Raw genomic sequence first — 72089 nt, 5'->3', positions numbered from 1 at the left:
ATAATTATAGATATTATATTAAACTTAATTATTAATAAATTGAATTCTGTTTTTCTTATGCATAATAATTAAAAAATAAATTTAATAAACAAAAATTGTTTTTAGAAAACTTGGGGAGAGTGAGACCGCCCAGCGATCCCATGAAATGCTTCCACTTGGTAATGCAGATTGCAGCCTAAATGCAAACTCTATCCCTATCCATCCGCCTCATTCTCTTTCATTTAAATAATAAATTTTATTAACCTCACAGACCTCGATGCTCGTGCATGCCATTCTCACTCCTCTCTTTTCTCTTTCTTAACATTCAGTCAATTCATTCATCTTCCTTTCCTTTTAGCTTTATTAGTGTTTGTTTGATTAATTGATTGCCAGCAATCCTCCTACCTCTACCATCTATCTATATCTGTCTCTACTCTCTCTTCTTTTCATACCCATGGTCTCATCATTTCTCTCTTTCTCTTTCTAAACGGAGACTACTACTGTTGCTGCCTGCCTGCCTGCCTGCCTGCCCTGCTGCTGCTACTGCTACTGCTACTGCTACTTGTTCCACTATTTCCAAAGAAAAAAAAAAACGAAAAAAGCATCCCTTCCTCATATCTCTCTCCTCCTTTGGAACTCCACCGAGCAACACAACCCAAATATTTGTTATTATTATAGATATGAACATAGGGAGTATGGATTCTTCTTCCGGTCCCAACAATTCCCTTGCTTTCTCTCTTTCCAGCCATCACCACCACCAAAATCATCTCAGCTTCTTCTCTTCTTCTTCTAACCCCGCTCTCTTTCAAGCTTTCAACACTTCCGCAGCCGCCGCCGTCCCAACAACAACATCACCCGCAAACTCGTTATCAGGTCAATAATTCATAAACTCTCTCACACTAATACTGCTGCCGCTAATACTACTTTCTTTTTGTTTATTATTGTATTAAATATTAATTATTGAAGTGATCGTGCTGTGGACAAAACAGCCGAAAAAGATGCAGGTGGCGAAGGTCCAGCTACAACCGCTAGTGCAACAACAGACTTGTCCATGTTTAAAGGTGGCCCGAAACTCGAGGATTTTCTTGGCGGTTCTTCTACTACACCTGGAGTTGGAGGTGCACCTCAACTGCAGTTGCTTCATCATCATAACTTCTCTACTCAAACACCCGTGACTGTTTCTGACAACGATATATATGATTCTGAGCTCAAAACCATTGCTGCTATATTTCTTCGTGGATTTTCCTCTGAGCAAATCGATATTCACAAACAACAGCAACAAGCACCTATAGCTGAGCCTGCACCCAAAAGATCTGTTGATACTTTTGGCCAACGTACCTCGATCTACCGGGGTGTCACCAGGTAAATAAATGACCAGGATTAGTTCTAATAAGAACATACCACTTTAAAACTAATAGTATGAAATTAGCGCTCAACAGTTTGTTCTTTTGGTTTTTTATTTAGGCATAGATGGACTGGAAGGTATGAAGCTCACTTGTGGGACAATAGTTGCAGAAGAGAAGGCCAAAGTAGGAAAGGAAGGCAAGGTAATACTAGTATTCTTTTCCCATTTATTTATCTTAAAACATTTCGATTGTTTTCTTAATGTTTTAAACGGGTCTATTGAGATCTAGGTATCTCAACTGTTGAGGCAAATCTTTAAAAGAGCCCATTTCTAGGGCTGAGATCTTGTGATGAAGTTTGTAATTTGAACGGCAGAGCGGCATTGAATTTTTCCTACTTATTAATTATGCATGCATCATTATTAGTATTAGCGCGCATTAATATTGCGAATGGTTGAGGATTCTAATATGCTTTTGTTGGCTCTTTATTTGGCATGTACATGACAACGATTACTTGCTCAAATTCTTCATCATTGTCCTTCCAGTTTATTTGGGTGAGTTTCCAATTCTAAGTACCACAATTAAAGATCATTTTCCTTTACTGTGACAAGCAATATATTCTTCTTGATCATCATCAACTACTTCTGATTAGAACTGTAACACTAGATTCTTCTCTTTTTCATGGATATTTCACCAACTTCAGCTTATTGTGAAGAATCTCACTTTCATTTTCTTTTGGTTTCCAATTAGGTGGCTATGACAAGGAAGATAAAGCTGCAAGAGCTTATGATCTTGCGGCTCTCAAGTACTGGGGTCCGACCACTACTACCAACTTTCCGGTAAGCGGCACTGTTTCTGAGATTCTGTCTTGGCTCTGTATTCTAGTTCGAGTTCCATCTTGTAAGTCGGGTTGTTTTCTTCTCCTTTTTAGATTTCAAACTATGAGAAGGAGCTCGAAGAGATGAAGAACATGACTAGGCAAGAGTTCGTTGCTTCTCTCCGGAGGTAGATATCTATTAAACTATTCAAATATTAACGCATCAGCTCTTAGATGTTGATCTGATTCACTGTAGCCTTTTTGGTAAGATGGAACACTCTTTTTAATGAACTTTGTATTTCAGGAAAAGTAGTGGATTTTCTAGGGGTGCTTCAATTTACAGAGGAGTGACAAGGTGCCGAATATATATATAGCTATTCCTTTTAGCCTTTTGGTTCCTGAATAAAAAAGGGTCCCCATAATATTGTAGTATATTTCGAGTGAACTTAAAAATAATTTATCTTTGTAACTTTATATCTCAGGCATCATCAACATGGTAGGTGGCAAGCAAGAATTGGAAGAGTTGCAGGCAACAAAGATCTCTATCTTGGCACATTTAGTGGGTTTTTTTTCCTATTTAATTCATTTCCAAATAAAGATTGCTAAACAAGTACATTAGTTTGTCTTATTTCTAGCTGTCTATTTAAAAAACCGTAAAATGTGGACATATTTGTTCTACAGGCACCCAAGAAGAAGCAGCTGAAGCCTATGATATTGCAGCAATCAAGTTTAGAGGCTTAAACGCGGTTACAAATTTTGATATGAGCCGCTACGATGTAAACAGCATTGCAAACAGCAATCTTCCCATTGGAGGACTGAACAACAAATCCAAAAACTGCAATGATTCAGCTTCTGATAGGAGCACCGATGAGGAGCGAGATCACTCTGGATCATCAGGCATGACCTTTACATCTCAGCCCACTGCATGCTCCACAGTAGGCTTTGCAATTAACATCAAGCAAGACCCATCCGATTATTGGTCAAACGTTCTCGGATACAATGATACTGGTGCTTCCTTAAGCAGTGCCAAGAACCCTATGTTTCATCACTCACCAAATGGATCCGGTTTCCAAAGTCCAAGTGGATTCTGTACTGGCAATGGTGGGAATTCTGCAGTCAATGGAAGCATTAATAATGGGTTATTCAATCGAGGTGGCTATGTTGGGCAGGAGCAACAAGAGAGCAGTGCTGCTACTAATTCCCACCCATTGGCAACGCCAATTGTCTTAAATAATAGCGATAATTATGAGAGCTCGTCTTCTGGCTATGGTGGTAACTGGAATCTCGCACAGTCGTTTCAATCTACTTATCAAACTGCAAAGCCAAGTCTCTCAGTGTTCCAAACACCAATTTTTGGCATGGAATGAAATCAGCTTCACATAGACAATAACTGTGGAAAAAATCTGTGGGAAGGCCGATGCATTGCAGAGTTGGAAGGGGGTAGGGTTGTTAACCTTTCTTGAATAGGTGAGATTGGAATGACAAATCATTTCATAGGAGCTGACAGGGCCAACTCAAGTTCTTTTGTTAATTAAGGGCGTTCGGGTCCATTTCTTTCGTTTCTTTTAGCTTTTATCCTTCACTGACATGAGTAAAATATATATATGTATTATGTAATGTGTGGGTATAACCGTAAAACGAAAATGGAAATCCTTTCCTCTAATGCTCATAGTTTATCTGCGTCCATGCATATCTTGTGAGAAGATCGCTCAATTAGTTCTCCTATGGTGGGTTTTCGCAGAAACGTTGAAGATCGCCATACAGAAGCGACCAAAGGTGGTTGAAACTTGTCTTGAGTCGTCGAGAATTTTTTCCTTACGGGAAAAGGGATTGTGTGTGTCGAACAAGATCGATCGACTTTGAGAGCGAAATCTTCTCGAGATTCTTGAAATTTTGGAAATTTATAGTATCTTTTAAAAAGATTTTCAAGCTTTGATTTCTAATCTTTTAAACCTGTGTAGAATGGTGTAGAGGATGTGTTTATATGGTGCCAATGAGTTGGAAGGATATCCTAATTTGTGGAACTTCTAATACAATTGACTTTTTAAATAAAAAGGAATTTATTTTTATTTATTATTTATCTAAGTAGAGATAAATTAATTCAAGAACTTTTGGTGGTGTTTTGAAAATTTGAAAAATTAAAAAAAATAGATGTAAAATTAAGTTAAAAATTTTATAGTTGTAGAGATTATATTATAAAATTATTTGTTACGTTAGAAAATGGAATTACCTGATATAATTATATCATTTCTTAAAAAATAACATAATTATATCTTTTTGAAGTTTTTTATTTTATAATTTTAATTTTATTAACATGCTTATTGTATAATATGAAATATAATTTTTTAATATGGTATTTGTGTTATTTTTGGTTCAATACGACAAAATTCTTATTTTGATACTTGAAGATAATAGTAACTTATTAGTGTTTAACTTCAATTTTAAAGTTGATTTACACTTAGCTAATAATATTAACCAATTATACATTTTCATCAAATAAACCTTAAAACAATAATTAAATCATATCTATCGTATTGTATTTTGACAAATTAAACAAATTCACAAATTACACTAAATTTGTTCTATTAACCAAATCATGTAAAATTTAAACCTAATGATATGAGCAATTAACTTTTATCAAATCAACACTAAAACTTAAATTTAAAAAAATCAAATTAATATTGTTGCTTTTGGGTACTAAAACATAACTTTTGTCAAATACATGTACTAGATTAGACCAAAAAATAACATAGGTGCCACTTTAGAAAAGAATCATATTTTTTATAAAGTCCAGTCATACCATTTTCCAAAAATTATTTTCCAAAAATAGGTTTCAGTGCATCAAATAGATCCTTAGTGTGATTGAAAACGAAAATTGATTCTAAAATATGTGGTATCACTAATGAGGCTTTTGCTGTCACACCCTACACCCGGTCCAGAAGATGATATGATATAGAGCGCCACATTCATCGTCAAGGCAACTCAATCAATCGAACTTCCATTCAAAATGCATAAAATTTCAAATTTAAAACATGTTATACGATTTGTGTATGATTATAGAGTAACATGGATGAAAATAGAGCTTAAATGTGCCTTAATACGAAGTTTCAAGGTGTAACATCCCGTCTGGCAAAGCCCTAGTGTTTGAGTGTTGTTTATAGAAGTAAAGTACGTAGAGTAAGTTTTGAGTGAGTGATGTATTAAATCTGGCTAAGTAAATCTATGGATGCTCCTTCGGGCGAAGTCTGTGTTAGGTGAGCTCGGTGGTTTGGCGGACTCTCCTGTAGAGTATACGCCACCCCAGCGGTCAGGCGAATATGTTGAATCATTAAAGTTAAGGTCTGAGAGTTAAGTCCCTAGTGTTAAGTCCTTAGTTTGGAGGAATCGTTTATTATATTATTATTTTATTTTGATTGAACGATTTAGTCAGCCTGATGAGAACTAATTAAAATGGGACAAGTTACTATAGATGTTAGGACACACATTTTAGATGAGAGAAAAAGTTCTTAGTCACGAGTACCAAATGAAGGGTAGTGGGGTAATTCAACTTGCCCACTAGGTTTTCCTTCCATGTATTTCTATGTAAAGTCAGCCTTAACTTCCTTAGCAAGTTTATGCTTTCTTTGGCAACCATATTTTCTTCCCAAAACTTTCTTTGCATTTTTCTCTCGGAAACCCTATACCTAAGACTTGCTGGAAGATTTGGTCAACTGTACTCAGCCAACTCCATCGTTGTTAGCACTTGGTAAAAATCGGTGAAACTAAGGTTATTTCATGGTTATTTATAAGGCCTTAAAGTTTCATGTTTTAGGGCTAGTTTAAAGTGTAAGAAAGGAAATTTCCAGATTTTGGGTTTCCTGTTAATGTTCTTGTAAACTTGCATAGTTTTCTGTTAAAACGATCTAAAAAGGTTAACTTTTTATATTATAGCTCAGGATCTTCCCGAAGGCTTTCGAGATAAGGGCAAAGGTCCTGTTATGTAACCTAGTTGCACTTTTCTGGTGAGTTCATTCTTACTCTATGTGTGTGTATGATTTCGTCTATGTTTGGTTTAAGGTAAGTGTACCTATCCTGTGAAAATGAAATGTTTGTGCAAATGAGACAAAAGTTGTTGTCAATAGTTTGTTTTGGTATGTCCTTGTTAAAGATGTAATGGCCTTTCTTCGTGTTAAGTCATTACCTCCCCTTACTTCTAAAATGAACCATATGGTCTAAAAGGGAAAAGGAAATGAATTCATGGTGATGCCTTCAATGAAATGAACATTGAATTGGCAAGTCGCGATACATGAAAATGATTGTGTAGCCTCTAGTAGGACAAGTGTTATTGCAAACCAAATTTGTAAGGCATGACAAAGAAAAAAGAAACGAACAAATGACATGACTCTGAATATGGACTAGGGTTTTTGGCTAACACAAATAAGGTTATCTGTATGACTGCATGGGCATAGTGTACACGCCAAATGAATAGTGTCTGGCGTATTGACTATTTTTGTTTGGTATTCGCCAACTGGCGAATTTTGTGACTGTATTGGGATGGAAACACTTACTTGAATTTTATATGATTATTGAATTGTTTACCTTTGGAACTCGTTATGTTCTTTGAACTTAGTTATCTTTCCTTCTCAAGCTTGCTAACAAAGTAAGGGAACCTCCAAAGACTACGTTAGAGAATAATCACCGCTGTGAGATTTTGAAGTATTTTGTATTATGTATGGCATGGGGATGTTGTCATGACAATGTCTTTTTGAAGAATGAACTTTTTATAATTGAGCTTAAGTTTTTGAAACTATAGATCCGATGGAAATTCTGTAAAGTTATTATGTTTTATATAAAGCCCAAATTTATTTAACTTCGATTGATTAATGTTTCGCGTCTCTTATATATATGTACATAAGTAATGCTGTAATTAAATTGTGATTTGCACCAAACATGGTTTTGAAGAGATAACGATTTTAAAGCAGTGACGTGCAGGAAGTAGTGAGCTTGACTTTGTACGAGGCTGTGAACATCAGTTCTTCTGCTTCTACTATCTCTGCCTCAACATTTTGTTATGTATGCCCTTTGTTTTTGCAAACTTTCTCTACATGGTCAAACTGCTTGCAAATTTTGCATTGAGCATTAGGCCTGAACCAACAGAACTTCTCAGGATGCCTTAACTTTTTGCTATGTGAGCACGATGGATATTTTTTCTTTCCACTGTATTTTTTTGATTTCTCCTTCTTGTCTGATGATAACTCTTGAAAAAAGTTATATTTTAGGTCTCTAGATGGAATTAATTGTTTGTAATTAAGTAAATACATATGCATTTTTAAGATAATTTTAGAACATTGCATAACAAAGCTTGGATTGCGTTGTCATGGTCATCATTTATTACTTTTATTACTTGGGGAAGAAAAAGTTGTGGTTGTGGTTGGACATAGGTGCAGGTGGAAGAAGGGGATGAAGAGGATCCAAAAGGAAAATAAGGGAAGTGAAACATTGTCATAGCAAATGGTGAGATTGATTGTCAGCACAATTACCATGGCAATTCCAAGAAGATGACTCAGCACTCTATCCACGTCACTCTTAGCCAGTTGGACGTGTACAAGAAAAACCACCCTGAAAAAGAGGAGAAACAAATGTATGCTGAGAGGGACGGATCTACCGAATAAAAGGAGAGAGAAGAAGAAAAAAGAGAAGAAGAGAATTTGTGTGAGAAAAAAATTGGTGACATCGATATTTCTCTTTATTGGAGAATTCTAGAGAAAGAAAGGGTAGCAACTTAAGAGAGCAGAATACAGACGTGAAGAAGGGGGAGAGATAGCTATCTTGGATTTACATACAATTTTAAGATCAAGAGAAGCTAGAGTGTGGCGAGAATTCTTACATTTTTTCCTTTATTTTCCTGATTTCTATGATTCGAACTTATTTGAGAATATTGATGAATGATTTTATTTTGATGTTAACTTTTTCACCCATGAACTAAATCTTTGCTAGGTTGGAGTTATTTGGGTGAATGTTTTATCATCTTTAATGCCCGTGATTTGAGATTGTCTATGTTACTGTTTCATTCAATTTATGCTTATTTAAATACATGCATGCAAGCTGTAGACATAGTTGATTGTGTGCTATGTTCTTAGATGTATTTTTAATTCTGAAAAGGTTAAATATATTGGATCTTGAATCATTTGGTGCAAGTGAATACTCGACAGAATATTTGTAGCACTTTAGACATAGATGTTTCGAATTGTACATAGAAGAACGTTCATCGTAGTTATTAATCCAGAGTTCTGTAGACATACAATAACTTAGATTTCTAGCTTAAGATCTAACTATTGAAAGAGGCATGTTACAGTAGTGACTCTCTGAGCAGTTGATTAGTCAATATTTTTCCATGGCATTATTTTGATATGAACATTTCACCTAAATAATTCCAGCCCGATTCATTCAACAACAGAAATACTCTTGCTTTTCTCTGTAATTTGCCACAACATTTTATTTGCCATATCAATTTTTACTATTTAACATTTGATTTCATTAATTCATTATACAAACATCTTATTCAACTTGAGAGTATTTCATGCTATTTAGTATAGTCAATAGGATTATAATAACATACTCAATTTCTTACCAATTTCTGATCCCTGTGGAGATAATACATACTTATCACTTTATTACTTGAATGGCGTGTAAACTTGTACAATTGCATTAGTTATTTACACAAAACAAGTTTTGGCGTCGTTGCCAAAAATTGACAATATTGGTGAAAAGTTGATTTGTTATTATTCTTGTTATTTTTGTTAGAGCAGTTAATTAGTATTTTATTTTATTTTTCAGGTTTGTATTAGTTCATGAGATGAAGTATTCAAATGAATACAGAACATTTTTCTGATCCTGTAATTGAAAGGACATTAAGGCGAAGAAGAAAATAGTTAAGAAAAATAGGGAGAATTAGAAATCTAATCAGAGAAGATCTAGTACTTCAGAATGAAAGGAATGATGATATTCCTCGAATCATAGATGACAGAGACAGACCCATCAGAGAAGATGTAGTGCCTATTTTGGATGATCTAAATCCAAGAATTGTTAGGCCACGTATTTAAGCTCAACACTTTGAATTAAAACCAGCAATGTTTCAAATGCTGCAAACGATAAGGCAGTTTAGTGGTTTACCTACTGAAGATCCAAGATTGCATTTGAGACTTTTTCTTGAAGTCTGTGACATATTCAGGCAGTAGGGTGTCCTTGAAGATGCCCTTAGATTAAAATTGTTCCCTTATTCATTACGAGATCGTGCCAGATCATGGTTGAATGCGTTACCATCAAGTACGGTGGCATCTTGGAATGAACTGTGTCAGAGATTTCTACTTAGGTACAATCCTCTCAACATGAATGTCAAGCTTAGGAATGACATTACATCGTTTAGGCAATCGGAAGATGAAACATTATATGAAGCATGGGAGCATTTCAAGAAACTAATTAGGAAATGTTCGATGTATGGTTTTCAACATTGGACATAGATAAAAATGTTCTACAATGGATTAAATGCTCATACGCAAATGGTGGTTAATGCATCTGCTAATGGGACGTTTCTTGACAAATCCTACAATGAAGCATACGAAATTCTAGAAAGAATAGCAAACAATAAGTATCAGTACCCCACTACCAGAGTTGGTACTAGTAGAAGAGTAGCCGAAGCAATGAAACTTGATGCGATTACATCTTTAACAACTCAGGTATCATCTTTATCAAATATGATTAAAACTCTAAAAAGACCCTCTGCAGTGTAGGAGATGAAGGTTGCAAAACTAGCATGCGTATACTGTGGAGAAGATCATGTTTTTGATGAATGCCTATCCAATCCAGCCTCTGCGTATTACATGGGGAATTTTAATCGTAGCAACAACAATCCCTACTCCAACACATACAATCTAGGGTGGAAAAAATATCGAAATTGCAGCTAGAGTAATCAAGCAATGGGAAATGCTAGTAATGTTAATTGACAGAAAGTGGCTGGTGTATCGCCTGGATACACTCAACTAATACCGCAGAAAAATGTGAAACAAAGTTCGTCATCTTCAACACCAACTATGGAAGCTCTATTAAAGGAGTATATGGCAAAGAATGATGCAATTATCAGAGCCAGGCAACTTCCTTAAGAGCTCTGGAGAATCAACTGGGACAAATTGCCACTGCAGTAAGTTCCAAACAATGAGGAGCATTGCCTAGTGACACAGAAAGCTCTCGATCTCAAGGAAAGGAACAATGTAAGGCCATAACACTCCGGAGTGGCACTCAGCTGCCAGGATTTGTGACTGATGCCTTTATTGAGAAGGAAAGTTTAGAAGTTATCGAAAGCACAACTTTCAAATTAGGAGTGGAACAAACTACAAAAGATAGGAGTAAACAAAAGCATACAGAAGCAAATTAATCTTGTAAAGCTAATACAAATTCCATTGAAAAGCAACCTCAACAAATGGAAGGAAGGCCACCGCCATATTTTCCCCAACGTTTCCAAAAGTAGAAGCAAGATGCTCAATTCAATAAATTTTTAGAGGTCTTAAAGTAATTACACATCAATATACCTTTGGTGGAAGCATTAGAACATATGCCTAACTATGTGAAATTCATGAAAGATATTCTATCCAAGAATAGAAGGTTAGGGTAGTTCGAAACTGTTGCACTTACTGAAGGGTGCATAGTAATGCTGAAGAACAAACTGCCACCAAACTTAAAAGATCTAGGGAGTTTCACTATACCCTGCTCGATTGGAAACCATTATATAGGCAAAGCATTATACGATTTAGGTGCAAGTATCAATCTAATGCCTATATCTGTTTTTAGGAAACTTTGGATAGGAAAGGCAAGACCTACTACAGTCACACTACAACTAGCTGATAGATCATACGTCCACCCAGAAGGTAAAATTGAAGATGTACTGGTAAAAGTTGACAAGTTCATTTTTCCAGTAGATTTAATTATTCTAGAATGTGAAGTAGATAAAGAGGTACCCATAATACTTGGACGACCTTTCTTAGCAACTGGAAGAACATTGATTGATGTACCATAAGGTGAATTAACCATGAGAATTAATGATCAGCAGATGACATTTAACATGTTTGATGCTTTAAAGTGTGCAGACCCAGATGAAGAATGCCATGCTGTTGAATTTGTTGACGTTGTAATTTAGTAAGAATTCACAGGACATATGCACAACAATTCTGATGCAGACTTTGTTGAATTAAATGAAACAGAATTGACTGAAAAACCTGAAGAACTGATGGAAATTCAACAATCTGAAAATGGATTCAGGAGGAGCTTTGAATCATTAGACTTATCAAGTCGATCTTTCAACCCTACTTGATCGTCAATAGAAAATCCACCCATGCTGGACTTGAAGCTATTACCAGTGTATTTGAAGTACGCTTATTTGGGAGATAACGATACACTACCTGTAGTTATCTCTGCTAAGCTTAAATAGACCAGAAGATGCAATTGCTGGAAGTCTTAAAGAAATCCAAGAAAGCTTTAGGATGGTAAATTACGGATATCAAAGGAATTAGCCTAGCAATCTACATGTACAAAATAATACTTGAAGATTGCCATGGCAAATCTATTGAACATCAAAGGAGACTAAATCCTGTCACGAAGGAAGTACTTAAAAAGGAGATTATCAAATGGTTGGATGCTAGAATTATATACCCAATTTCTGATAGCTCTTGGGTGAGCCTTGTTTAGTGTGTACCGAAGAAAGGAGGGGTCACAATAGTAAGCAATGATAACAACAACTCATTTCCATATGTACTGTCATAGGTTGGAGAGTTTGTATGGATTATCGATTGCTTAACAAAGCAACGAAGAAGGACCATTTCCCTCTACCTTTTATAGATCAGATGTTAGACAGAATAGTAAGGAAATCCTTCTATTATTTTTTAGATGGATACTTAGGGTACAACCAAATTGCCATATCTCATACTAATCAAGAAAAGACTACATTCACCTGTCCTTATGGAACATTTGCTTTCAGAAGAATTCCATTTGGGTTATTTAATGCCCCGCAACATTCTAGCATTGCATGACGGTAATATTTTTCGACATGGTGGAGAAATTCCTTGAAGTATTCATGGATGATTTCTAGGTGTTTGGTGACACTTTTGAATATTGTTTGAAAAATTTAGAATTAGTACTTTGCTGATGTCAAGAAACAAATCTTGTGCTGAATTGGGAAAAATGTCACTTCATGGTTTGTGAAGGAATTATTTTGGGCCACAAGATTTCTCAGCAAGGATTGTCAGCTACAAAGAAAAAATAAAAGTCATTGAAAGTTGTCACCACTCACTTCAGTGAAAGGAATCAGAAGCTTCCTTGGTCATGCTGGATTTTACCGTCATTTTATCAAGGATTTTTCTAAGATATCCAAACCTCTATGTCAATTTTTGGAACAAAATAGACCATTTTATTTTGATGAGTTATGCTCAAAAGTATTAGAAGAGTTAAAGGAACGATTGATTACAACACCTATAGTCACTGCACCAGACTGAACTTTACCGTTTGAATTAATGTGTGATGCAAGTGACTTTACGGTAGGAGCAGTTCTAGGGAAAAGAAAAGCCAAGATGTTTCATGCTATATATTATGCCAGTCGTACATTGAAAGATTCACAGCTCAATTATACCACGACGGAGAAAGAATTGTTAGCGGTGGTATTTGCCTTTGAAAATTTTGGAGCTTATTTAGTGGGCACTAAAGTCACAGTTTATGGAGACCATTCTGCCATTAAATACTTGGTGACGAAGAAAGAGGCCAAGCCCGGACTCATTATATGAATATTGTTACTGCAAGAATTTGATTTGGAGATCAAAGATAGGAAAGGCACTTAAAATCAAGTGGCTGATCACTTGTCACGATTAGAAGCAGGGAATAATTATGGTGATAGTCAAATAATTAAGGACGAATTCCCGGATGAGTAGTTATTGTTGGCTATGGCATTGCCATGGTATGCTGATATTGTTAACTTTCTAGTCAATGGGTTGCTGCCACCTGCGCTCAATCATCAAGGACAAAGGAAATGTAACAGCCCGATTTTCAGTGGTGAAGGAACAGTGATTTTGGGACCACAAATCTCTATCTCGTTGACTCGTTAATATTATTTTAAAAATATTTATGAAGTCAATAAAGTCATATTAAAATTTGGTTCAAAAATATTAACGTTTAGATAGTTAATTAATGAAAAAGGACTAAATGGAAAAAGGTGCAAAACTTAGTAATTATTGTAGTTAGGTGATTTAATAGCTTAATTATTTCAAATGGAAGGACCAATAAGGCAATTAGACCTCACTAGTTTGTAGGGGATGGTAGTGGAATAGTAATTAAAGAAAAAATAAAAGAAAATAGTTTTAATGGCAATTTTGTTAATTATTCAAAATTAATGAAACAAATTGAAACAAAAGCTTTATTTTTTCTCATTTTCTCTTCTTATTGGCTGAACCTCACCATTTATGACCTAGGAAGATTTGTTCATCTTATGTCCTTGCATTGTAATGAAATTGAACTATTTTCTTGTAATTTTTATGTTTTTCAGATTGTTGCAACTAGGTCCAACTAGCACGTACCTTCATTTTTGATTCTGTTAAAAATTTTGGAAGTTTCCATTGAAAATTATTGAATTTTTTTATGAATACAATGTATTTGAACCTTTGATTATGTTTTTTTAATGAATTTATGAAGTAATTTCTGTTAAATTTTGAGTTAGGGATTATGTTGTGGAAATGACAAAATTCTAGTGTTTGGAAGTGAATTTAGGATTCATTATGGGTTGTTCAAGGGCCTAGTGTTTTTGAATGAGATATTAACTTGAGGAAAATAGTTAATTTGATGAATTTGGGGTTGAAGGACTAAATTGTAAAAGTTTGGGGTAAATGCATAAATTTAGAAAATAAAAGGGTATTAATTTTAAAATGGATTGGAATATGAAATGCATAACAATAATTGAGGAATTTTACATTTTAGATCAATATCCCGTAGATACTTGTGGAAAAGGAAAATAGTGGGATAGTCCCTAAGCTTCTGCAACCACTACAATTCAGTCCAAGTAAGTTCGTACGATTTAGAATTTAACATCAATATGAATTGTTGAGTAGATTAACATGGTAAAACTTATATATTTATTATTAATTTTTGATAATGAATGATAATTTGAGATATAATATTGTATTTGATGCTCAGTTTGGATTGAACGCGGGACAGAGTAAAATCGTGATTTGGTATGTTACGAGGGTTTGGAGTGGAGATGGTATTGGAGGGAGATATTTATATTTTACCCGAGTAAACTGAGGTTCAACATTTGTTGTGAACTCTCGTGTTATACTTTCTGTCTAGTGTGTTTCGGTGGGATTACCTTTTATAAGCTTTTGTATGGCGTGTTTGGTTAATCTGACGATGTACTCTTATCTGTAAGTCATTCTTCGAATGAAAAATCTCGGTAAGGTAACCTGTTTAATGAATTTTGAAATATTTTTTATTGATTGAATATTGATCTGAACATAGATGAATTCATCGGTTGAAATTGTGGATGACAGGGAATCCTCATGGTTAATTATTATTGTTTGAATTGTTGTATTTACTTCGGTAAGATTTATCGTTTAATGCATCGAGCTTACTCAGATTCATTAAGCTTACTTGTATTGTTTAATGTCATTGTAGATACCTGGATGGTTGGACAATCTGATCGGTACTCAAGCCACACTATCCAGCTCAAATCGGTAGTTTTTGGAACGTTTATTTCAGATTATATGACATGTATAGGCTCTTGTGTGGCTATCATTAATGTTTTGGTTTATGTAAATATTATGGATGATCTTTTGTGTAAATGGTCAACTTATATAATAAATGAGAATGAAGTATAGTTTCTATGCTAATATGAATGATATGTATTAAGGAAATGTTTTGATTGAGGTACCTTTGATAGGTATATTGGATAGGTATTAGCTTGAATGAATTGATGAGTTGAATTGACGATTATTTTGATGTATAATTATATATACTTGTAGTACCAATGAGGGTATATTGGTTAGGCACTTAATAGGTTGATTTTGGTGTGTTTTTAGCTTGATCAATGTCATTTTGAATAGGTATTTTGGTTGGTATTTGAGTTTCTTAAGGTTCAAGCAAACTTGAAATGGTAAACTTGTGTTTTAAGCCTCATTTTAGGTCCACACGGCCTGAGGTACGGGCGTGTGTCTCAACCGTGTGTGACACATGGCCATACGACACGGCCGTGTGTCCCCTGTAGGTTTTTAGGGTGTCATTTCGAAAGTTACACGGCCAAGCAACACGCCTTGGCCGTGTGATCCAAGTTAGAGAATTACACGGGAATGGACATAGGCTGAGACACGACCGTGTGTCCCTATTTCGAAAGTCACACGGCTTGAGACACGGGCGTGTGTCTAATCCGTGTGAATCACACGACCTCACCACACGACTGTGTGACCTCTGCAGTCTAAATTTCTTCAACTTTTCTTTAACTTTCTAAATTTTTCTGATTTAGGCCCGAACTGTTTCTATAGTATTTTTAGTGCCTGGAGGGCCTGATTAAGGAACATTATGAATGTATTTGAATGCAATTATTTTATGATTGCATTGATGTATGAATTGAATGATTTACTATTCCATTTGTTCAGTAATACTCTTTAACCCTAGTTTGGCGACAGATACGGGTTGGGGTGTTACAGGAAATTCTTTCACGATGTCAAGCAATATTACTGGGACAAGCCATTTCTATTGAAGTAGTGTGCAGATCAAGTAATTTGGAGATGTATTTCGAATGATGAAATTCAAAGTATCCTGCATCACTGTCATTCTGAATCTTATGGTAGACATTTTGGAAGCATGCAAACTGCTGCAAAGGTTCTTCAATATGGTTTTTATTGGCCCACCATGTTTGAAGATGCTTATTAGTTCTGTCAAAGCTGTGATCACTGTCAAAGAACTGATAACTTATTAAGGAGACACGAAATGCCACTGCAAAATATTTTAGAGGTGGAATTATTTGATGTATGGGGAATTGATTTCATGGGTCCATTTTCACCATTCTAGGGAATTATCTACATCTTGTCGCTATGGATTATGTCTGCAAATGGGTTGAATCTATGACTTTACCTGCAAATGATTCCAAATCAGTTCTGAGATTCCTGCATACAAATATTTTTACCAGATTTGGTACCTCTCGTGCCTTAATTAGTGGTGAAAGTTCACATTTTGATTACAAATTAGTTGCCAATGATCTAACAAATATGGGGTTAAACATAAAATTGCCATGGCATACCACCCACAGAAAAATGGACAAGCTAAAATTTCCAATAGAGAAATCAATCAAATTTTGAAGAAAATTGTCAATCCCAATCGCAAGGATTGGTCAGCAAGGTTGGACGAAGCCTTGTGGGCTTATCGCACAACTTTCAAGACACCATTGAGAATGTCACCTTTCAAGCTTATCTACGGTAAACCATGTCATTTTCTAGTTGAGCTAGAACACAAAGCATTTTAGGCAATCAAGAAACTAAACATGGCCTAAGGTGCTGCTGCAACTCATCACTTACTGAGCTTAATGAGATGTATGAATTTTGAGCTCAAGCTTATGAGAATGTAAGACTGTACAAAGAAAAGATAAAGCAATGGCATGAAAAGAAAATTTTTCCATGACAATTTGTACCTGGACAACAAGTCTTGCTTTTCAATTCCAGACATTAACTATTTCCTGGAAAATTAAAGTCAAGATGGTCTGGACCATTCGAAGTCGAGCATATATACCCTCATCGAGTTGTCGATGGTAAAGATGGAAAACGTGATTCACTTTCAAAGTCAATGGTCAACACCTGAAACATTATTTTGGAGCTCCTATAATGCGCGACAAAAATTTTATTTCTCATCGAAATACTTAATATTGTTCTCTTGCAAAAATTTTCTTCGTTTATTTTATTTTTACTTTTTCTTATTTTTACCCAATAAATTTATTTAACTATTTATTTTCTCTTGTTACAGGTTTCTTTTTGGGCCAAAGTACATACAAATTAAAGCCATTAGCCCAATTCTTTTAATTTCTTGCGCTAAACACATTTTCATTTCCCACTAAATTCCAATTGTTTTGCTTTGTCAGACCATTATTAAGGCCAATTTTATTGTACACATCACAATTTCTTCTCCCCCAAGTTTAACATAGCCAATTCAGTTTCTTCCCACATTTTCATCCCGTTTTGTTTTCTACTTTTATTCTCTGTTTCACTCATAACCGCAATAAAATCTAGCCTTTTTCATTTTCAACCATTGTATATTTCCTTCAATGGCTTCCCAAACAGCTTCTACTTCGACCTTTGCCTCCTCACACACCTTATTCAGTAAACTTGCTAAAGATAAATACGATAAGAATATTTCCAAAAGACCATTTTGAATGGAAAATGGATTCCTTTTTCAAGATGCCCCCTTCATGGGGTATTCAGAGGCCATCTCGTCAGTTGTTGAAAAATATGGATAGGGAATCTTCTATCTCCATCCTGACGATGTCTTCCCAAAGGTAGTGAAAGTGTTTTATGTCCATATTACTTCTCTTGACAATACATTTATATATGTGTGTGGCGCATCAGTTCTATTTGATGAGGAATCCATTAATGCCCAATATGGACTGTCTGAAGGTCCTGACGAGCATGCTGACTTTGTGAAGACAATGTCCCCAGAACGCTTAACGCAACTTCTCACTGATGTTTGTGTGGCAGGTACACAATGGTCAATTTCAAGAAATGACTGTTACACCGTCGATAGAGTCTTATTAAAGCCTCAATGCAAGATTTGGTACATTTCTTAAAAACCCGTCTCATTCGTTCTACACATAATGCTACAACATCAAAGGATCGATTATTGTTTCTCCACTCCATAATGGTGGGCTGAAAGATTAATGTTGGAAACATTATCTTTCGTGAGATTCACTGTTATGCCCAAAAGAATGCTGGCACCTTAAATTTCCCCTCACTGATCATTGCACTTTGTCAAATAGTCAAGGTTCCCCTGTCACCAAATAAAGACCACCTTTCAAACAAAGAGACTATTACTAAGAACATTACACAGAAACTGACTGGAGAGGAAATGCCAAGGCAAACTGGCATATCTCCATCTTTTCCTCCTAGGACTACTTCTGTTGTCCCCTCCACTTCTCACACTAATTTTGAGCAGTGAAAGATTGAAGCTGTAGAGGGTTTGAAATAGTAATTTTTTGTGTTGGAAAAACATCAGAAAATTCTTGTTGTTGACTTTGTCAAAGCTCAAGAAGAGATGGCCATCTTTCGGGAATATGTCCGCCAACACGATATTTCCATTTGTAAATCCCTGCAAAAGAACTTCTCACGCCTAATGCCATCATTTCCTATTTTTCGTAAGGAACTGCTATTGAATCCTTAAGCAAAAGATGAAGAATCTATTATTGCTCCCACACACAACCAAGAACCATAGAGAGATGAAGCTAGGATAGAATCTGTCCACATTAAATCTGATGATGATGGAATGGACACCACTCAAACCACTACACCTGCACCACAATCCAAGGCCCCTATGACTGCCCAAGAACATGCAATTCATCAACTGATTGATGAACGCACAAAGTTAGATACCGACGATGATGAAGAAGAGGTGCCCATCAACCAACTTAAGAGAAAAAGATTTAAGAAGGCTGCTGGTAAAACCATTCAAGCTGATAGTTATGACCAGGATAGGCCACAACATTACAAGTGAGCTGCAAGGAAATCTACACAACCCAAGTAAAGCAACATTCTTCCCATCCAAGCTTTGATTTTGATAATTTTCATTCATTTTAGTTCATATCTGTTAATTGCATTCATGTAGCTTTTATTCATTTAATTATTTCATGTTCATGAATTGAGGATAATGCATCCCTTAGGTTTGGGGGTTTGTTGTGCATATAGACTATATTGTTACTTGTTCATATAGTCCTTTTGCCATAACATTCAATTGCCATTCAACTACCTGATGATGTGAGTATATAGTTATCAATGATATTCAATGAGGATAATAACTTTTCTTTGTAAACTTAGAAAATATTGTGATAGGATAGTTGTTGAAAATGAATTTCTAAAAGTATAATAATTGAAATATAAATGCAATTAGGTTATAGTAGCATTCTTTGAATAAATTTAGGACTTCTTGACTTAAATTCAAGTATAGTAACAATGTATAATTTATGTCATGGTAAAATAATATGAATACTCCAATGTTTGAATCTATTGAATAGGTCAGTAATATTTGTTTGCCCCATTATATTGTTGACCAGAAAAATGAGTTCAGATATGAGTGTTTGTCTAAAAAAAGTATATATTTTAGGAACACTCTACTAAATTTTTAGGCTAAATTGCTAAAAAGGTAGTTGTTTGCTCCATCCATCTTTTACTTTAAAGCTTTTGTTTCATGAGTGATTTATATTCAAATTGTGACATGATATAATACATGGCAGTCTAGTGTATGCTCTATTGAGGTTGCCAAGTATAAAATCATGTGACAATATGAATTCCTTAGAAAATTTTTGTGTTGAAAATTGGATAAATGTAAATAAAAAAGCTGAGTTTAGGAGATAGATAACCTAGGTATATTCAAAAGAAATCTACTATAGTTTTAATTGCTGAAATATTTAGGAATTTTTACCTGTAGGCAACATTTTCTGCACTTCATTTGCTAACCAGGTTTACAAGAACTGTAAGCAATTTTTCTTTGTTTTAGTAGAAGATTGCTGAGAATAGAGGAACACAGTATGCTCATTATGATTTGGTAGTATAATTGGTAACTGATTGTTTTAGCAATTCCTTGCATTCATGCATATTCATACATTATTTGCTTTAGGACAAGCAACAATTCAGGTTTGGGGGTATGGTAACTCTTGAAAAGAGTTATATTTTAAGCCTCTAGTTGGAATTAATTGTTTGTAATTAAGTAAATACATTTTCATTTTTAAGATAATTTTAGATCATTGTATAACAATGCTTGGATTGCGCTATAATGGTCATCATTTATTACTTTAATTACTTGGGGAAGGAAAAGTTATGGTTATGGCTGGACATAGGTGCAAGTAGAAGAAGAGGATGAAGAGGATGCAGAAGAAAAATAAGGGAAGTGAAACATTGTCGTGGCGAATAGTGAGGTTGATTCTCAACACAATTGCCCTGTCAATTCGAGGAAGATGACTCAACACTCTATCTACATCATTCTCAGCCAGCTGAACGTGTACCAGAAAAATCACCCTGAAAAAGAGGAGAAACAAATGTGTGATGAGAGGGACGGTTCTATCGAATAAAAAAATGATAGAAAAGAAGAGAATTTGTGTGAGAAAAAAATTGGTGACAATAATTTCTCTTTATTCGAGAATTTCAGAGAAAAAAAGGGTATTAGCTTAAGAGAGCAGAATATAGATGTGAATAAGGGGGAGAGATAGCTATCCTAGATTCACGTACAATCTAAAGATCAAAGAGAAGCTGGAGTGTGGTAAGAATTCTTGCATTTCTGCCTTTATTTTCCTGATTTTTGTAATTCGAACTTATTTGAGAATGTTGATGAATGATTTTATTTAGATGTTAACTTTTCCACCCATGAACTAAATCTTTTCTAGGTTGGAGTTATTTGGGTAAAAGTTTTATCATTTTTAATGCCCGTTATTTGAGATTGTCTATGTTATTGTTTCATTCGATTTATGCTTATTTAAGTACATGAATGCAAGCTCTAGACATATTTGATTGTGTGTTGTGTTCTTAGATTTATTTTTAATTCTGCAAAGGTTAAATATACTGGATCTCGAATCGTTTGATGCAAGCGAATACTTGACGAAATATTCGTAGCATTCTAAACATAGATGTTGCGAGTTGTACAGAGAAGAGTGTTCATTGTAGTTATTAATCCAGAGTTCTGTAGACATATAGTAACTTAGATTTCTAGCTTAAGATCTAGCTATGAAAAGAGGCAGGTTACAATAGCGACTCTTTAAGCAGTTGATTAGACAATATTTTTCCACGGCATTATTTTGATATGAACATTTCACTTGAATAATTTCAGCCCGATTCATTCAATAACATAAATACTCTTGCTTTTCTCTGTAATTTGCCACAACATTTTATTTGCCATATCAATTCTTTGTTTTTAGCATTTGATTTCATTAATTCATTATACAAACATCTTATTCAACTTGAGAGTATTTCATGCTATTCAATATAGTCAATATGATTATAATAACTTAATTTCTTACCAATTTTCGATCCTTGTGAAGACAATACTTAATTATCACTTTATTACTTGAATGACGTGTACACTTGCACAATTGCATTAGTTATTTACATGCAGCATCTGACCAACTCTTTTTTTCTTTCTGACTTGAGGAGCTCGCGTCATCTTTATTTCTGGCTTAAAAAGCTCATTCAACATGTCCTTCTTCTCTGCTTACCCTTCTTTTTTCTAGAGCATACAGAGCATTGATTAGCTTTGAGAGTGATATGGTTCATAAATCAATTAAGTCTTCCAGTGAGGATATCTTTGAATTGTATCTATCAGGAAGTGTGCTAATCACCTTCTCATTTACTCGACTATCTGCAAACTGGTCCTTAGCAATCTTATCTGGTTCACCACTGTCATGATTCGATCTGAATATTCCTTCACAATCTCAACTTCCTTTCATCTTGAGGTTTTCAAAATCTCGTCTGAAATTTATTATTTGCTGCTGCCTTGTCTTCTATGAACCCTGAAACTCCTCCTTGATCTTATCCCAAGCTTGTTTGGGAGTATTACAAACCATGATTCTTGTAAAGATCACGTCTGAAACACTATTTTTTTGGCAAATTCCTTGTGTTTTTTGGAACATTCCTCACTATGTTGTTTCAGTTGAACGAGTGTGGGATTTGACCTCAACACTAGTGGTTCTATTTTAGCATTTACAACTTCCCAAATCAAAGGCTTGAAGATAGGTTTTCATTTTTACTATCCAGATGTCGTAGTTCTCTCTTGTAAAAACAGGGGGAAGGTGGTGTAAAGTTTGCTGAAGACATTTTTATGAAAACAAATCCTTAAGGATAAGTGGCTCTAGATACCAATTGTTGAATTTTTTTGATGAAGAAATGTTTGAAACAAAAGAAAAAAGAATTAAAAATTTAGAGAAAGATCAATTTGTGATCAACTGTTTCATTAAAAAATTGATTACCCTATTTACAAGAACAAGAAAGCTTAAATAACTTAAAAATAATGATAAAATAATTACAACTTGACTTAGTCTTGCAACTAGATTCAGTTAACTTGCTTTCTTATTGGTTGATTTCAATCTAATCAGCAACCAAAACATCTAATAAAAAATCATCATCGTTTCAGAACAAGTTAGCAAGTTGGCAACTTGCAAGGTAAGTAGTTCGTAGTCTTGGTGAGCTCATGGTTTTGTAGAGCTCGCACATTTGGTGAGCTCACAAATTTGTGTTCTGGGTTTGCTCTTGCATGGATAGTCATTTCGCAACAGAATTCGGGCTTGGATTTGTGATAAACTCGTCTGAAATGCCCGAATATAGCCTTGAATTTTCTGCCTTCTTCGATCCCTTTTGGATTCACCGAAATCTTCTTGGTTTTCAACTATGATGTCCTTCTTAACGATAGCTATCCTCTCACCATTTGGATTCACCAAAATCTTCTTGGAGCATCGCTTACTGAACCGGTGTTTGATTTTTGATGTACCAATTTTTTTTGTTTGTATTTGCAATATCCAAAAAGAAAGAACAGTAGAATAAAAAAGATCTATTTTCTTTAGACTCTCACCTAATATATATATATACACATGCAACCCAATTTTGGAGGGAAAAAAATTGAAAATACCTTAAAGCATTGGATTTGTGTGAATTTTTTTGGTTTTTGCAGGAATTATCTGTCTTTTTGTAGTGTCAATGGTTATTTGTGTGTAGTCATTTTCTTTTAAAGAGACCATGAAAATCTCTTGAGATTTGATTTTTCAAGTTTCCTTACATTGAATGCTTTTTTTCTCGAAAATTCTAGGCTTTCTCCTTAATGCATTTTCTTAACTTTCTTTCATTTTGCAAATTTCTCCCATAGATTTCTATTAAATCTTGATTTTACTTTAAATGGTATCATTATATACATTAAACTAGTGTAAAACAAATGAATTAAAGGAAAATAATTGATTTCCATGGTAATTCCAAGATTCTCTCTTCTCTCCACTTCGTATATGATTTATAGTGAAATTTTCCAAATATTTTATTTTCAGGCATTTGAAAATATGGTTTTACTAATTTCTTTTCTCATTTAAACTTTTAATATTAAAGTCATGGACGCTTTAGTTTGTTAGCAAAAGCAAAGGTCTTGTTTAGATTTGAGACTTATCATGTGTAATTATATATATGGATGTCCAATTTTATCATATGTGATTGTTATGTGTGGATATTTTTAACCTAATTAGTTCAATTTGTTGGATTTTTATCATATGTAATTATTTGATTCTATTTTGTGATTACTCGGATAATTTGTCTTGTAATAATTTAATATTTATATTTATATTTGTAATAAATTTCTCTTTTCTTTTTGCGTTTACATTCCCACATGTTGCAGTTAATGTAGAAATAGACGATTTAATTAAAAGAAGCAACCATACATGATATTTTCTTTGTTTTAAAGAGTGAGGTTGACCAAAAATATAAGAAGGATAAAGTTATCATAAAATAAATATTTATTTCAGAATCTTAGCTTGCCTAAGAAAGGAGTGATATTGAAATAACTGATGAATTATTGAATTTTAACATTGTTGACCAAATGCCGGGTGGAGTAACTGCAATGTTGATGCGGAGAATGCAATGGGATGGGCTGCGATTCTTCGGGATTCAAATGGGGAGGTAGTTCGCTGATGTATGTCTCCCTCTCTTGCAGAAGCTTTGTCGATAAGGGAGGACCTCTCGTGGTTGAAGGCTATGCATATTGATCATATTGGGCTTGAATCGAACTGTTTTACGGTTGTCAATGCTTTAAACGATAATTTAGTATACAACTTGGAACTAGGATTAATGATTTTCGTTTAGTCAAATCTCAGTTTCAATTTTTTAAAGTTGTGAGTATAATGGAAAGCTAATAAAGCGGTTCACATTTTGGTATGGATAACTTTTTGTTATGCTGATTACTTTTCGTGGGATATTTGTGTGGACTGTACCTCAGAGATTCTTCTAAAAGATCGTAACAAACAATAAAAAGAAAGGATTTAGGAATAAGTACATGGGGTGAGTTTACTAGCTCGGTTTAATTGGTCTTTTTCTTTTTAATGTATTAACGTCCTGTTTATATTTTTTATGATTAATGATATCTACTACTACTAAAAAAAACAACTCGATAATGTAAGATTTCAAGAATGTGATTTTAGATTTTAAGATTATCACAGAAAATGTATACTTTCTTAAGGATGTTCAGTCGGTTAACCGACCTTTCAAAATTTTTAACCGTTAACCGAACTGATTTTTTTTAAATTAACCGAACCGAAATTTTTTCGGTTAATTCGGTCGGTTAACCGAATTAACCGAAAATTATATGTTTTTTTTGGTTAAAAATTAACCGAATTAACCAAATTAACCGAATTACCCGAATTAACCGAATTAACCGAATTAACCGAATTACCCAAATTACCCGAATTAACCGAATTGAATCACTACATAATTAAAAACATTACATAAGTCTTGAAATTAACACATAATTGAAAATTTATTTTTATTTATTAAATTATTTGTAATTTTTATGATTGGGTTGGGTTGGATACTTGGGTTTGGATTGGGTTTAGGTGAATAGTGGGCCTATTTATATATTATAATCTTATTTATTAATTTTTTCGGTTAAACGAAAAAATTGATTAACAAACCGATTTGAACCGAATTAACTGTTAACCAAAAAATTAAAAAATAATTAACCGACCCCTGACCGATTAACCGAATTCGGTCGGTTACCCGAATTTTTTCGATTTTACCCGAATTTTGCACACCCCTATACTTTCTCGAGACAAACACCTAAAAGATAAAGCGAATGTTTTCAAAGGTAAGTTAAGTATTTCTGAAACCTCAAGCTCGTAGACTTTACCTATATTTTGTTTGGTCCTTATTTATTTATTTTAGTCAAGTCTACTTTTTTATTTATTTATTTATTTTATTGTGGTTAGAATATTATAATTTTAGTAATAAAAGGGTGAAATTAGTAGGATAAAGCGAGAAAGCATTGTATGAAAAAGGGGTATCTCTTTTTAATAATTTAACAATATTTTAATAATTTTTTCATGTCATTGATACATAATTTTAGTATTTTTAACCTAAACCTGAACCCTAAACTTTAACCCTAAAGTTGGCTTTTGGGTTTAAGGTTCAAGGTTTGGGTTTAGAGTTACGAGTTTTGGGTTTGAGGTTTAGAGCTCGAGTTTGGGGTTCAAGGATTAGGATTCGAGTTCAGAGTTCAAGTTCAGGGATCGTGGTTCAAGGTTTGAGGATTAAATTTAAAAAATTACCAAAATTATGTATTAATCACATGAAAAAAATTACTAAAATCTCATTGAATAATTGAAAAGTGATACATGATGATGTGGCGAACCTGTTTCATACCATACTTTATTAAAGAAGCTCCCTCAAATTGAAGGCAAAAAGTGGAATCTAGTGTCACGGTCCAAAGTGAAAAGCCCATGACCATGGCACAAGCTGCAACACATAGAGGTCTATCAATTAGATAGGGATCTTTTAGCCAACGAGAACTGGCCCGATTCAAAGAACTGTTGGAGAAGCTTGTCAGATTGAAGCCTAGGTGACCTAATGATGAAGATATGACAACATAGGCTTCCTTGGTAAATATGGGAACTAATCTTAGAAGATTGATAGGAATCGTATCTTGTAAAGATTAGATTAGATTTGATATTGTATATCTTGTAAATCCTATGATTTAAGGGATAGGTTAATCTCGTCCGTCGATGTAACTTAATCTAGACCGTAGGTTTTGGGGGAGCTCAACTATAAATAAAAAGCCTCCCCCTCACTTGTAGATAATCCATTGTTTCATTATTCTTTATGAATAAGAGCATATTGAGAGCATTTACTCAAACACCTCTCGTGCATTCTTTTCTTTGGCTTTTTGTTGTTCTTTTGTAGCGTTTTTTGGCATAATTGATTCCGCTATACATATTGGTGCATTGGAGGAATTCTAAAGGAATCCTCACTTGTGGTGGTTAAGTTAACTTAGGCAAGTTTGGAACGAATAAATTGTCAAAGGCCACACGAAACGCGATACAAAATTTCTAGGCTCGTGACAAGTTGTATCCAAGCTATTTGTTGTAAAGGCACCGTTGGGATGTCAAAAGTAGTTGCCGATCAGAATGAGCCAACGGAGACCCATGGGAGGGCCAAAAAAGTAATTTGATCGAAGGACATGTTGTTAGCTTTAGAAAATCGAGTGATTAATCTTGAGGAGTCTGTGGAGGACATGAAAGGGATGCTCGAGTTGGTCGGGGGAGGCACAGATGGGTTTGACTCAATAGAAGAGCAACTTAGAGAATTTGTGTTGCATTCTCTCAATGGTAATGCGAAAAAGATGGATAGAATACTCAACTCCACTATGAAAAGGTTGGCAGAGAGGGATGATACTCTCGAGGATATAGTGTTAGCCATGAAAGAGGAAATCACAAAGCTTAAGGGGGAGCTCACGATTTACAAAGCTGCTTTGAGTAATGGGATGTTGACTTCGAGATCGAAGCAATAAGCAATGGATGTTCCCAAACCGGAGAAGTTCAAGGGTGCAAGGTCCGCAAGGGAAGTGGACAACTTCTTATGGGAAATGAAGTAATACTTCCGAGTAATGAGCATCGAGGATGATGCTATTAAGGTAAACACTGCTTCAATTTATTTTATTGATGTTGCTCTCTTCTGGTGTCGTCGTAGGTCCATGGATGAGAAACGTGGAGGGAATGCAATTGGGACTTGGGAAGAGTTCCATAGAGAGTTGAAGATGCAATTTTACCCACAGTATGCCGAGAAGGAGGCTCGGGCTAAGTTACGTTGTCTTACGTAACAAGGCAATGTTTGGGAGTATGTTCGGGCATTTAGAGAGTTAATGTTGCAAATATTTGACTTGAGTGAGAAAGAAGCATTCTATTGGTTCAAAGATTGGTTAAAGCCGTGGGCAAAACATGAGTTGCATAGGCAAGGAATCATCGAGCTTACTATAGCCATAGTGGAGGCAGAGTCCTTTGTCGAGTTTGGTCCAACGAAAGGCAAGTTCGAGTCGTCTAAGCCCAATGGAAAGGGCAATGGTGAGGGAAACCATAAGAAAGATGAAGAGGAACATAACAATGATGACAACAGTACCGATAACACTAGTGGCGATGGGAAATCACGAGATACAAAGCGGAGATCCAACAACCCAAGGGACAAAAGGAAGGGGATAAATTGCTTCCTTAGTCAAGGACCACACATGACGTGAAAATGTCTAAAAAAATTGATGCTTTTGGTTATAAAAAAGAATGACAAGCCGGAGGAAGTGAAGCCTGGTAAGAAAAAGACATCGATGATTAATTCGATGGTACTCACTCCTGCAAAGAGGAATGGCAAGGAAAGGTTGAAATTTATGGACATCAATATTGTGGGCTAGAAGTGGAGTGCTCTTATTGATACGAGAACATCAGACTTACTTATATAGGAAAAAGTTGAGAGGAAGCTTGGTCTCTCGATTAGAAAATCGAATAAGAAGATCAAGATGATAAATTTCGAGAAGGCCCAACTGTAGGAGTAGCTTAAGACGTGGAGCTACACATCGGTGAATGGAAAGGCAAGGAAGAATTTGAGATAATCTAGTTAGATACTTACGATTTTGTACTTGGCTTAAACTTCCTTGACAGGATTTAGGCGGTTCTATTTCCATGGGCCGATCAAATTCCTATCGTTACTGGTTCGTTATCACAAATCGTTGCACCAATACATCGGGATATGAAGGTTGGGACAAAGGTGTTGTTGTCAATCCAACTAGTCGAGGATGTTTCATATGGAAGGAACTTTGACTCGATAGAACGGAGTGCTACGAAAGCCCCTTCGGATATGTTAGTAGTGCATGAGATCGATATGAGGCCTGGAAAGTCGACTGTGGAGCTGACACCTTTGGTTAATGTGGGTTGTGTATCGAAATTTGAGGGAAAAAAAGCGATGCACACATAGTTGAGACGAGTAAATGCTACAATTAAGGTATATTTGTAACAGCCGTTTTCAGTGAAATCAGAACAGTGGTTTTGGGACCAAAAATTTGAGGTTGAAAAATTTATTTTATTATTATTTTATGGTCTATAGCATGATAGAAATACCGTATGAAAATTTCGTTAAGAAATTTTACCATTTACATGTTCAATTTGATAAAAAGGACTAAAACGCATAAAGTGCAAAACTTGAGTTCTAATAGCTAAAGGTATTAAATAGCTATAGAACATTAATGTGGAGATCTTTATATGGTAATTAGCCCATTAGAATGTTAGTGGATGATAATGGCTTGACAATTTTGTAATTTGAATTAATTTTAAAGGTTAATTAAATAATTAATTAATAAATGATAAGTTAAAATAAAATTAATTTTTCTCTCATCTTTCTCCATCTTCTTTCACCGATTTTCAAGAGGAAAAGAATCCATTTTCATCATTAAAATTTGGCCATCTTTAATCCTTCAATTAGGTATGCATTTTTGTCCCATTTTTAAATATTTCTATGTCTTCAGGATCGTTATAGCTTAATCCAGCTAATCTGGGGACTAATTTATGAAACTGTTAAAGTATTAGGGTTTTTACATTAATGAGTATGCTTGAGTTTTAAATTTTGATGAAAGAAAATGAATGGTTGTTGTTAGATAAACAACTTTTGTAAAGAAATTTTTAGTAAAATTGTCAAATAGGGATTAAATTGGAAAATAGAAAATATTATGTGTTAAAATTGTGAATTTATGAAATAATGGGCTGCCATTAATATGTATAAAAATCGGCTAGGCTTGGGTAATGATTAAATTGCCTTAATTTCATTTTTCGAGCCTAGGGACTAAATTGCAAATGAATTAAAAGTATAAGGCCAAAATGGTAATTTTTCCAAAATTACATGTTGGACTAAATTGAATGTGAATTATATTGAATTGGGTTAAATTCATTCGCATAGGTCCTGTTAGGCCTCGTACGGAGCTAGATCGAGGCAAAGAGAAAATCTCGGATTAGTTGCCTCCGTATCTACGTACACTCGTCGAGGTAAGTTCGTGTAATTAAATTGTATAAATATATGTTTTAAATTGAATGATATGTTTGTAAATTTTGTAATTTCCATGAATGAATACCGGTCGCATATTTGACAACGTACAAAGACTACTAAGCCCCGTTTGAACCTTAGGAATTCGTAGGATACAAATGACATGTCATTAGGGTTACCGATTTTAGCTCATATGAGCTTACCGATACTCAGATCGCATGAGCTTATCGTTATTTAGCTCAGAGGAGCTTACCGTTTACAGCTCGTAAGAGCATACCGATTCAGAGCTCGTATGAGCATACATGTACAAGAATTGATGGATTACAGTTTAGTACACCTTGTGTGTACTATCTACATATCCAATGATATTCTAAATGGTTCAATGCACACAATTATGTTACGAGATTATATGAGTTCGCTATGAACTATTACAGGTATTTACATGAAATACAAGAAAGTGATGTTACATGATTCATTGATATATGAAATGAATAATTCATGTATATGAAATGTGATTACTTGTTGAATTCATCCATGTGTATTGGATTTCATATATGATTTACATGGCTAATATGTTGATGAACATGTGTTTAGGCTTTTGGCTAAATTGGATGGGATATGCTATGTTAGCTTACCTTAATAGTGATTTAAAATGGTAAGTTAAATTTTAAGTTATATGAACTTACTAAGCTTAAATGCTTACTCTGTGTTATTTTCTGTGTTTTATAGTGATTCGAAAGCTCATTTAGATTGGAAGCTTGTCGGAGCTATATCACACTATCCATCGGCTCTTTTGGTACTTTTAGTTGGTTACATATTGGTTCTAATGGCATGTATAAGTTATTTTGGCTAATTTGGCCTATGTGTGATGTTGTGGTTGTGACCATATGCTTTGGCTTGTGTTTTGGTATATTTTGCTACGTGCATATATAAATGGACTTATTATATTTGGTGTGTGGCTTGATTTATGATAGAATGATGAAAGTTAAATGTTACCTAAATTTGCATTTTTTACATGTGTTTGTGATGTAAAGAATTGGCGATGAATTGGTACCTTGATATGTAAGTGTATGTATATGCCTAAATATGTTAGTATTTGAAATGCATTTTGGTATCAAATGGTATGTTTTGGTAGATAAATGAATTGGTATGAAAGGATGCAAATTAGCTTGGTAAATTGATGGTTTATTTGGTTAAATTATATATATGAAAATACATGTTTGAATATTGTCATTTGAGGTGCCTAAGAGCATATTGGTTGTATGTGAAATATTACATGTTTAAGACTTGATTTTGGCATGTTTTGGATGTCTTGTTATGGCTTGTTGATGTGCATAATATTGAGTTTAGGTTGGTGCCAAATTGGGTGAGAAATGTGACTTGGAAAATGATCTATTTTCATCCACAAAGGCAGAGACACGGACGTGTGTCCCCTGTAGCTTTTTAAAGGTACAAGTCAGTATGCTCACATGGCTCAGCACACGGGCGTCTGGCTTGGCCATGTGACCCAAATTAGTGAGTTACACGGGCACAGACATAGGCTGGGACATGGCCGTGTGTCCCTATTTCGAATGTCCACACGGCCTAAGACACGGGCGTGTCTCTTGGCCGTGTGAGTCACATGGCTTAAGACATGGGTGCGTCTCTTGGCCGCATGAGTCACATGGCCTGGTCACACGACGGTGTGGCCCCTACAGCTTTGAAATTTTTAAATGTTTCTGAAATATTTTTTGAGTTTCCAACTTTGTCCCGATTTGTTTTTAATGTGTAATTTAAGCCACGAGAGCTTGTATAAGGGACAGTATGTCCGACTTCGATTGGTTTCTAACATGAATATTTTATGATATGAAATGTTTGAAATTCTTTCTGTTTGGTTTGTAAACTTCGATGATGGATACGGGTTAGGGGTGCTACAATATTGCGAACACTTTGGTAGTGTTTTGAATTTTGACTTCATGGCTTGGAAAGATCATAGGGACCCTTTCAAAGTTCTTAAGCAAGGGAAGTTGAGGGATTGTTGGTGATTTGAAGCCAAAATGTGAGAATCAAGAGGATTACAATCGGAGAAAGTTAAAATTGGGGCAAGTTAGAGTGGAGACTTCTTGCTAACGAGATGTAGCAACAAGTGCAACGGTTCCAGTTAAGTGGCGATGGAAGCCGAGGTGAAGGTTCGAAAAGAAGGACTGACCCGATAACAAGACTAGTCGAGAAGGAACCAAGGCGATGAGAGAGTTTAAAGGCGAATCAAGTCGTGTCATTCCGAACGCAAAACGAGGGCATTGCGAGAATAGGTGGGGGAGAATGTCACGGGCCAAAGTGCAAAACCTATGACCATAGTGCAAGATGCACCTCATGGAGGTTTATCGATTAGATAGGGATCTTTTAGCCCATGAGAACTGGCTTGATTCAAAGAACTATTGGAGAAGCTTTTTAGACTGAAGCCTGGGTGGCCGAATGATGAAGATATGGCAATATAGGATACCTTGGTAAATATGGGAACTAATCTTAGAAGATTTATAGGAATCATATCTTGTAAAGATTAGATTGGATTTGATGTTATATATATATATATATTATAAATCCCATGATTTAAGGGATAGGCTAATCTCGTCTGTCAATGTAACTTTATCTAGACCGTAGGTTTTGGGGGAGCTCAACTATAAATAGAGAGCTTCCCCCTCACTCGTAGATCATCCATTGTTTCATTATTCTTTATGAATAAGAGCATATTGAGAGCATTTACTCAAACACCTCTCGTGCATTCTTTTCTATGGCTTTTTGTTGTTCTTTTGTAGCTTCTTTTGGCATAATTGCTTCTGCTATACAAATTGGTGCATTGGAGGAATTCTAATAGAATCTTCACTTGTGGTGGTTAGGCTGACTTAGGCTAGTTTGTAACGAACGAATCGCCTAAAGATGTACGAAATGCGTGACAAAAGTTCTAGATCTATGACACTAGGCTTTGCATACCATTTATGCTTTCTACTTAGACTTTCCAATGTCTCCCTTTCCCTGAGTACTCAAAGATCCCTCTTTTTCTTCTCTTTCTTCTTTAAGTCCTTACTTCCTTAAGCATCATAAGAAGGATAGTTGAACTACTTTTTAGTTCATTTTCTTCATCATGGGTTGTCTTTATTATTTGCTAGTTGACTCTCTCGCATAAAATAAAGTTCCCTGTCTTGTTTGTCACTGTTGTAATGAAGTATCCCAATCACATCTTGAAATAGTTTTTCTCCTGAAAAATACGTCGTTTTGAAGATGCTTTTAGAACCTAACACAGGGTTTTTGAAGAAGAACACAACAACAAAGATAGCTTCAAGGTTGTTTTAGTTGCACAACATTCTCAAAGACCTTTTTGGAGATGCTTCTCCTTCGAGGAAATATTTGTTGCCACCAATGCTTCTATCTCAGGTTTATTAAATTGCTTTACTTTTTTTAGGGGGGAGGCATTCAAACGTTTATTTATTTGTCAGTGATAATGATTTTCATTTGGTTATGTGGATAAACAGAGAATTTGGTAGGGAAATGAGGGTATGCAGAGGTATACAAATGAGTATTAAAAGATGGGGAAGAGATTACAATGAAGAGTCTGACAAAAGCTCTGATTGATGAAAGGAAAGAAAAGGTTTTTGATAGAAATTAGAACTATTGGTCATGTCTGCCACCCAAATGTAATGACACTTTTAGGTTGTTTCATTGACAATGGGTTTTATCTCATATTTCAGTTCTCTTCTAAAGGCTCTATTGCTTCTCTTCTTCATGGTACAAAATGTAAAATTTTGATTTACTTTTCCCCCATCACAGTCGACTATTTATTTATGGATTTTTTTTGTCTTTTGAATGTTTTGGAATGCCTTCTCTTCATAGAATTTTTGTGACTACAAATGTGAATTTGCCTCTATTAGACTAGAAAATAAGGTATAAGATTGCAGTTAAGACTGCAAAAGGACTTCATTACTTGCATAAATGGCGTAAAAGAAGGATAATCCACCGTAACATTAAGTCTTCAAATATTCTATTGACTGCAGATTTTGAACATCAAGTATCCATATCAAATTTGCTCTGTTTTGACTTTCATTGATCATGCTAATATTTAGTTCTTACAGTATTTTGAGTTTGATGATAACCTCTTCTCTTTCTCTTCAAATTTATGTGTAGATATCTAATTTTGGACTAGCAAAATGGATTCCTTCTCAGTGGACACACCAGTCTATTGCTCCGATTGAAGGCACATTTGGGTACTAATAATATATATATGTATGTTCTATATAACATTTATTTTCTTCTCTTTTACTAAGAAAACAAAAATTAAGTTGCTACAAGGGTTTTAATGGGAGTGCTAGATGTGATGTAGAAATTTAGCTCCCGAGTACTTTATGCATGGAATTGTGGACGAGAAGACATATGTGTTTGCATTTTGAGTTTTCTTGTTAGAGATTATATCAGGGAGGAAACCAGTTAATGCCTCTCGCCAAAGCTTGCACTACTGTGTAATGCATTCCCTTGAAATACAAATATCATCTTCGTTATATGTTACTTATTTCATTGCATGACATGTTACTTGTTACCTTCTCAACTCAACAGGCAAAACCAATCTTGAATGGTGAGGAGATTTACAAACTAGTAGATCCAAGGCTACGAGGTTCCTTCGACCTTTCATAGCTAAAAATACTTGCATTTGCAGCATCTCTCTGCATTTGAGCATCTTCGGCATGGCGTCCTACTATGAATGAGGTACCATTTCTACTTTCTAGATCTCTATTATTAATCAATAAGAATTTGTCACCTACACATATTCATTAATGAATCAGTATTTTCTATTTATTGTTAGAAAATAGGCTACTGTAAAACAAATCTGTTAGCACTGACTGGAAAATAAATAAAGAATTAAGAAATCACAAATTTTTGCGTTGTGGTAAACCCACTGCCATGGAAATGAATTTGCCCTGATTAGTGTAATTGCATAGTGAATGTCGTACCCCAAGGTTAACACAGTGCTTCAATATTCGTACACCCAAATAAGGAAGATGGAACTCGATTAGTGTTGTTCTCCTTAAGGAAATCACAGTAGGATCAATTCCCAGGAAAGTTTGGGAGGGTCATAGTTGGTCTCACTTAAAACACAAACACCTAGACAAAAATTTTCTCTAAAGTGATTTAGAGAAAAAAATGACAAAATTTATAAGAAAATTGAAAAGTAAGGAAGATGAGGAAAGTGCTTTCAGATAGTGTTGTTTTCTTTTCTATTTTTGAAAATGAGGAAATCAGTCCTCTATTTATACTAGAAATGGAAGGGTAAAATGATAAATAGGTAGGGCAAAAGAATAAAAAACATAAGGCAATTTTGAAACTAGCCCACCATTTTCACGCCCAATAACCAAATAATATTACTATTTCAAATTTTTCGTAACAGTAAAAAAGGAAAAATAATAAAATTATGGAAAAATAATAAAACTTTTATCAAAAAAGATATAATGTTAACATGGAAACGGACCAGGCGAGCGGTGACGACGCGCGTGTGTGATAGGCTTATAACCCAATTACTCAATGAGAACAAGAAGTAAAACTATATTAAAGCCCTTTTAATAGCTTCTACTTAACCAATGTGGGATATACCCACTAACAACAATCCTTTACATTACCAACAATCCCCCATTAATGCAAAGTAATTTGAATGTTTTTTTTGTAAACACGAGGAAAAGTAGAGAGTTTTTTTATCCAGTTAAAAAGTGAGAAGAGCAATAATGAAATTAAATGCTTAAACACTAGTATCTTGTGGGTTTGAATTAGTACATAGTGAAATAAGTAACTCTTCTCTTTAACAAGTGAACGAATATTGAACTTGTTAAGATAGGAGTTAGCTTATGACACACAAATAATCTCAAATCCATTTGATGTTTTGCAATAACTCGACAAGTTTTAGCCAATGCACCTTAGGATGTTAGTAAGTGCTCTAGAAAAATTGCCCAAAATATTTTTCATAGAAGGTGTTAGTCCTTCACACTTACGTAGGTGATTTCATCAAGTCTATCTCAATATAGACCACTTGAATCAGGGCTAAGAATCATTAAGAGTTTTTATTAAGGTCATCATCTCAAATTTAAGTTCGGTGAATTTATCAAATCCATCTCAATAGGACCACCCAAACTCTAGGATATGAACTCTCTAAGAGTAATAAAATCAACCTTTCGAGTAAGTGAATTCATCAAGTCCGTCTCAATAGGACCACCACACTTGAATTATCACACCAAATAGTAGTTTTGTCGACTAGGTTTAGATGAAGTTCATTTAACAAGGACTTAAGCCATGTAATGTTTGTTGCAGCAATTGTTATACCTTGGTATTCTGCTTCAGCTGTCGAACGAGATACAACTTATTGTTTCTTGGAACACCAGGAAACCAAATTCCCACCAAGATAGACACAGTATCCAGTGGTTGGTCGACAGTCGTCAAAATCTAGACCCTAATTTGCATCAGCATACCTAACTTGTAACAGCTCATTTTTCAATGGTGTCGGAAACAGTGGTTTTGGGGCCACGAATTCGACGAGTAAGTTCATAAATATTTTTTACGAATATTTATGATTTCAATTATGGTTTTAAAAAGGTTTTTGATATGGTAATTTATGTTATATGAGTGATTAATTAAGTTTAAGTGGTAAGACTATAAAGTCGAGTGGTTTTAGAAAATGAGGTATCGGGACCTCATTTCTATAAAATGAGCTGTAAATATTTTTATAAATATTTATGGAGTGCTATTAAGGCTGAATTAAAGTTTCGTTAAGAAATTTTGACGTTTGTATGCTTTATTAAGTAAAAGGACTAATTTATAAAAGATGTAAAACCTAGTTGCTATTTAATTTTAATGATTTAATAGATTACTTAGTGGAATTAGGTGGACTTATATGACAATTAGACCATGATGAATTATTATGGTCGGACAATGCTTGTTATTATGATAAGTATGTGTTATTTTTTTATTAATTAAAATAATAATGTAATAAAAACATAAACTAAGTAAAACAAAAAGAAAGAACAACATTTTATGCTTACCATCTTCTCCAAAACACTAAAACACCATGGCAAGAAGAACTAAGGTTGGGCCATGCTTCAATTCATGCACGGTAAGCCATTTTTCATCCGTTTCTTTTAATTTTTTTTATGTTTTTGAGATTGTTGCAATTAGGTCAACTAGCCCGTAACTTCGTTTTTGAAACTGTTAAAGATTTTGAATGTTGCCATTAATGAATCTTTATGATTTTAGATGTTAAATGATGAAATTGGGGGTATTAGTTGTGATTTATAAATATTTTGTTAAATGATTTTGATGAATTTAACGATTAGGGATTAAATTGTTGAAATAGTAAAAATACAAGGACTTGGTGTGAAATTATTTCACAAATGGGATGTATTGGATGCCATGAATATTTTGTTGGCATGGGTTTTCATTAAAATTGGTTAATTTGCATGTTTTAGGCTCATGGACTAAATTGAATAAAAGTAAATTGTTAGAGGCAATTTTGTAAAAATTAAAATGACTAAATTGTATAAAATAAATTGTTTTACTATCTAAATTAATGAATTGAATGAAATTCTTAATTTAGATCAAGAATGAGTGGAAAAGCGAGGAGAAGAGAAAATTACCAAATTGCCCTTTTACTTAGTTATTTCGTAATTTAGCAAGGTAAGTTCGTAGGAATAGAATTGTACATACCTATATATATAAATAATTTTATTGCTGATTTATGAATGTATAACTTATATATGATGTTTAAAATGTTAACTTATATATGATGTTTAAAATGTGAGTTGGAACTAAAAATATTATTAAGGTGAGAAAGGATTTATTAGAAATTTATTGAATATTTATGAAATATGAGAAATGCGATTTTAGAATGATTATGAATTGTTACAGATTGTGTATCGAGAAATATGAAAGTCATTAATAGATGATGTTAATCTTTGTGATGATACATTGATAGTATGAATATATGTATTTATATTATATCATGTGTACGAAAACAATGAAATGCCCTTTAATGATAAATATGTTTAAAGGAAATGTATTACATGAAATGCCCGGTTGAATGTAGTAATCACTATGATATGATTGGCATGCCAATAGGGTTAGAATGTGTGCTTGTACGGGATTTGCACTTCGGTGCCCATGTTTACACTTCGGTGTCCCTATTCGCACTATGGTGCCCCTGTTATGCAACTATGATGCCTTTGGTGTGGTGTAGTTACCTGAGTATCCAAGTCAAGTTACTAGTTGGTCGGGCTAAATGTGAATGAAATTTACAAAATTATTTTAATGTTAATGGCTAATTTATAGTCAAGATATTAGTAAATGTTGAATGTTAAATGTTCAATAAATTACTTGATCATATGTGAGTATCGTTATATTAATGATTATTCAGTTAAAAATATATGTTCATATACATATATGAATGAGTTTGGGTTGAATTATTATAGTACAGGAAGCCAACGGCGAATCGTTTTCAATACTAAGCCTATAAGTGCTTTTTAAATGTATAACATGTATGATTAATTTATTCATTTAGCTTTAATCTTGTTTAGTGAAAGTAAGTGATTCCAGGATGACATGTTTATAGGAAAGTTTGAGTCAAATGATGAATTACAGAATGATTATTAGTTAATTGTGAAAGAGTTATGTTTAAGTGCACTAGCTTGTGGTTATGGTTGATGTTTATGCTTATGTCTTGTGAGTTATGCAAATGAAACGGGTGAGAATAGATATTGAAATGATATGTGATGAAATATGATTAAATAAAAAGGATTGTCGAGTTAAATGACTTACTTGTAAGGAAGGAATTTACTTTTGTTATGAATAGATACACTGATTCGTGAATTGATAATGTAATTAAGCTTATGCTAAGTAAATGGAATGTTATGTTTAAAGTTTATACGAGCTTACTAAGCATTCATTGCTTATGTGGTTGTCTTTCTCTTACTTTATAGGTTATCAGAAGCTTAATCGGTTCGGAAGCTAGTCAGAGATCTATCACACTATCCAGCGATAATATAGGTAGATTTTGAAGTTTTAGTCAAGGTTATAATGGCATGTATGGGTGGACTTGTGATGAATGATCTAATTGTTATGATATGTATAATTAGTATTATGGTTGATGTTCTTATGGTATATTGATGCCTTGTTGGTTGATATTAATATGTTTAAAGTGATGCATGTTTGGAATGACCATATTTGGTATGTTTTTAATGAGGCCAAGTTGAATTATGCTTTGAGGTAGATATGAGCTATTTGAAATGGTATAAATGTGTTCTAATATGGTGAGTTTATGTTGAAATGGTATAGGTCAATTTATGATGAGTTTTGAGATGCAAAATTAATTAGGTGTTGATGAATGAAATGTGTTAAGTACATGTATATGTTTAGGTAAATTGTATGTTTGCATTTGAGGTGTCTATATGGCATATTGGTTGAATGGAAATTTGGTCATTTGAAATTGGTCATTTTATGCATGTTTGAACATGTTTTGATGTTTTGGTCATATGCAGAAATGATACTTAGGTGTATGTTTGAGGTGGGTGAAGGAAATGACTTGATTTTGGCCAATTTCTTGTCTACACGGCCTAAGACACGGGTGTGTGTCTCAGTCGTGTGTGACGCACAGTCAGGTGACACGGTCGTGTGTCCCCTGTAGGTTTTAAAGGTTGCTTTTCAAAAGTTACACGGCCTGGCACATGGGCGTGTGGCTTGGCCGTGTGACCCAACTCAGAGAGTTACATAGGCATGGACACGGGCTGAGACACGGCCATGTGTCCCTACTTCGATTGTTACATGGCCTGAGACACGGACGTGTGACCCCTATAGTTTTAATTTTTCTAGCTTTTTCCTAAAAGTTCCAAATGTTTTCGGTTTAGCCCCGAATCATTACTAAAATGTTTCTAAGGCCTCGAAGGCTCATTTAAGGGATGAAATGTATGTATATGATTGAATTATGATGTGCCTAATGAGTTGTTTGGAAATGAATATTTTTATGTAACAATTTTATTGCAATGCTTCCTAAACCTTTATCGGCGACAGATACAGGTTAGAGGTGTTACACAACTAGTGACAATCTTTTAGATGGTTGAATCTGTAACCCATAATCAATAGTATCACATAGGTAGCGTAAAATGCGCTTGATGGAAACAAAATGAACATCATTGGGGGCGTGCATAAACTGACATATGTTATTAACAGCATAGGCAATGTCAGGTCTAGTAAAAGCCATGTATTGTAACGCTCCAACAATGCTACTATGCTCATGTGGATTGGAAAGAGGGGTACCCACGTGTTTGGACAACAGAAAAGAACTAACCATGGGTATAGGTACTCCTTTAGCTTTGCCCATATGACATCGTTCCAATAAATTAAGAATATACTTACATTGACAAAGATGAAGTCCACCATATATACTTACAAAGTGAAGAAACCCCATATCCTTGAGGGAAAACTCAATGTGGAGTTAGTTAACAAAAACATCAATCTCTGTACTTGAGTAATTGGTAATAATGATGTCGTCCACATAACTAACACATATATATGAAACACATTGGTAATGCGAACAAATAAGGAGGCATTAGATTTGGAAAGCTCAAAACCAATGAAAACAAGAAAGGCCTTCAATTTATCAAACTAGAGGCTTGGAGCTTCTCGCAGACCATACAAGGCTTTATTCAATTGACATACACAAGGTTGCCCGTTTTCATCTGTCCTGACATAACTGGGAGGCTGCTGCATGTACACTTCCTCAATCAAATCACCATTAAGAAAAACATTGTTAACATCTACCTGTTGCATCAATCAATATTTAGTTATAGCAATAGAAAGAATAGTTCAAATTATAGCAGGTTTGACCACTAGACTGAATGTTTCATTAAAATCACACCTAGGAACTTGAGAGCATTCTTTTCCAACCAATCTCCCTTTCCAACGAGCCACTGTACCATCAGGATTTCATTTTAAGAAAAAATAAACTGGAGAAAAACCAAAGAGGAGTCAAAAACCTAGGATGTATTAAAAAAGAGAAAAATGAAATTAACAGAAAGTCAAAATGAAGAGTAAAAGAGACGTATTTTTACAAACAAAGAAAAACATATGACCCAAGCAAGAAACTTACAAAGTAGCGAAAAAAGGAATTGAAATAGCCAACCACACCAAACCACGACCAAGGCGCCACGGAGCGACAAACTCATCTTTATACACTCCTCTACGTTTGAACATGTTTTATACACTTACTATAGCATAGTCCCAAATCACACCAAGTTATAAAACATACCTCATATGCATATTCAACTACTATTTTACCTTTCATCATTCAACCACAAATCATTCTACACATCAACATTATAAGGCAAATTATGCACATACCAAAATACCAAAACACAAGCCAAATAAGTGACTAATCTCAACAAAACACATATAGGCCAACATTAGCCAAAATAACCTATACATGTCATTACAACCTTAACCAAGACATCAAAATCTACTGATATAATCTCTGGATAGTGTGATAGGTCTTCGACGAGCTTCCAACTCGATCGAGCTTTCGATAATCTAAAAAGTAAGAAAAAAAAACTACGTAAGCAATGAATGCTTAGTAAACTCGTATAAACTTTAATCATATCTATCCATTTCAAATATGAAAGCATCACATATACCTATCATCCCTAACACAGTAGGATTTTATAAAACTTTAAGTCTCTTTCAATTTTCTTCCTTTCATTTGCATTTCATTATTTTCCATTACATTTACTTTCTTATCTTAAATAACATCATCAATTCAACTCATCATTCCCTTTTTCATCACTTTCCATTTCAAGTATGAACTTACTATTTCATTACCTTTCCACACTCATTTCATATGCATAATACACAAGACATAAGCATATCATCAGCCATAGCCACAAGCTAGTGCATTTAAACATAGCTCTTTTAGAATTAATCACATGATAAACCATTTCGTAAGAAATTACATAATTTAAACCTTACCACTATTTCATAAACACAAGCATGTTTCCATTTGGACACTTACCATTACAATACATAACCTATAAATTAACATGGCATGATCCAACCAAAGCTTGGCCAAAACCTAATCCTTCACACCACACATATTAGTATACATTATACAAATCATAAGCACATTAGCATGAATAACCATTTAATCTTAACATGTATCACTTAAATCTATTACTTATCTTAAATTTTCTGCACCCTACTAATAATCATTCATACTTTCAAACATATGGCTAAGCATATTTCAAACACCATCAACTCATACCTTTTCAGGCTCTCATAGTATCACTTATTGAAGCATTTGTTGAACCTCCCCTTTTTCATACTCGTTGAACCACTAGAATAATATCGGATACACGGGAATCTCGCACACTAAGTGCTAACATGCGGTCGAAGCCACTACTATCACATATCTCATATCAGTGCTTCTCTCGAGCCATATATGGGTTTGCTCACACAAGCTGTCAATCAGGACGTAGCTACATGGTGCTGCTCACAAAAGCTGTCAAGTAACCGCAACACATGCTGGAAACTCAGCCACCAGTCGGACGTACAAACCAACACCCGAAACACAGTAACCCCTAATAGAGGTGCTCTGAAATATGGGAGGGTTTGGGTAAAAATATAGGCCCGAAATATGGGCTTGGGTAAAAAGAGGCTGTTTAGAAAGCAGGCCTGCCTCGAGCACCACTTTTTTGGCTGGGCCCGGCCCGCCCGATATAATAAATATATTTATTTTTAAATTTTCTTAATTTTAAAATATTTTTAAAATAATTTTTTAATTTTAAAATATTTTAAAAATACTTTTAAATTTCTTTTAATTTTAAAATATTTTTAAAATACTTTTTAATTTTAAAATAAATTTTTGGTATTTATTAAAAATGGACCTGGTTGGTGGGCAGGCTTATGATTTTTTCGGCCAGCCTGGTAAAATTTCAGCCCATATTTGGTACAAGGCTGAGCCAAAATTTTTATGAGCCTACCGAACCGCCCTACCGCCCATGAGCACCTCTAACCCCTAATGACATATCATTTGTATCCTATATATTCCTAAGGTTCAAAGGGGACTCGCTAGTCGTTGTGCGTCGTTGAATTTTCCTCGTTTCATTATAAGCTAAATTTTATAATAACATATATATATCGATTCATTTTCAATAAAATTCATATAATAACATTCAATTAATCAACAATATACATAGTATAGTTCATACAAACTTACTTGGCTAAATTGTAGAAATACCAAAGTTTAAGGGCATTTTGGTAATTTTCCATTTTCCTCGATTTTCCATCCGATCTTGATCTAAATTAATAATTTCATTCAATATATTAATTTAGACAATAATATAATTCATTTCATGTAATTTGGTCATTTTGAAATTTTACAAAATTACCCTAAAGTTTTACTTTTATTCAATTTAGTCCCGAGCCCAAAACATGCAAATTAACCATTTTAATACAAATCCAAGCTAGCCAAATTTTCATGATAATCAAAACATCCCATTTATGTGACAATTTTACAATAAATTCTTGTACTTTTATTAATTTAACAAATTAGTCCCTAATCGAAAAATTCATCAAAATCACTTAACAAAATACTTTTAAATATCAATCAACATTCCAAATTCATCATCTAACATAAAAAATCACAAGATTCATCAATGGAAACATTCAAAACCTTTAACAGTTTCAGAATTGAAGGTATGGGCTAGCTGGGCCTAGTTGTAACAATCTCAAAAACATAAAAATTATTAAAAACGGGTAAGAATTACTCACCATGCAAAAATTTGAAATTGACCAAAACCTAGCTTACATCCATGGAAGAATTCAGTTGTAAAATGGGGAAGAAGATGACAACCATTCATATTTTACTTATGTTTTAATTTTAATTTAATTAATTTTCAAATTACCATTTTACCCTTGGTTAATAAATAAATAAAACACCAAAGTCATGTCCATATTTGTCCACTAACCTCTTGAATGGTCTAATTACCATTTAAGTCCCTTTTTCTTTATTCAATTAACCATTTAATCACTCAAATCAAATAGCGAGTATATTTTACATCTTTTACAATTTAGTCCTTTTTAATTAATTAACCATTGAAACGTTAAAATTTTTCAACGAAAATTTAATAACACCTTAATAACACTCCGTAAATATTTATAAAAATATTTTGGCATGGTTTATAAGATCGAGGTCCCGATACCTCATTTTCTAAAACCACTTGACCTTAGTGTCTTACCACTTGAACTTAATAAATCGCTTATAAAACAAAAATCACTATATTAAAAACCTTTTCAAAGTCACAATTAACTCATAAATATTAAATATAATATTTATGAACTTACTCGTCGCTTATAACTCTTTCCGACACCACTAAAAGACGGGTTGTTACAAGAGATGCCGAAACATGAGTAGGCTCGGATGAAGGAGCCTCCAAAAGGACTAAAAAAGTAACAACTGGGACAAAGGGTATTTTGTGCAGTGGACGAGAACTAAGAATTGGAAGAAAGGTGGTAACACGATTCAATTCAGGAGGCACAGACGAAGTACTAGAGGAAGGTGTAAACAAGAATCGATCCTCATCGAACACCATATGATGAGAAATAAACACCCGACCATCCAGAGCAAGACATTGGTAACCTTTGTGGTGGGAATTATATCCAAGAAAGGTGCAAGGTTGTGACCAAAACTCTAACTTATACTGATTGAATGGGCAGAGATATAGATAACAACAAAACCCAAAAACCTGAAGATGATCATAACCTAAAGGAGTGCCATGAAGAACAAAAAACAGAGACCTATTTTTAGGAACCGGAGTGGGTAACCAATTTATCAAATGAACAGCACACGAAAAGGCATACCCCCAGTACTTCATGTGTAAATGTGCTTGAGCAAGTAATATAAGCCCAACTTCCACCATATGACGGTGCTTTGTTTCAGCAATCCCATTTTGCTCGAATGTGTTTGGACATGTAACTCGATGAATGATGCCATGCTGAGTCAAAAAAGAAGTAAACAAATGAAACTCACCACCCAGTCACTCTAAAACTGTTTAATGTCTCTATCAAACTGTACTTTGACCAATTTCTAAAATTTCATAAAACAATCAATAGCTTAAAATTTATTTTGAATGAGATACAACCAAGTAAAACAATTATGAGCATCCACAAATGAAACATAATACCAACTGGACCCGGAGTCAACAGAAGTTGGTCCCCATAGATCAGAAATAACAAGATCAAACAAATGGTGATAAACTGAGGTAGAAGTTGAAAACGAAAGATTATATGACTTCCCTTGTTGACACGCAGAACTTACATGCTGCATTTTATTAGTATCAATAGAAATATTACAAGAATTTAAAACCAAATTTTGAACAATAAAAATCGGATGCCCAAGTCAGCGATGCCATAATTCAAACGAATTACATTTATTAGACAAACAAGAATTAGTGCCTAACTCGGTGTTGTGTAAGGAGAAATCAGAAATACGAATGGAACCCAAATGACCAGAGGAAGACACTAGAGAAAACCAATATAGGCCTTTATGTGTACGGCCTCGAAGTAGAATTTCCTTTGTCTGAATATCCTTTACAAGACAATGAAAATGATGAAACTCAAAAAACACATTATTATTATCCCAAGAAAATTGAGAAACTGATAGCAAATTTTTGCAAATAGTATGTACATGTCACACATTTTTTAAATGTAAAAGTTTCCCAAAAGTAGATATAGCACTACGGCTTAATCGAGTAATAGAAGCACATGTACCATCACCCATAAGTAGATGCGTTTTACCTTAATACTCTCTTGAATCATGCAATATGAAAGCCTCATGAAAGACATGATTTGTAGCACCAGAGTCGGGATAACACGTAGATGTGTTTGAAGAAGCAATTGACATTGAGGCTAATGGGCTAGATAAAGCAATAGTCAGCCCAAAAGGAGTTAGTTGACATTTTAATTTATTAGAGAGGCTGAGCAATCAAATGAAATTAGTCTGATTCACTGCAGCTCACAAGTTCAGTTAGTTGACATTTTAACAAAGCCTCTTAGCACAATAAGGTTCATAAACTTGAGAAACTCAATTGGTGTTTGTTGCCTACAGTCCAAAGAGGAGTGTTGAGCATTGGCCTGCAATGCAACAAATAACCAGCAATGAGAGCAGCAGCACCGCCCACATACCAGTATGAAGATTGAACAAGAAGCAGTTTGTTTATTTTGTTTGATTTTGTTCTTTTGTAATGTGATCAAGTTGGTATGTAACTTGATATCTAAAGTTAGTAAATTTTAGATTTGAAACTGATGGATGTAATAGCTAACTTGTTCGGCTTTCCTTTTGTATTACTTAAGTTAGCAACTTGCCATATCAGTGGAGCAGTTACAAGTTTAGGTAACTGTCCAATTTGTTTGTAACTTCAATATATTTTCAAATTGTAAATGAAATCATGTCTTCTTCTTTCAGTTACAATTTTTGCTCATTGTTTTTTTTCTCTTGCTTTCGCTTGTTGTTTATGTTTTGCTCATGGTTGCTGCCATTTTGTTCTAACAATCTGCAATACCAATAGCTTCTCTACGCATATTAGCAAAAACAACATCACTAATATGGTATAGGAGAAAACTAATGGTTTTAAAAACCTCTAAAATTTTGTGAAATCAGATCTTTGATCATATACACAATGATACAAACACCACAGAATCAGATTCAATCACAAGTTTCACCATTCTCATTCACTCCATTTCTCAAATAGCTCAAGTTCATTTTCGATAACCCAAAATTTAGCTTCCTTTGAGTCCATAATAGGTAGAAAACCAAAAAATAAAGTCACGATGGATCCATTAGTGTTTCTTAAAACACCCCCATAGCCTACTACATTGGCTTTCCCCCTTACTGAGCCATAAATATTTAGCTTCCTACATCCCTTTAGAAGAGGTAGCCACTTGACAGAAGATCTGCATTTTTAATCATTACCATAAGGAACTCAGGATGTAGGATTATCTCTCCATTGAGCTTTCATAATGAACAACTCTTCTTTTGTCGCCTTAATCTAAAAAAAGGATCCAAGTTTAATAAGGGAAAATAATTCATCCATAGAAAACAATTTGTTTCAGTACACTGCCTCATTTCTAGCGAGCCAAAGGAACCAAGTTTTTGTAACAATAACCATCCACCAACTTCTCTCTAGTCCACAAAACCAACATCCACACAACATTGAAGGAATCCCTTCAAGCCCCTTAGATTGCATCAATTAATGTTCCAACAATTCATAGTATACAAACTGAAGGGTAATTAAACAATGAATGATTCACATTGTCAACGTTAAAAACAAAAGACACAAAGTCATACTTACTTTCTTCTCTAGCTAGATATTGAATTGGTAATTGGAAACCCTCATGATCTTTTAAACTACACAAACAACATTTCACAACATGAGAGATCAATCGCACTCCTTTCGTTTGGTCATTTCTTCTTGAATTGGCATACTAATTTATACCCAACTTTTCCGTCACAATAAGCCTTTGGATCATTCTTTCCACAAAATTGTGGAATAAAGAATTTTGGTTTAGCCAAAGAAGGTTGTCCATAGTCATTATGACCAAAGTCTCATCATTCATGTGAGGTGCACGTCTAACATTATTTGCATGAAGACGAGGTTGATCAACCTCAGATCCCCACTGATGATTCTAACGCTCAATTTAAGTATTTAAATGATCCAAATTTTTATTAATTGTGTTTAGAATAGTGTCACGTTGCTGATCTCGAGCATCTCAATCATTTTGATCCCTTTGCAACTTTTTGATCATAGTATCGAATTTATCATTCGTTATAAAACCAACAAGGTTTTCCATGGTATCTAGTAGCTTTTCACTACTATTTCACTCCCTTTGCTACTCTGAGTATCATGAGTCACTATGAGAGCCTGAAAAGAAAACAACACTCAAGAAAAAAAAATTACACAAACCTCATCATTATACACTCAAAAATAAAATCAATTTCTCAATGAGGTATGAATTAATCTTGTGAGTCTTTTAAAAGTATTTATATCAACCAATCAAAATTTGTTAAAATTGAACTAGAAATGCAAACTTGGTGGCACTAGGAGTCCAAAATATGCTCGACACCAAATAATTGTATTGCACAAATGAAGGAATGTGCACTGTGCTTTAACCTACTAACACAAGAAACAATATAGTGTTAGAATGTGTAAAGGAACAATAAAAAGTAAAAAAAATAAATGAAAACCTAAGGCTAAGAGTCAATGAAAATCTTTGAATAGTTTAAGTATATTAAATAAATGAATTTAGAGTTCAAATCAAATTATTATGATAAACTATACACAATATGAGATGAATTAAGACATGATACAAAATTAACATGAAAAATAAATAAAATAAATATGATATAAAATTAACATGAATAAGACATATATTATAGATTAAAATATGCTATAAGTCCATGTACTCTTCATGCATTTGAAATTTAATTTCCCGCTTAAATTTCAAGGAATTTAGTTCTACTTTTGGGTTTAAAATGTAAGTTCAATTATTAATACAGTTAAATTATTCATTAACTTAAAATTAATTACAATAATATTTTTTTTTGTTACATAACAATCAACTGATTTTAAAAAAAATGCTATACCAACAAATTAAAGAAAAGGTTTTGAATACTTCTAACGATGGACTTAAATTTTGGAATACAAAAGTAAAGGGATTATTTTTGAAATAAAAGTAAAAGGATTAAATTTCAAATGTATGAAAAGTATAAAACTCGAAGCATATTTTAACCTAAATTATAAACACTAATTATTAACGCTCAAAAATATATATTAATTTATAATACTTTGATTAAAAACCAACAATGAATTAAAAAATCAAATCAATTTGATAAATTACGTAAAATATATTATAAATTAAAAGTGAGACAAAATACACAATAAACAATTTCTAAATTAAATCACGAATAATATACAAAATATGATATAAATTAATGCATAAAACAAAAATAACAAAAAATTAATTATTGCTTAAAAATTGCAGGAATTTCCAACATATGTAAAATTTAACATTATTAGATTTTATAAAAAGAATAAAAAATAACATCCAACCCACTCGCTCTTAATTGCCCTCTGAATCCATGCACTTTAGTTGGTAGCTAAAAGCCGAAAAAGCACTCAAAATCAAAATAAATGCCATCGATAGCTTCTAACTAAAAGCCGACTCCAGTTTTTCGATTCAGGCTTGACAATTTAACAGGAACTGATGAAGCATAATGAGAATGATATTTTGCCAACTTCTTCGGGCCTTAATTGATATTATGAATTAAATTGATATTATAAATCAACCGAACACCAACACAATTAATAAAAGCATTAAATATATTTTATATACAAAATAAAAAATATTAATATGAACATTATTTCATCTTTTTCATGTTTTCTAATAAAATAATATTGTAGTAAGATATGAACTTAAAACACAAATTTTAAACTTTTCACTTACCCATTCCAGCCAAACCCTCACTTCATTTTAATATAAAAATTTTATAAATATATTTTTATATAATTATTTTCACCCATAATCTAAAAGGAAGCTGTCCTGTCATACACAATAAGCAGCATTAAAAAGAAAATTTCCAAACCTAGCAAACCAAGTAACGGAGCAAGCACCATTGTTGCCCCAATTTGCAAACAAATGTTGGATCTTGAACCCCCCCAACGGTACACAGTACCGGTTTACGTCTCATTTACCAGTGTATGCACATGCATAAATGAGAGGGACAAATGCATGAATTAGATAAACTAATGCTAAAAATTACTGCTTTTAATAAAATAAGAATACAATACATAAGAGCATGTCCTCGACAGTTGATAATGATCTCAACGCTAGAAATTGACATTGTGAGGACACAACATGACCCCTATCCTAGTACACAAACAAGCTCAGTTAGCTTCTCTGATCAACAGTCCAAAGATGCCAACAAAGATCGCTTCAGGAATCCAAATGTCTTTTGGCCATTCCATACGTAAAGTATATATAGATATAATACAAAAAGGATACACAACAACCATTCTCGGTGCAAGTTCAGCAGAATAACAATATGCACCGTGATTAAAACATTCTCATTAGATACATAATAATAACATTAGAAGGGGGAAACAGAAACAGAGGAAGATAAAAGAGGGACTTCAAATATCTCATTACCAGCACAAAAAGCATGCTACACACTTTGCATTTTGCTTGATATTTCTTTCACTTTTACACCTTCCTTTTCCTGCCATAAAAATAGTATGAAATGTTGGTCAATATCGTAGGTGGATCAGTCATGATGAAAATGAAAGTAAACACAGAGAAAACAAATCAGACTTTTGCAACATCAGAGAATTGTTACTTCCACGGTGTGGGTCTTTAACATAAACAAAAGCAATGCGCTTCACCAGGCTTAATCACCAATAGACATTAAGTTGACCATGTAACACTGTTGAGTAACCCGAGTAGAACTTCGCAAAAACAAGATGAAATACGTAAACCACAGACCAGATTCAAGCTTTTGTACATTAATCAGAAGAATGTGAGGAAAAGAAAGTAGTGAATAAAGCAAGACAAGTCTGGAGATTTATACATAGTGTTTGAAGCATATGCTTCTTCTCTATCTGTATTCTCTAATTTCTTCCATCTTTACCAGGCGATTCCAATCAAAAGCTCAAAGATTAAAAAAATTAGGATTAAATATCACTTAACTAAAGCAGCATCAAAAGGTATAAATGCTCCCTTGCCAAACTATGATTTAATAAAAACTGAGAACGCAATTTTTAAGACATCTTTCAAACATAAATAATTTGTTTAGTTGTTCGCTTCAATAAGATTCAAAATGAAAATGAAACTATGCTTTATTCTTATGGGAATCAGGAATAAAGCGCAGCTACCAAAATACAATATTTTCCAAGGTACAACAAAAAACCATAATAGAATTGCAATCTGTCATTCTCACATACCATATCTATGTTACTCAGACTCAAGTGTGACTGTTAGATATGAGTATCTGTCAAAGACGGGTATGTTCAGTATTTCTTAGCTTTTCCATTAATTTGAAAGGTCATTATCCTCCTATCAATGTTCAGGTAGCATCAAACATGGATGTTGGAGAAGGTACTTCAAGAAAGTTTGTAAACATCAATTGGTTGGGCTAAATGTGTAAGTAACCTTCATATTGAGAAAGTTCTTCGCTTAGAACATGTTTTGAAACCAGAACTATCTTGCTGTGGAGCAAAAATCATCAAAGATCATCAAGCTACAATTAATTAGATGAAATTCCATCACATTTACAGAGCCAGACAGATAATGAAAACAAGCTCCTCGTTCTTGTGTACTGTATTGCCCAGACTCAAGAGTGAATGTCAAATAAGGGTAGGTGTTTCAACTCGTGTGCTCAATTTTTCTTAGTTTTTTCATATGTTTGGAGGATCATCCCCTCATACCCATAACAGAATATGTGTTGAACACAAGAGTCAGACACAGGTACTTGTGGAAAAATAGAGCGGTTAAAGATAGGTTAGCTAGATTTTATTTTCTATAATGGTTTTGCAGAGCATTTCGAGTCCAAAACTTTCATTTTACCAAGTATTCTAGTCCAAAAACTAATCACTAACGAGTACAACCATAAAGCTGAGAAATCAAGTATTAAATGTTATTCTTTAGTTGAAAGAATGATAGAACCAGATCTATGACCCCAAAAGTTAGGTATACAAAAATGCTTGGAAGTTTTAGATGTATAAAGTATGTTTTAGAGGCCAGTACAACCCGTCTCCTGTCCATCTACAACAACGTACCCATTTACCACATATCTACTCCATATAGAAAAAGTTCCCAGGAAACATCTAAAGATGCAAATTTTTAATCATTTCCAAAATGCTAAAAACCTTACGCAATCTTGATCTCATATATATGATTAAAAACCAGGAATGGAATGATAACAGGACACCAAGCTTCCTTAGCTAAGATCAAGTAAACAACTTTAGACTACATTTAGAGACACAACAAGAATTGAAGCACAAATGTGTCCATCTTTTACGGTCCACAATTGCTTACAAGCTACTTAACGAGTACCTTCAGCAATACTTTGATTTCATCAAATCTAGCCGTAACACCAAACTAATGGAGCTAAAAGTAATGATCTGAAATTTAACTTTCCCTTAAAAATGCACCATTTAAAAGAACTTATTTACACTTACAAATCCCTTGCTCTCGTAATAATCGTCCAGTGCCCACTGATACTTGGACTGATTTAAGCCAAACCAGCGAGCTAAATGGTCATCCAAGCTTGAATGAGCTGCAAAATATTAACAAGAGTAGATACTGATACTAATGCTTTTTCTATTTATTGTCAACAAAATGAAGTATAAAAATAATTGAACGTAGCTAATCCGCCATGCTAATGTAAAGCTTAGATAGAGTAGAACTCTCCCATTTTTGGACTTCAAAAAAGAAAAAGAAAAAAAGACGCCAGCGTTTTGAGTAACCCCAAAGCTCTCTTTTCATTTTTTTTCCTAAAAAAAAGGGAATATAAAAGGTAGAGCGGAACAACATATACCATTTTGGACTTTAAATGCAGCATTCCTGAAAAAACCCAGAATGGAGCCATCAGAATCGGACGCAACAAAAGACTTATCAAACTGTTGAGGCGGCGGTCGGACCGGAGGAGGAGCAGGAGCAGGAGGCGCGACCGCCTTCTGAGGAGACTGAAAAACAGGAGGTTCAGTGGGGGTAGGGGTAGAAGGTGGGGTAACGAAGACAGTGTAGGGACCGATCTTGCCGATCATAGGCGGGGGACTAGAAGGGTCTCTGTTGATTGGCATTTTTAAAGAAAGGAAGAAGGAAAAAGCAAGTGCTGAGGGAGTGAGATTAGGCTATGGTTGGTGAGAGAGAAAAAGAGAAACGGGGCGGAAGAATGGGACAGCTGAGTGAAACAGTGTTAGCAACCCAAGATTTGTGTAATGTTAACAGTTTAGACCTTAGATGCGCTTTCAATTGGCCATAAAAAAAAAAAAAAAAAAGAGAAAAAAACACCTTTTGCTTTGTAACGTGAGTTGTAGTTAGACCTGTCCATGGCCCGACGGCCCGTTCAAAATATGGGAGGGTTCGGGTAAAAATATAGGTTCGAAATATGGGTTAGGGCAAAAAAATGAGGCCCGTTTAAACGGGCCGGGCCTCAGGCACCACTTTTTTGACCCGAGCCTGAGCCCGGCCCAGCCCGGCCCAAATAATAAATATATATTTTTTATTTTTATTTTTTAATTTTAAAATACTTTTAAAATATTTTTATTTTTTATTTTTAAAATAATTTTTTAATGTTTATTAAAAAAATGGGCCGGGCCGAGCTCGGGCTTATGATATTTTTCCTGGGCCGGGCCTGGGCAAAATTTTAGGCCCATATTTCGGGCCGGGCTGGGCCCAAGCCTAGGAGACGGGCCGAAAATTTTTTCCGGGCCCGGCCCAGCCCATGGACAGGTCTAGTTGTAGTGTTAACTTACGGTGAGTTATAAAATGGAACGGTTAATCAGCTTAAATTAGTATTATTGAATTAATTAAATTTTTTAATTTTAAACTGTTAAGTGAATTAAAATTTTCTAAAAAATTAATCAAATCGAAATATTTCAGTTAATTAAATTAGTTAATTGAATTAATGAAATTTATATTTTTTTGCTAAAAGAAGTATAAAATATATAAAAAAAATTTGATAAATTTCGTTTGACAGAATTAATCGAATTAAAACTACATATAATTTGTATTATTAATTATTAAGCTCAGTTAATTCAGATAATTACCCTATTTTAAACTGAATTAACTGATAACTGAACTTTCAAAAAAGTATTAACCAACCTCCGACCAAATTAACAGATCGATTAATTGATTTAGATCGGTTCGATCGATTAATTTGGTTTTAACCGAAATTTGATCACCTCTACTCTCATCCCATCTAATTTGGAGGGGTAAATTAGGAAAAAAGAAGGCCATTTTTAAAAGTTAATAAGGATTTAGACTTTTTTTTTTCAAATTTATGAAAATAGGTCAGAGAGAAACAGAAAACGAGTTCTACAAAATGTGTTTTCTTTAATAACTTGATATATCAGTTCTTTTGGTTAAATAATTAAATGTTAGTAGTTTTGCATTTCTTATTTTATGTTTTTTATTTTATTTTTAAAATTTTTAATTAATAAATATATTGTTTTCAAGTTTTTAATTCATCTTTTAATTAATAACTCTTTTGTTTATATAAATAAAATAATAAATTTGTAATTATATAATAAAAATATATATTTTATATATATCATTATGTTAAAAATATTTTTAATTAATAACTCTTTTATTTATATATATTATGTAAAATATCATGCATGACTTATTTTCTCTTTCTCTCTTCAAAATCGACTTATTCCCTAAATTTGATGAAGAAAAAATGACCTAAATCCCTAATTAACTTTTTAAAATGGCATTTTTAATTTACCGAGAGTGTTTCTATTTGGGTAATTTAGCTACACAATTTTTCGAGGTTTTTTTGTTAAAAAATATTTTTATTCAATTTTTGAAATTATATTGTTTAGGTTAGGTTTGAAAAATAAAAAAATTAAATGTTAAAAATAAGTATGAAAAATTTAAATGCTAAATTTAAGTTATAAAATTTGTTTGGTAAATTATTTAAAATTAAATAATGTATTACTAGTGTAATAGTATTAGCAAAAAACTTATTTATTGCATATGTATTATATAAAATAAAGAATAGTTAGTACAATTTAAACTTGAAATTAGAAAGATGAGTAAAACTCTTGTAAAAACTAAGCAAAAAATTTTCCTTCTCTTTGTTAAAAATAAGTAATGGATGTAATTAAATATTACCAATTGAATTTGTTCTCTACTAAATGATAAGTAGGTTTTATATACTTAGCATTTTCTATATTTTTGTTGGGGATGGACCCGTATAAACAACGAAATAGAAAAAATAGAGAAGATGAAACACAAATTTTACATGGAAAACTCTTCCGAAGAGGATAAAAACCACGAGCAAAGGAGGTTTCAACTTTTCACTAAATGATTAAATAAGTGAGAGTACAATATGAAGCAAATAAACTTAAATATACATTACCCAAAATCCCGAATACAAAGCCTTAATTCTCATAGACTTCTCTCAACAGGGTTACAACATTCTCTCCATAGTTATCACGAAAACTCTCACAAAAACTCTGTTGGACCGTTGGTATGCTTTGTGGCACAGCAAAAAAAATTATTCCGACGATTGTCAACCATAGATTCATGTACGAGGAACGAATTGGGTTGAAATAGGGTTGAAGATATACCTTTTCAAATTGAAAACGGTGAATAATGTTGTTGGTTGAAATCCTTTGCTCGATATCAATCCTAACCGCAACAAAGTATTTCGGCCTTTATGTAGTCCACCCGGTTAAGCACAAACAGAAAAAAAACTCTTTTGAACTTTTTAGAGAGTACTCAAAAATTTTGGCTGCTAGACATAGTTTGATTTTTCTTACTCACTCCTCCATAATCCGAGGTTGTATTCCTTTTATTAATATAATGTATATTAAAAACATAACAATTCCTCTTTTACTTTTCAGAGAAAATCATGGAAGATATTGAAACTATATTCTTTTCAAAAGAATACTAACTTTCATAAATATTAACTCTAGAAAGATGTTGCGAATCGTATCCACCAAAAAATTCTATTTGCCCAGTAATTCTATCCACCGGGTTATTTTGTTTGCCAAGCAATACTGTCCACCAAGCGATATTTATCCGCCAAGGATAAGAATCCGCCATAATCATATATAGGAGGGTATACACCCATTTTATTGGCGTGAAGTCTGTTCGCTTTAACCATAGGGTGTGACCTATAGGTTCTTGCAACATTGGTAGTAATACTAGAACATTTCTAATGTTACAAGCTATGATTGTTGTCTAGTAATGCATCATTGCTACCCAAGTTACAAGAAGTCGTGATTTGATATAACCTTTCTATGATAAACTTTTCATGTATCATATCCTTTTATCCTTTATATCTAGATTGGACACAAGTCATGGTATAGTCACACTTGTAAAGTCCAATATCATATTTCTTTATATTTTGAGTAGACTACGTTAAACAAATAAGTGTGATATCTCATATCAACTTATTTGAGTGTGGTCATGCATTTCTAGTCTTACTTCATCAAGTGGCCCAATATATTACTCCCATTATGTAGGAGGGATAAATCCTATCTTAATCAATCATATCCTATTACATAGATTGTGGTATATCCAACATCAGTCTTTATAGTACAACCTGTTACAGTAGAAGTTTGATTGTATAAAAATATACAACTCACGATGTTGAGACAATGATGATCTCAAGTATGAGGATCATATAAATAGTTATCACTATGAGTAATGTTTGTGACTATTACATAATAATCCAAGAAACATACTCATGGCGGATCAGTCAAGTATGTTGTTCTCTAACACATACTCATGTATTGATTTTGGCATCCCTATGTCAATGAAAACACTTTGTCATCAATCAACTACACATTAGTCGCAATGCATTATTATTGTCCAAGCCCACAATAATACTTGTCTAAGAACCTTTTAAGAATAATCATATTATTCTTAGGACTTTATTATTAATCAGTTTATTTATATACACATAAAAAGAAACTGGAATAACAATGACAGTGCATTATATTAATAATAAGGAAAAATGAGTATGTAATTACTGTAACACCCCTAACCCATATTTGTCGCAAGCATAGGGTTATAGAGCATTATTGTAAAAACATAATTTTAAAACATACATCTCATACATTAGAGCATTACTGTAAAAAAGTAATTTTAAAACATACATCTCATACATTAACATAAACATAGCATAAATCATTCCTTTACATGCATATCATCCCTTAATCGAGCCTTCGAGGCCTTAAAAATACTTTAGAAACAATTCGGAACTAAATTGGAAACATTTGGAACATTTAGGAACACCCGTGTCTCAGGCCATGTAACTTTTGAAATAGGGACACACGGCCGTGTCCCGGCCCGTGTCCGTGTAACTTTCGAAGTTGGGTCATACGGCCAAGCCGTGTAACTTTCGAAATGGCCACACACATCCATGTGCCAGGCCGTGTAATAGCCTGACTTGCAACCTTAAAACCTACAGGGGAAACATGACCGTGTTGTATGACCTTGTGTCACACATGGCTGAGTCACACGTGTAACACCCCTAACCCGTATCCTTCTCCGGAATAGGGGTATAGTGCATTACCGGAGTTTACAAATTAATTTTCAGACATTTCATTTCATCAAGCATTCATATTTATGACCAATTAAAATAAAAACATTTATGAGCTAACATTAATCAATTTAACTTATACAAGTCATTATAACCAGAATCAAATCATCCAAAATTACCAATAGAACCAATGGATAATGTGATATATCTCCAACAAGCTTCCAACCCAATGAGCTTCCGATAATCATTTAAATGCATCAAATAATTATACATATTACCAATAATAATTCGATTCCAATAATAAAGCACACACACATATATAATATTCATTACCAAATAGCATTCACTTCAATTAAAATTATATAGAATATAGCTCATACGAGCTCACCGGACTAAATTGCAGAAATACCAAAATTCAGGGATATTTTGGAAATTTTCTATTTTTCTCATATTTCCACCCAATATTGTTCTAAATTTCATTCAATTTTGTAATTTAGGTAAATAACCAATCCATTTCATGCAATTTGGTCACTTTTTGACATTTTTACAAATTTACTCTTAAAGTTTCACATTTGTTCAATTTAGTCCTGGACCTAAAACATGTAAATTGGTCATTTTAATGAAAACTCATGCTAGTTAAATAATCATATATTTTCCTCCTCCTCCTCCCTATTCCACATCCTTAATGTATATAACATGCTTATAGGTAACATTATCAATAATTTCACCATTTACTTATATAAATTCATTCAAAGCTATCCACTTGAGTCGTAGTCACTAAATTATTTATATCTTGAGATACAGAACTCCAAATTAAGATCCGTAAATTTTATCTGAAACTAGACTCACATATGTTCTTACCATAAAATTTTTAAAATTTTTGGCTTTGCCAATAAGTACAGTTTATTCTTTAAAGTCATCCCTATTCTGCTGTCTAACAGTTCCAACCCTTCTTCACTAAAAATTAATTATCTCCTTGTACAGAATTCTAATGATGTTTCCGTTTGTTTCTATTGAAAATAGACTCATTAAGGATTTAAAAATATATATTTAAGCCTATAATTATTTTTCTCAAATTTTTGATGATTTTCCAAAGTCAGTACAGGGGAACCCGGAATCATTCTGACATTGTCTTACAAAATTTATTATATCTCATGATTTACAATTCTATTGCTTACATCGTTTCTTCTATAAGAAACTAGGCTCAATAAGATTTAATTTCATATTTTATCCATCCTCTAATTATATTTCCAAAATTTATGGTGATTTTTCAAATTTAACCTCACTCTTGTCCAAAAATGTTTTAGTGCAAAATATTGATTACTAAGTTTATAACACTTATTTTCCTTCTCTACACTATTTCTCATCACTTTCTCTTATTTTCTCTTCACTAACATATCAAGAACATAAAACCCTATATAATAAAACCCTACATTAATATCAATTTCATACTTTTCAATAATATCAAACTCAAAAATATATTGAAATCTTGATGCTCTTACCTTGCTCAATTGATTTCAATCTTTAACTTGATTTTCTCTCCTCCACCTCTATTTCTTGAATCTAACTTGATATTCTAGCTCCCCATAGTCTCCTTGTTATCTTTCTCTCTTGATGGATATGGAAATTCTTTTGATTTTTAGGTGAAAATGGTAATTTTTTTTTGAAGGATGGACCAAATTGTAAAGAAAGCAAAACTTTCTTTCTTTCTCTCTTCTCCTCACGTTGGATGCATGGAAGATGATGGGTTGGTTGGTTTTTTTTTTCATCTTTCTTTCCACATATATATACTAAACAATAAATAATAAAATAATAAAATAATATTTAAAAATCAAATTAAAATATTAATAAACTAATATTTATTTATTTATTTATTCTAAAATATCTCCAACATCATCATTATCTTCTAGATTTCTCTCTCTTCTAAATGACCATTTTGCCCTTTATGATCTTTTAAAATTTCATCCTTGAGTCATCACTTAATTTGGTAAAATTACGATTTAGTCCCTCAAAATTCTTCACCTTTTTCAATTTGGTCCTAATCCATCCATTTTTCTTAGTTTCTAGATCATTCCACCCTTAAAATATTTACACCTTTGGTCCTTCAACTTTTTTGTATTTACACTTTAACCCCTTAAATTTTGAATATTTACTCTTGACCCACAAAACTTTTCTCACTTTTGCGATTTAATCCTTTCTTGAATTAATATGTCATAATATACTTCCCAATGTTGACATAACTCAATATTACACTTTTTATCACTTTATTTCCTTATTTTACTATACCAAGGATAATATCTTACTATAGAAAATTTCAAAATATTACATTTGTGGTCCCAAAACCACTGTTCCGACTAGGCCCAATTTCAGGCTGTTACAACACGTCAGCGTCTTAGGCCGTGCGGACATGAAATTGGCCAAAATCAAGCCATTTCCATCACTAACCTAAATATGTACCTACAAGCATTTTGCTCACAAATTCAAAGCTTCAAAACCTTACCAAAACATGCATGAAATAACCAATTCAAAAGATCAAATCCATTTAACCAATATGCCATACAAGGCACCTCATTAGCAAACATATAATTTACCTAAATATATGCATATTTGGCCACATTTCATTCTTACACAACTAGTTCATCTCTATCTCAAAACATACCATAGCTTGACCTATACCATTTCAACGTAACTTACCATTTGAACCATGCCATTCATGCATCAAAATTTAGCCATATTATCAAACACCAACAAGGCACCAAACGTACTAAAAGTACATCAACTCAAAATAACATATACATGCCAAACTTATCAACTAACACTCAACTAACATCAAACACAAGTCCACCTATACATACTATTATAAACTTCGCCAAAACATCATATAATCACTGGATAGTGTGATAGATCTCCAACAAACTTCCAAACCGATCGAACTTTCGATTATCTATAAAACATATGAAAGAAAACTATGTAAGCATATAATGATTAGTAAAGTTCGTAAAACATGAACATAACTTACCATTTCAATGCATAACATTACAATTAAGCATGATATAATCCAACCATAAGCTTGACACAAGCCTAAGCACCATCAACAACACATGTCAGTGCATTAACACATAATACACTTGAAATATCATAAGGTAAGCTAGGTGTACATGAACATAATACTTTTGAATTCATCCTTTTCATGAACGTAGATATACTTTCATTGAACATGTCCATTTTAAACCTTTTCATAGATTCATAACATAGTTCATTTGAACACTTACCATTCCTTTCCATTTCATGCCCGTTGAACCATTCAGAATAACATTTGATATGCGGGAAAGCTCACACAAAGTGTGCTAAACATATAATTGTAACCGTTTCTTTTCCTTTACATCATTGCTCACATAAGCTGTGGGTCAGAATGTAAGCTACATGATGCTGCTCACACGAGCTATGGAGTATCCGCAACAAATGCAGGACCTCAACCATCAGTAGGACATTCAAGACCAGCACCCGAAACCTGAAAACCTTAGTAACATGTCATTTGTATCATACGAATTCCTAAGGTTCAAATGGGGCTCGATAATCATCGTGACATTGTTGAATTTACATCATTTAGTTACATGGAAAATAACACATTAACATATAGATCAACATAACATTAAAACATTATTTAATCATACGAACTTACCTCGACAAATAAAGCGTAAAAACGTAGTCGATCAATCCGAGGCTTTCGCTTTTCCCTGATCTAAATCTATTCGAGATCTATCTTGATCTAAATAGATAAATTCAATTCATTTCACATTTCATATTTTTGAAAAAAATACTATTTTACCCCTAACATTTTAACATTTTTACAAATTAGTCATTAAGCTCGTAAATTTAAATTTAAACATTTTCATCCCCAATTCATGCTAGTTGAATTCACTAGGGACATCTATCAACTCATACAAATCACAATTTCATGAATTTAACATAAACTTTTATCATTTTTACAAATAAGTCCCTAAATGACAATTTCATTAAAAATCCCTTTACAAAACTTATTTATTTAACAACAAGAACTCATAATCTTCCATCAAATGTAAACAATCATGCAAGAACATCCATGGCAAAACCCTAACTCTTTAAAAATTTTGCAAATTGACCCCCAGACGAGCTAGATTAAGCTACAACGACTTCAAAAACATAAAAATCATTAAAAACGAGAGAAAATAACACTTACATGCACTAGATGAACTTGGTCGAATGTCTAGCCCTAGCTATGGCTTTCTTCCTCATCAATTTTCTGTGGAGATAAAAGTTAAAGAAGATGATACATTTGTTTCTTTATTTTACTTTACTTATTTATTAAATTACTTTACTAACCTTTAATTTAAACTAATAAAACATCAATTTCATGCCCATCTTTGTCCACTAATAATAATAATGGTCTAATTACCATATAAATCCCATTAGTTTAAAATTTCATAGCTAATTGATACCTTTAACTTATAGAACTCTAATTTTGTACTTTTTACGATTTAGTCTTTTTCACTTAATTAAACATGCAAACGTCAAAATTTCTTAACGAAATTTTAATACAACCCTACTAAAATTCCATAGACATTAAAATAATAATAAAATAATAATTTTCTGGTCAGATTTGTGATCATGAAACTATTATTCTGATTTCATTGAAAACGGGTTGTTACAATTACAACCATATCATGATTGGTCTTTGGGCATACTCTAACAATCTCCCACTAGCACTAAGAGTAATCAATCATATATCTTATACCAAGTGACTTAGTGTGACGATCCTGCTTCTGCTGTGTCAGAGGCTTCGTCAGTGGATCAACGATGTTGTCATCTGTTTGTACTTTGTGTATTTCTACATCTCATCGATCAATAATTTCTCGAATGAGATGAAAACGCCTAAGTACGTGTTTGGATCACTAGTGAGATATGGGCTCCTTTCCTTGTGCAATAGCTTTGTTGTTGTCACAATGAAGTTCTATAGTATTTGATATGCTAGGCACAACCCCTAGTTCGGATATGAACTTCTTGATCTAAACAACCTTTTTTGCAACTTCACTAACTACAATGTACTCGGTCTCAGTTGTAGAATTAGCTATTGTATCTTACTTTGAACTTTTCTATCTCATAGCACCATCACTAAGGCAAAACAAAAAACCTGATTGTGATCGTGAATCATCCTTTTTGGTTAGGAAGCTAGCATCAATGTAACCTTTTACACCCGGCTCTTCATCACCTCCATATATAAGGAATGTATCCTTAGTCCTTTTCAAGTACTTAAGGATATTTTTAACTACAACCCAATGACCTTCACCAAGATCCGCATGGTACCAACTTGTCATGCTTAAAGCATACGATACATCTGGGTGAGTACATAGCATGGTATACATGATAGAACCAATAACCGAAGAATATAGAATATTACTCATACGTTCTCTCTCTTGCGAAGTTGAAGGACTGATCTACCATAATTTAGTGAAGCAAATTAAGCTAGTTTTTGCACTTTGGTTAAGTTTTAGTTTAGTTTTTGTAATTTTATTTACGTTCAATAAAATGTGTAATTTGAGTCTTTTATGGACCTTAGGGGCTGAATGAGGCCTAAAGGTGAGCTAATATACTTTGTGAGCATGCAGGAGACCATTAGAAGATGTGCTAACTCGATACTGGTCATTGTGTTGCAACACGGATAACTGGATGTTGCAACATAGGGAGTAAAATAGAAGAATTTTAAGACTGCCTTCAGGTCACGACATAGCTTGAGGATGTCCCAACACACCCTAAAAGACACCTTAAAGATAAAACATATTGCCCTCGATGTCGTGACGCAGGACTTGGTGTGTCGTGACATCACCTCTGTACCGGAAATAATTACGAGCAAGGGGAATTTTGGTTCGCACAATCAAATATTAAGCATGGTGACGACAATTGACCTAAGGTTAAGGATGATGACCACTCTAAAGTCTATAAATAGGCTTAAATAACACATGTTATTGACAATTTTCATATTGTATAATTTTCTTCCTAGTTTTGGTATTTAAGTTTTTTTTTATAGGCTTTAGGTTTATTTTAGTTTTTGTTCTTTACTTTTGTGGAAGAAACCAGATTTGTAAAATGTGATCAAACTCTATAAGGATTCAACATTCTATTTTAATACAAATCAGAATTCCTCTAAACTTTATACTCTTGAATTATTATTCATGACTACTCATTCTATCAAGTTTATATTGTTTATGAGATCTATGAGGAACTAATCTTCTTGTGGGGGATTAGCAAGTGGAGGTATGATTAATTGACTATTTTGTAGGGACATATTAGCAGACTAGTTGTTCAGGAAATGAAGAACTTAAACCCTAGGCTTGATAACCCTAGGAAGTCATTGAGGTGGGAATTAACCTAAATTGGTATGGCCTATCCATGAACACCTTAACCCTATCTGGTATGGACTGTGAGGTCGATAGATAAGTAGTTCTTGCCGACTCGTGACTCTAGTGGAAGATCAGAAGATCCTGCTAGGATATCAACTAGTTGATTGAACAATAAAACCTAAAGCGACGGTTGATTATGATTACCGAAGCAAGCTAATCACCTATGCTCAGATTTGATACATTTACTATTTGATTTCTCATTATTTCTTTATTTCTTTTATGTTTCATTTATTATTATTATTATTGTTATTATTATTATTATTAAGAATACTAAAAAACCTTTCTTTTTAGTTGATCATAATATAATTCATTTAAAGTACTAATTAGATCTATGTGTGCTTAGGTTAGAATAAACTTAGTGCTTACATCCCTTGGGTACGATCCTCAGAGTACTCATCTACTCCGTTATAACTATACTACAACTTGACTCGTATACTTGCAGATACCGCTTTTTATATATTTTGTGAAGGATTTCTACTTTGGACGTTGGTACATCCGAAGACGGTTAAGTTGTTAGCGCCGTTGTCAGGGAGGCACCGTGACTAATTTAATTTTAATTTTTGCATATTGATAGAATAATTAGGAAATTGATGCATTATAGATACAAATCTTAAATTCTAAGTTACTAACATTTCTTTATTTCTTTTCTATTTCAACATACAGGAAGTATGATGCAAGCTTTAGGAACATTTTTTTGGTACGGATTGGTTATAGTCTAGTACTACTCGTCCCTTTATTTCTATTTTGCATTTTGAGTTAAATCATTCCTTACTAACATGGATTTCTAATAATGTCATATTTAATGATCTTAAGACAGATGACCCCATAGATTTTCTATGACAATTTGAATATATATGCAACACTATTGCTTATGTTGGAATTCCGTTGGACACTATCAAATTATTATTAATCCCTTTTGCATTGGATAAGAAAGTGAAAGCTTGGTTAGATGTACTGCTACCCGATACTATTACTACATGGACTGATTTTGTGCAATTATTCCTTCGATAGGTCTTGCCTATGACTCAGGTAGTAGTATTTATGAAAAATTATTTTAATTCAAACAACATGTTGCTGAAACATTAGGACAAGCTTGGGAAAGATTTAAAATGATTATCATATCAGTATTGGGTGGGGGCATACATTTTGCAGTTCAAATCCAACATTTTTATGATGGGTTGGTAGTTAAAATAGGCAAAAGTTTGATATCTTGACCGGGGAAGCATCTAGAAGAAAATAGTAAAGGAAGTCATGGAAATACTAGAAAGATTCAGTGAAAATGAATTTACCTGGGGGTTATGTCAAGAAGTAGAAGTAGGGGAATTGGAAAAAAAATCAAAACAAAGGAGAAAAAGTGCAATAAACTGGAGATAACCATGAAAAATTTGGTTGATCATGAATACGATTTAAAAGAAGAAAAATGGGATGATACTGAACAGGAAAATGCCTAGATAGCTCTTCAACTTGATTGGTAGCGTCAAAGTAAGGGACAACCAGAACAAATTATTCTGAGTACAACAAAAACAATGCCTTCCATTATTAAATCCCTTGAGTTATAATTAAAACCTTTACTGGAACACTTAAAATATGATTTGAGGGAGAAAAATACATTACCAATGATTATAGTTATAGATCTAAGTTCAGAACAGGAAGAGGCTTTATTAAGTGTTTTAAAAACACACAAAAAAGTCATAGATGGACAATCATTGATATGAAGTGAATTAACCCTGCACTATGTCAACATAATATTAGATTAAAAGAAGGAAGAAAACCTGTAGTAGATGCACAACGCTGACTTAATCTAGCCATGAAGGAAGTGGTAAAAAAAGAATTGCTTAAATGGTTAGATGCAGGTATTGTTTATGCTATCTCTAATAGTGAATGGGTTAGTCCTACGCAACGTGTTCCAAAGAAAGGCGGATTGACAGTGGTCGAAAATGATAAGAATAAATTACTTCCAACAAGGACAATTACTGGTTGGAAAGTATATATCAATTATCGAAAATTAAATGATGTGATAAAAAAAAATCATTTCCCACTCCCTTCTGTTGATCAAATGCTTGATAGATTTGCAAGGAAGAAGTAATACTATTTCTTTGATGGGTACTCAGGATGCCATAAAATCCCAATACATCTGAATGACCAAGAAAAAGCTACCTTTACATGTCTTTTTGGTACCTATGATTTTAGACGAATGTCATTCGGACTCTATAATTTGAGATGCATGACTGCTATTTTTACTGACATGCTGAGGAAGGCTTGGACGTGTTTATGAATGAATTTTTGGTATATAGAGATTCATTTCAAGAATATGTGGAAAATTTTAAAAAAGTCCTACAAAGGTGTGAAGAAACCAACCTAGTACTTAATTGGGAAAAATGTCATTTCATGGTTAATGAGGGATTGGTTTTAGGACATCAAATCTTAAGAAAAGGCCTAGAAGTAGACAAAGCTAAAATTAAGTTTTTTAAGAAACTTTCGAATCCTACAACAGTTCAGGGAGTGAAAAATTTTCTTGGCCATGCTAAATTTTACAAGGAATTTATAAAAGATTTCGCCCACATCTCTAAGCCACTAAAGCAGCTTTTGCAGAAAGAAACACTGTTTGTATTTGACTAGGAATGCATCAAAGCTTTTGAGGTAATAAAAGAAAAAATTATTTCTACACCTCTAATTATTACTCCTAACTGGTCAAAGCATTTTATTATAATGTGCGATGCTAGTGACTATGCTGTAGGGGCAGTGTTGGGAAAAAAAGGAAATAACCTATTTGGAGCCATTCGATCTCCAAATAAGACACTCAATTCGACACAGTGCAATTACACTACGACCAAAAAGAAAATGCTTGTCGTAGTGTTCGCATGTGAAAAATTTTGCCTGTATTTGATGGCCAATAGAGTTTATGTTTACACTGACCATTCAGAATTGAAATATGTCATGAAGAAAAAGGAATCAAAAGCCAGATTAATGAGATGGGTATTAATATTGAAAGAGTTTGATTTATGGATAATGGACGGGAAAGGGACAAAAAATCAAATGACAGACCATCTATCCAGAATAGAGAGTGACCTAGTGCAATCGGATTCTGAAGAAATAAAAGAGACTTTTGTTGATGATCAGTTGTTTAGAGTAGACATTCATAAAACAAGGTTCAGAAATAATGGCACTCCATGGTATGCAGATTATGTAAACTACACCACTAAGGGCATTTTTCCACCATAAATATGATGGTAATAAAATAAAAGGATCATGTATGAATCGAGAAATTATGTCTACAAAGATTCGTATGTCTTTCGACAATATGTAGATCAATTGGTACAAAGATGTGTAGCAAATGAAGAAATAAATGATATTTTACAAGGATGTCATACATCCCCTTGTGGGGGACATTTTGGCAGAAAAAGAACAACCCAAAAAGTACTATAATCAGGATTCTACTGGCCGATAATGAACAAAGATGTGAGAGATGCCAAAGAACTGGGAGCATATCAAGAAGAGTCAAAATGCTACAAACCGGGATACTTGAAGTAGAGGCATTCGATGTTTAGGGAATCAACTTCATGGGACCATTCCCAAGTTCTTTTGGGAAGTAGTATATTCTGCCAGCTGTTGATTATGTCTCTAAACGGGTGGAAGTTGTAGCATTACCTACCAATGATACTAAATTAGTAGTGAGATTTTTAAATAAGAATATTTTTTCTAGATTTGGGACACCCTGTGCATTAGTAAGTGATGAAGGATCACATTTTTGTAGTAAACAATTTGAAGCCGCCTTAGCCAAGTATAATGTGAGACATTGAATGGAAACAACATACCATCCTCAGGCTAATGGCCAAACAGAGGTATCCAATAGGGAAATTAAATGAATTTTAGAAAAGACCGTAAACCCAAGTCGAAAGGTTGGGTAACAAGATTAGATGATGTATTATGGGCTTATAGAATAGTGTACAAAACTCTGTTAGGTATGTCTCCTTATAAATTAGTTTACGGAGAAAATTTCAACCTATCGATTAAATTAGAAAAAAAGCATACTGGGCAATCAAAGAATTGAATTTAGATCCCAAACTAGAAAATAAAGAAAGACTATTTCAATCACAAGAATTAGAAGAATTTCGTTTCATGGTATATGAAAATACAAAATTATATAAAGAAAGGAGCAGACTTAGGCATGATGCAAAGATCAGGAAGCGAGAGTTCCTACCTGGACAAAAAGCGTTGTTATCTAATTGAAGATTGAAATTATTCCCTGGTAAACCAAAATCAAGATGGATTGGTCCATATACCATAAACCAAGTGACACCTCATGGGGAAATAGAAGTTATCGGAAATGGAGGTCAACTTTTTCTTATAAATGGCCAAATAGTCAAACATTACTTTAAAGGAACAACAAAGGAAGTCATTGATACTTAGACCTTACAATGCAAAAAGATATGGAGCCAAGATAGAATCGAGGACCAATTGAAGAAAAAATAGGAACGAAATAAAAAAAGTGATGCAATAGAAAACAATAAAAAAAGAAAAAAAATGGTCTCAGTGTCGTGACATCAACACCTCATGTCACGACATCGCATGAAATTTTGAACAAGTAAACTACTTTCGACGTCACGACATCCCTAAAGGATGTTACGACACACTTATGTAATCTATTATTTGAATTTTAACTAACTAATGGCGTCTTTGTAATTGAATTCCAGCAGATTTAGGACTTTTTAACCTTCTAACAATTAGAAGTATTTTTCCTAACACAACTATAATTCCCAAAGTGTATTAATGTCTTCTTCAAAGATAAATAGGTCATATCACTCTCCCCATTACCTACACATCATTGGGGAGAAAACAAGATTCTTCTACCATTACTCAAGAACAAGAAGAGCCACTATAGCTTGTTCAGGTTTGAAAAGAATTTTTATATAACATCATGAATCCATCCGTTAAATTTCAGGAAAGCCATATAGATGAATATCTATAGCAACTTCAGCCTTACACGTTCCTCCAAGAACAAGAATTTGATCCATTAATGAGAAATTATAAAGGCGTTTGGGAGATTTCAATGAAAGAGAGTGGACTAGTTTTTGTTTACCACCCGAAGAACCAACAATAATACCAGTAGTACAAGATTTTATCTTGCATTGAAAGAAAGAGAAGCAACAAGACCTTTCTATTAGATGTGAACCTTTGTTAAAGTCAGATGAGTTAATGTCCTGGTAACTGAAAGAAGTATTTGTTAGATTTATGATGCTCCATATTATTATTGTGATTACTTGTATAAAGCAGATCACAAAGAATTCAAGAATGTAGACATGGAGTAGATTGTTGAGATTTTTAACAGAGGGAAAATAAGTTTGGACATATCAACCACGAACAACAATACCTGAGACGTTCAACCAAGCACTGATGACTCCAAAAGAAAAAGTATGGATAAATTTTGTGTGTTCAAGGATTTGGCCTACAACTAATCTTTCTGATATTAGCCTGATCCAAGCTACTCTAGTTTATGCCATCCTACAAAAGAAGCAAGTATGCATTGGTACATGGATATATCGAAATATGATTGAATGAGCACGAAATTAGAAAAAAGTAACAGTCTTCCCACATCTCATCATAGAATTATGTAAAAGAGCAGGAAAGCCTATGGAACAACTGGACAAATAGATGAATCCCCCGAAGAAACTGCTAGGAGATGATGTCTATAAGCAGTACAAAATTCTACAGAGGAAACAAAAGGAGGAGAGGATAAAAAGAGGATTCCAAGAGGAAGATGAATAATACATTATAATAATATATACATTTAGTAAGATTTTATTTAGGTTTAAGCTCTGTTAGTACAATTAAGTTAATTCTTAGGATTTTATAATTATTCATGTTTAGTAAATTACTAGAATTCATTTGTTATATTTATGAATTTTTGTACAAAATTCCAACATAGCAGAAACACAAACATTGTGAACTTTCAACAATCAGGGGAGGAAGTGAACACCAATTTCCTACAGAACTATCACGCTCAATCGGGTAACTTCATTCTTTATCTTTTCAGGGATACACATTGACAACAATGTGTTATCTAAAGTGTGGGGGTTAACATAGAAAATTTGTTTTAAAATTTTATGCTTTTATTTGAGTTTTATTATCATTTGTGTGCTTGAGCTTATTGGAATACAAGTGATTGGTCAGGAGCATTTACATAGGTTAATTGTATTTATGGTAAATTTGGCATGATGATAGGTGATTTTAAAATTTTCATGATTAGAATATTAAATTCTATATATTACACTATAAATAGGCTTTAAGTAATCGAATGTACCAAATTATATAGAGAATATAAGGAAACGAGCATGCTAGTATGAATGATAAATTGTTGAATTTGTGATTGTTTGATTGATGAGATTTGTGAATATTGAGATACTTAGGGATGACCTAAGGGATTGTTTGGTATACACACAGATCCAAAAAGCTAACCCTATTTATTCATCCTTAGTAACTATTTTGAACCAAAAAACACTTCTTGATGAACCTCTACACAAAACCTGAGCTAAAAATGATAATTTGTGCTTACCCTTTTCTTTGGTCATGAATTGTATGATTATAGACGTCTAGCCATGCATATTGAGGGTTAGGTAGATACATTATGATGGTTTTGTAAAAATAGAGTGATATGAAAGAGCAATGTAGTATAGTGATTATAGGTTAGCTTAAAAGTGTAAAAAGAAAAAAATTCAAAAAGGAAATTAAACGAGTAGAAAAAGTACATGAAAATTAAGAGCATTTGTGAGTGAGCTACTGTGAAAAGAAGAAAGAAAAATGAAAAAGTCACAAAAATAGAAAAACTTGTTCATTAAGTGTATAAAAACTCATGAGCTAGTCATAGTTACTATATGATGCTGAGATCTTCTATAAGGAGAAATAAGGAATGTGAGAGAAGGAGAAATAAGGCGGTGAACGGGAAAGGGTCACTAAGGGGGAGAATAGGGGACAATAAGATGTGCCAAACTATGTTCATGCTTGAAACTAATTGATGCTTACTATTCTTGAATTTCATACCTGTTCCAAGCTTTAGAACGTTATAAGCCGAAAAGCCCTATGTGATCTAGGTAGACTTATTCACAATTTGAAATCATACTGAATAATCTCATTTACTACTGTTTGTATTATGCTAGGATAATCAAATTACTCGTACAATTTATTGATGGATTCCTATATTTGAGACCCTTAAATGCTGGTATCCTTTGTAGTATACTAAACTTAGGTGTTTGATAAGGAAATTGGTAAGTCAGCTATATATCATGCCAAGATTATATGTAAATATGAAATGCTTATTTATGTGCTCCGAAACCAACATTTGTAGCATACCGACTCGAAGGTCATCCTTTTATTGTACTATTTTTGTTTACTTTCCTTGAGGACAAGCAATGGCTTAAGTGTGGGGTAGTTTGATCTACTGTAATTCGGTGTAGCGAATTAAACTAGTTTTCGCACTTTAGGAGCTTGAATACAAGCAGTTTGGGTAAGTTTTAGTTAAGTTTTCATAATTTTATTTACGTTTAATAAAATGTGTAATTTGAATCTTTTATTGACCTTAGGGGCCGAATGAGGCCTAAGGGTGAGGTAATATACTTTTTGAGCATGCAAGAGACCATTAGAAGGTGTGCTAACTCAATATTGGTCAGTATGTTGCAACATAGAAAATTGGATGTCGCAACATAGGGAGTTGAATAGAAGAATTTCAAGATCGCCTTTGGTGTCGCGACACACCCTTGAAAACCCCCTGAAGATAAAACATATTGCCTTCGATGTCATGATGCAGGACTTGGTGTTTTGGAACATCACCTCTGTACAAGAAATAATTACGAGCAAGGGGCATTTTGATCCACACAATCAAACATTAAGCATGAAGACGATAGTTGACCTAGGGTTAAGGACGACACATGTTATGAACAACTTTCATATTGTATAATTTTCTTCCTAGTTTTAGTCTTTAGCTTTTCTATTTTTAGGCTTTAGGTTTATTTTAGTTTTTGTTCGTTGCTTTTGTGGAAGAAATAAGATTTGTGAAACGTGATCAAACTCTATGAGGATTCAACATTTTATTTTAATACAAATCAAGCTTCTTCTAAACTTTATACTCTTCAATTATTTTTCATGGTTACTCTTTCTATCAAGTTTATATTGTTTATGAGATCCACGAGGAACTAATCTTCCTATGGGGGATTAGCGAGTGGAGGTATAATCAATTGACTATTTTGTAGGGTTATTATAGTGGATAAGCTGTCCAAGAAAGGAAGAACTTAAACCCTAGGCCTAACAACCCAAGGAAGTCATTGAGGTAGGAATTAACCCAAAATTGGTATGGCCTATCCATGAACACCTTAACCCTGAACCGATCTGGATTGTGAGGTCGAGAGATAATTAGTTCTTACTGAATCATTATTCTAGTGGAAGACTAGAAGATCTTGTTGGGATATCGACTGGTTGGTTGAATAAGAAAACCTGAGGCGACAGTTGATTATGATTACCGAAGCAAGTTAATCACCCAGGCTCAGATTTGATAGATTTACTATCGGATTTATCATTATTTCTTTATTTCTTTTCTTCTTAGTTTTATTATTATTAAAAATCCTAAAAAACCTTTCTTTTTAGTTGATCGTAATATAATTAATCTAAAGTACTAATTAGATCTATGTGTGCTTAGGTTAGAATTAACTTAGTGCTCGCCTCCCTTGGGTACGATCCTTGGAGTACTCATCTGCTCCATTGTAACTATATTACAACCTGACCCGTATACTTTTGGATACCGCTTTTCATATATTTTGTGCAGGATTTCTATTTTGGATGTTGGCACATCCGGAGGCGGTCAAAGACATATTTCCTATAACAGCTCGTTTTTCAGTGGTGTCGGAAACAATAATTTCGGGACCA

The 72089-nt window shown here is 33.6% G+C and overlaps 3 protein-coding genes and 1 non-coding gene across 4 annotated transcripts; 2 read left to right on the top strand and 2 right to left on the bottom strand.

The window, feature by feature from the left end:
- Positions 1-372: 372 nt before the first annotated feature.
- Positions 373-3802, top strand: LOC105790939 (AP2-like ethylene-responsive transcription factor AIL5). The gene is made up of 9 exons (XM_012618746.2): positions 373-852; positions 969-1341; positions 1444-1526; positions 1868-1876; positions 2073-2161; positions 2254-2327; positions 2444-2494; positions 2622-2698; positions 2821-3802. Exons 1-9 carry the CDS (start codon positions 660-662, stop codon positions 3504-3506), a joined length of 1635 nt encoding a protein of 544 aa, XP_012474200.1. The 5' UTR covers positions 373-659; the 3' UTR covers positions 3507-3802.
- Positions 3803-9515: 5713 nt separating this feature from the next.
- On the bottom strand, positions 9516-9622 carry LOC128032158 (small nucleolar RNA R71). The gene has a single exon (XR_008188287.1). It is a non-coding gene; the product is annotated as a small nucleolar RNA R71 (small nucleolar RNA).
- Positions 9623-27264: 17642 nt separating this feature from the next.
- On the top strand, positions 27265-35906 carry LOC105793171 (probable receptor-like serine/threonine-protein kinase At5g57670). Its single transcript, XM_012622096.1, is given in 9 exon segments — positions 27265-27629; positions 32701-32831; positions 32930-33044; positions 33046-33182; positions 33305-33462; positions 33579-33658; positions 33775-33910; positions 34005-34154; positions 35775-35906. Coding segments are annotated over 9 exon segments (1404 nt in total).
- Positions 35907-49271: 13365 nt separating this feature from the next.
- LOC105790938 (uncharacterized) lies at positions 49272-52462 on the bottom strand. Its single transcript, XM_012618745.2, has 3 exons — positions 52057-52462; positions 51698-51795; positions 49272-49740 (listed from the first exon to the last, which is right to left on the bottom strand). Exons 1-3 carry the CDS (start codon positions 52319-52321, stop codon positions 49687-49689), a joined length of 417 nt encoding a protein of 138 aa, XP_012474199.1. The 5' UTR covers positions 52322-52462; the 3' UTR covers positions 49272-49686.
- Between the last annotated feature and the right edge of the window lie 19627 nt (positions 52463-72089).

Source organism: Gossypium raimondii, chromosome 8 (assembly GCF_025698545.1).
Source record: "Gossypium raimondii isolate GPD5lz chromosome 8, ASM2569854v1, whole genome shotgun sequence".
Classification (NCBI taxonomy): Eukaryota; Viridiplantae; Streptophyta; class Magnoliopsida; order Malvales; family Malvaceae; genus Gossypium; species Gossypium raimondii.
The sequence above is the reverse complement of the archived record's forward strand: the minus strand, read 5'-3'. Positions and strand labels throughout refer to the sequence as shown.

What these genes read in the sequence shown, in the direction of transcription:
- LOC105790939 (XM_012618746.2), top strand. Translation starts at nt 660, where the DNA reads ATGAACATAGGGAGTATGGATTCTTCTTCCGGTCCCAACAATTCCCTT. An exon ending in ATCTACCGGGGTGTCACCAG is followed by an intron (nt 1,342 to 1,443) that starts GTAAATAAATGA and finishes TTTTTTATTTAG; the next exon opens with GCATAGATGGACTGGAAGGT. An exon ending in CCACTACTACCAACTTTCCG is followed by an intron (nt 2,162 to 2,253) that starts GTAAGCGGCACT and finishes TCTCCTTTTTAG; the next exon opens with ATTTCAAACTATGAGAAGGA.
- LOC105790938 (XM_012618745.2), bottom strand. Translation starts at nt 52,321, where the DNA reads ATGCCAATCAACAGAGACCCTTCTAGTCCCCCGCCTATGATCGGCAAG. An exon ending in TGCATTTAAAGTCCAAAATG is followed by an intron (nt 51,796 to 52,056) that starts GTATATGTTGTT and finishes AATATTTTGCAG; the next exon opens with CTCATTCAAGCTTGGATGAC. An exon ending in ATTACGAGAGCAAGGGATTT is followed by an intron (nt 49,741 to 51,697) that starts GTAAGTGTAAAT and finishes TTTTTATGGCAG; the next exon opens with GAAAAGGAAGGTGTAAAAGT.